Here is a 72,089-nt window from a genome sequence, read left to right on the forward strand (position 1 = left end):
GCCTTAGCTATAGTTCATAAAATACAAATAACCCTATTAAAAATGTGTAATGTTAGGCAGCAATCTCAGAAATTCATATCAGTCTCTCGTTAAAATGGAGAGCTACGGGGGGCAGAGCCTAGCTTCCTAGCAGAGTGGACGTGCCGCACAATAGCTCCTGCAAGCCAGCCACTAAAACGGGGGATATACCCCAAATCATCGCACGCACACCACTGGGAGGGTGACTACAGAGTGGGGGAGACCCAGGTAAACATTTTAATACCAATCTTGTACCCGCAACTCACCGGGTCCCCACGATTCCAGCCTGAGGCCTAGCTGCGACCGAGCAAGGGAGAGCCGGCCGCTCTCCTGGTTGGTAACCTCACCGTACTCACCTCTAACCCCCCCCCCCCCCTCTGGACTGGCGGGGGTTATCCCGGTCCTCGCTGGGTGCCACAGGCAGCCGGACAACACTACCTCCGATCACCGTGAGGCAGCAAGGTACACCCAAGATGGCGGAGGATGGCGGCTGGCACAAGCAGACGCAGACCCTATGCACCAAGCATCCCCAACACAGCCTGCGGTGCCTGGATGCTCACTTCAGCCAACACGGGGCTAAACGACAAACCGAACAGCTGGCAGCCCAGATGCCGCGGTATGCAGAAGTCCGCACGGGTGAAAGATGCAGAAAGCGCAGGGGGACCGCGACAACGGCTTACCGTGACCTGCTGGAAGGCACACGCGACTACCCCACAGAGGGAATTGGCTGACGACATCGCGGCATGGCAGGGCTTGGGACCACCGCTGGAACTGTGATTCTAAGCGAGCAGACGACCACGCACTGAGCCCTCCAAACCAGAGTGAACTCTTTATACCTTATACTGAAGCACATGCCTAATAGTTACACTCTGCATCTGAATCTGGTACTTTCCTTTTTGAGCCATACCATGCATAGCTGCATTACATCTGCACCCAGTGATACCGTAACCTAGCTTTGAATCACTAACTTGTCAAACCTACTTTATCAATATGCTGACACTGCCAGTTTCATAGCCTGTTGTAAAACATATACCTAAAGCGTGGCTAGTCTAATGTTAATTTGTTGCTCCACTCTATGCTTAACCCTCTCGTAGAATGTCTCTTCCTAAATGTGGCATAGAGGGATGTAACTGCTGTTATCCTTCTGTTCTCTATATTAAATAATTGTGCATGTCAAATATACAGTACAGCTCAGCCAGGGGACTGCCTTTGGGGCACCTCAGGCCTATATGTCATTCTATATTGCACTGCAAAAATAAAAAAAATTAAATAAAAATAAATAAATAAAAAATGGAGAGCTACGTGGAGAGCGAACCAATAGTGTAAAGCAAAGTACAGGAAGTGTGCCCTGCGCTTTGACCTCACTGCCTGTGACGCAGCTTGCCCAAACTGGTCATGGGCACGTCCAGCGCAGACGGAGTTAACAGTCTAACATGTCCCTTTAGCCCCCTTACGGAGTGCTTTGCATCTTATATCACTTTCTGATTTAATGTTTGGAGTCTGTTTCCATTTAATCAGATCGATCAAAGGGGTCGGATTACAATATAGCGGTTATTATTATTCAACACTAGCCCAGACTCTGCTGCAACACCGCCCCCTCTTGGCTGCACCTCGTACTGCATTATGTATTATTTCACAGGATTTGTGTGTTAATCAAACCAATGCTCTATTGAGCGGCATCATTCCTCTATTAAATGGGAGACGTCCCTTCTCAGAAAGTTACGCCATTGAATAAAACACTGACAATCTGCTATAATTTGTTTTGCCCATCTTTCCATGAGATGCTTAGCTTTTGTATCAAAGATTTGGAGAAATCCCATCATAATCCGGTCCAGACAAGGTGCCAGGTGTAAAGGACGGAGCTTTTAGCAATGACTGAGAGGGAGCTAAGATGGAGGCACCCAGTTACAGTGTAATGAGGGTGGATTTCTATATTTCCTTTTATTTTTCGAGCCTGTTACATAATAAGTGAACATACTATTTAACATCCTGGTAAGGGACAGGCACCCTTTAAAGGATAATCCGTAAGAGCTCACATCACATCTTATGTAAAACCGTTTATTGAACAGCAACTTGTGACAGGACCTGCAAAATTAAGCACCATAACCACTTCAGCTAATATTATTACAGCTCAGTGTTGTGGTTATGCTGCCTAGTGTATGGATGCCCTCGTCTGGGTTTATGGCAAATGTATAGGAGCAGTATTGCAAAAAAACGAGCCTTTCCCCATCACTGCGAGCCAGCTCCCTCTCCAGCCTCAGTGACCATGAAGAGGTAACAAATTATGTATATAGGCATTCATTTAATAATTTTGGATACACTTTCAAAATGATTTAATAATTCATAACTCATTGAAAATAGAGGCCATAGTGAGACTAAACACAGAAAACTTTTCTAACCATATTAAATGTAGTCTGTTTTTTGCTCTGAAAAAACTATAAATGGGCAATAATTTAAATTGTTCTTAAAACAGGACAATAAAAAGTCTCCCCTCTTCCTGTAATACCGCTGACCGCGATTGTTTTACAATGCAGTCACACAAGGACATCGTAGTTTGACCTAGTAGAATAAGAGGAAACCTTTATACACATTATTTAAACAAGCTTTGTAATTAGCAATATTTTTAAACAGGTCGACGTGTACATGGTTATTTACTACAATGAGAATTGTTGGGAATTCAGTGAATGTAAAAATGGATTCCTGAAAAATTCTCTGAATAAAATATTTTATTTTGGCTTAAATTTGAAATTCACTCTCTCAATTTATGATGAATTCCCAGCAATTCTCACTTTATAAAATGGTAATTTATCTAAACATTCTAGGCCTCACTCTGTATTCGATGGACGTCAATGCCCCTGCTAATACCACAAACACATCTCACACAGTAAGACACTCTGAATATCTCTATATTGCACGAAGGAGGATTCCTTACATCAAAAACAAACCGCAGAAAATAATTTAATCACATAATTCTGTGCGTCAGATTCATGTTAAACACTAATGGCCTTTGTTAGTGTTAACACTGGTTCCTGTACTCGGGTTTCTAGGATAGTCCGAACACACACAGACAGTATTTATTATGTTCACCCGGAGGTTGGTATGTTAATGCATCCACATTGGTTACAAGACCTTTGTGCACCAAGATGGCTAATTTAAGGTGCCATTAGGCTACACCAATGTTGGCTTTAGGTCCTCTTTGAAGTTTACGACCGGTTGCTGAGACCATCCAAACAGCTGCTCTGTAGTCTCTGTCTCAGAGTTACAGCTGTCGCTCGAGTCGTATGTAGTTGGAAAACACAGTTCACAGTAGGGTCTGTGACAATAGCAGAAGGTTTCCTCCGAACTGCTTGAGTCTGTCTCTGTAAAATAAGTTTGTGATTGTATCTCAGCAAAAGTCCCCAAACCATATGCCTCCTGTCCTAAGGGGCTGCTCCTTCTAACAGGAACAGATCTGCTTGAACAGTCTGGGACAGGCCTCAAAGACTTTGTGGTTAGTACACCTTTGTTGTCTTTGGTCTTCTGCTCATCTTCCACCTGGTCACCCAACTCTGTGGTCTGAGTTTTAGAAAGCGTGTTAATATAGGCAGGGTAACTTGTATGATCTTCTGCCTTACTATGACCCACCATGACCTGCCTCTCATCTCTAATTCTTCGGACCCCATTAAACCTGTTCTTGCTGCATTTGTCCAGGAGGTACCCAGCAGATGGAGGCACTGAGCTGGTAAAGTGAAAGGAAGGATGCCGGTTTTGTGGGATGTATCCATTACCTCGCCTACTACGCACCAGGGAAGGGGACAAACTCACACTTCCTTTCTGAAGCCTCCCAGAAGAATGTGCTGGAGTATCCATGTGGATACTGTGACTGGCCCTTCTTTGTCTTTTTGGAGATTGACACGCAAAGATTGGCAGAGTTTCTATACTGAGTTCCTTCAGAATCTCTTGGAGTTTGTCACTGCTAACATAGTTAATGTGTCTTGATAAGTGTTCCCAATCTTCATGAGTACTCTGTCCTTGTCTCTCTGGGCTGTGGCACTGATGTGACATTTTGTTTATAATGTTAATGTCTTTAGAGTTGCTTGGTAATCCATGAGGTGTGGAGGAGCAACCAGAAGGGACAGGATCATTACACTCTAATTCGTGTTTGACCTTCATTGGGTCAAGGGAGACATCAGTGTGTTTTTCAGTAGAAACATCTGTGGATTTCTCAATTTCCGCCTCATGACTCTGGTGTTCTCCTTTTCCAATAGTAGTTGTTGTATTGTTGGTTGGTTCAGATGTGGAAATATCAATGTGTTGGTGGGTCAATGTTGAAGCAGGGGGAGCAGATACAATGCCCGCTTCCATAGTCTCAAAACTTACTTCCGAATTCAGTAATTTTACCAACTTTTCCTTGGCACTGCTCACCTGCTCCTGAAGACTCTCAATTACTGCGTTTTTCTGTTGGAAAATTCAAACAACAATACTGTCACAGGTAGAAGAACATCTAGCAGAACTCATCATGATCAAGTTCAATATATTGTAGACTATCAAAGACGGTAAACTCGGCAAGTATGGAGGATGCAGAGAGAATCACAGGGAACTGATATCAATGTGTATACGGTGCAATCACAGGGAACTGATATCAATGTGTACACTGTGGAATCACAGGGAACTGATATCAATGTGTATACGGTGCAATCACAGGGAACTGATATCAATGTGTATATGTTGGAATCACAGGGAACTGATATCAATGTGTATATGTTGGAATCACAGGGAACTGATATCAATGTGTATATGTTGGAATCACAGGGAACTGATATCAATGTGTATACGGTGGAATCACAGAGAACTGATATCAATGTGTATACGGTGCAATCACAGGGAACTGATATCAATGTGTACACTGTGGAATCACAGGGAACTGATATCAATGTGTACACTGTGGAATCCCAGAGAACTGATATCAATGTGTACATGGTGGACTCCAGGGAACTGATATCAAGGTGTACATGGTGGAATCCCAGAGAACTGATATCAATGTGTACATGGTGGAATCACAGGGAACTGGCACAGTGATACACAGAAAAAAATGGCAGAGGAGGTTCACTAATTTGGGAATTGTGGATATAGACAAGAAAATAAATCAGCAAATGTTTCAAATTTGAGTATTATTGGCTAAAATGAGCAATTCACTGTTCGATTCTCCACATTCTGGATTTGTGAATAAACTCGAGTGAGACTGTAGTGGTGAACGGCTGAGCGTAAACCACAATAGAAACAAATACACAATTACATTGGCTCTCAGATCCAGGACACTCCCATACATAATCAGATAATCCCTCCTCTGTGCCTAGGAGATAAATGGATCAGGAACTATACTAATCTAATCCAATTATCTCCAAGCACAGAAAAACATACTTTTTCCCAAACACCCCAAAAATACCTTTAAAAATACATAAAACCCCACAAAAGTTACATCCCCTGATCTGGGTGACCAACATATCCAAAAATCACCCAGCTTAGTTCAGGAATTTTGTGGAAGTCATTTATCTGACTGAACGCATGCATGGTCCCATGCCCAAAACAGTTCCAGAGAATCAGGGCTTGTGGTCAGTCTAGTTCGGTAGTTTGAAAAACCGTGCAAACTACCAAACAAAGTCAATGTTCTTACCGTGGAGCTTGTTTCCCTTGTTCGTGGGAACATTTCCACCGAACAGTGTCTTTCTAAGTGCTATAGAACCGAACATGGTAGTCCAGCAGTGTTCGGGAGTTTCAGTGTCCGAAAATAGTTCCATGAACTCGACTACCAAACACTGCTGCCTGTGTTCAGTGGCGTACATACCAGGGTCGCAGGGGTCGCGGCTGCCACCGGGCCCAGCCCACCAGGGGGCCCGGCCGCCCCTGCGACCCGGGATGTATGCACTGGATACCGGAGCCGGAAGATGACGTCATCTTCCAGCACCGGTATCAGTACGCGGCGCGCGAGGGAGCTGAAGAGGAAGCACTCAGGGGAGAGTGCTCCCTCGCGCACCGGCCAGCCTGACTGCCCACCGGGTGACCGGCCCCCCAGGAGCCCAGCAGCACGACTGGACCCCAGGGAATCCCCTCAGCACTCCAAAAGGTAAGTAGGCTGGGGGGATTAAATTAAAAAAAAGTGTTAGTGTGTGTGTGTGTGTGTGTGTGTGTGTTACTGTGAGTGTTAATGTGTGTGTTACTGTGAGTGTTAGTGTTACTGTGTGTGTTAGTGTCTGTGTTAGTGTTACTGTGTGTGTTAGTGTGTGTGTGTTAGTGTTACTGTGTGTGTTAGTGTGTGTGTGTTAGTGTTACTGTGAGTGTTAGTGTTACTGTGAGTGTTAGTGTTACTGTGTGTGTTAGTGTTACTGTGAGTGTCAGTGTGAGTGTTAGTGTTACTGTGAGTGTTAGTGTTACTGTGAGTGTTAGTGTGAGTGTTAGTGTTACTGTGTGTGTTAGTGTTACTGTGAGTGTCAGTGTGAGTGTTAGTGTTACTGTGAGTGTTAGTGTGTGTTAGTGTTACTGTGAGTGTTAGTGTCTGTGTTAGTGTGTGTGTGTGTTAGTGTTAGTGTTACTGTGTGTGTTAGTGTTACTGTGTGTGGTTAGTGTTACTGTGAGTGTTAGTGTGTGTGTGTGTGTGTGTGTTACTGTGAGTGTTAGTGTGTGTGTTAGTGTTATTGTGAGTGTTAGTGTGTGTGTTAGTGTTAGTGTGTGTGTTAGTGTTACTGTGTGTGTTAGTGTGTGTGTGTTAGTGTTACTCTGAGTGTTAGTGTGTGTTAGTGTTACTGTGAGTGTTAGTGTGTGTGTGTTAGTGTTACTGTGAGTGTTAGTGTTACTGTGTGTGTTAGTGTTACTGTGTGTGTCTGTTACTGAGTGTGTTTGTGTTAGTGAGTCTGTTGGATGTCTGTTAGTGAGTGTGTGTTTGTCAGTGAGAGTGTATGTTTTGTAAGTGAGTGTGTATGTATGTCTGTCGCTGAGTGTGTCTCTGTCAGTAAATGTGTGTGTCTGTTAGCTAGCGTGTATGCGTCTGTTTGTGAGAGTGTGTGTGTGTGTCTTCAGCACTTACCTTTCTCCAGCGCCGGACTCCCTTGGCGCTGGGGATGCCTCCGCTGCTCAGCTCCGAATGCGCATGCACGGCAAGAGCCGTGCGCGCATTCAAACCGCCCATAGGAAAGCATTACTCAATGCTTTCCTATGGACTTTCAGTGTCTTAGAATCGCGGAAGCTCCTCTAGTGGCTGTCAGTGAGACAGCCGCTAGAGGCTGGATTAACCCTCAGTGAAACATAGCAGTTTCTCTGAAACTGCTATGCTTTTATCTGCAGGGTTAAAACTAGAGGGACCTGGCACCCAGACCACTTCATTGAGCTGATGTGATCTGGGTGTCTGTAGTGGTCCTTTAAGTGTGTGTGCATCTGCATGCACTAGTGTACATACCGCGGTCGCAGGGGTCGCAACCCTGCAACCCCTGCGACCAGGTGCCCGCCGCCATGTGTTGCGGCCCCGGCCTGCGCAGAGTATGCGTGCGGGGGGCCCACGGATCATTTTTCGCACCGGGGCCCCATAGGTCATGTGTACGCCACTGCCTGTGTTCATGCGTACAAGATGGCCGCCACCTTGTGGTCGTCCATAGAAATTGCGGCCACCCAGGCGAACACTTAGAACACCCTGGTGGAAAGTGTTACAAACTGTCAATTAGGCTTAACAAGCTCCCGGTGGTCTCTGGTTCGTGCGGTTGTTTGGTAACCGAACCATATCATACCAATTGCATGAACAGTCTTTTTAAATTATTTTAGCCAGGTCTATTGCAGGGGCCATAGTCCTGGGACAGGAGGCTGGCAAGCAGGCTCCTCCAAAAGCCTGTGGCGAGGTTCTGTTCGCCACAAGGTGAATTGGGTTGGAAGACATGGAAAGGGTTTGGATCAGTGCAATATTTTGGAAGAGTATGAGTTAGGTGGATGAAGTGGCATTGGCTGAAGTGGGGAAGATGGGAGATGTCTTGTGGTATAATTTGTTGAATTTTCGGGCATGTGACCAGGGTGGATGATTAAGGTGTGAGTTTGTAGAAGGCAGACTTACCTCACTAAGAAGTCTTCTCATTGATGTGTTCTCCCCAAGCAGCTGGTAGATCTGTTCCTCGCTGTACATGGATCTGAAGCTCCGGCTCGGGCTGTTAAAATATTTGGCCATCTGTACCGTGCTCTGACTTTGTTCCTCCTCAAATTGTCTCCACTGCAGTATCTGAGGGGCAGACAATTAAAGAGCTAATTATTACCTTAAACACATTCAGACAGCTATGATTGAACATTGGGTGGTCAATTTGTTAATTTTCTATATCAAGGAGTTCTGGATGCTATCATGGCCACAATCCAGAACACAGACCTACCAACCACTTCCTGCTCACACATTTTAGCATCTAACAAAGTAATGAGGAGCGGCTTTGGGAGAAACATAAATTACAAATCCTAAACCTCATCAGGGCCATTTACTAAACTATAGACCTTTATGGAAACAAACAATTGGGAGAAATTTGTAGAACTATTTAGGATATTAACTCTAATTTGTGCAACCCCAGCTAATAACTGAGCAGGATCATGTACTAAACTGGAGACCGTCCAAATCAATTGGAAATGGCCACAGGTGTCACCAAAGTTACTGTCATGGAGTAACACTTCAGGGTTAAGTTCTCAGCAGTGAGGAGCCTGACTCCACCCCCCTCTGACACAGCTCTGACAGTATTTAGGGAGACTGGGCCAGAGGGAGGGTGCTTGGTGATTGATTGTTTGAGCTAACGTGTGAGCTGCCTCCTGGAAGCTCCATAGGCTCAGCTACTGTGAAACTGGCACCAGACAAACCCTTCCAGCCTTCGAGCAAATGCAAGGATTGCTGCAAGCCATAAAGGATTACTGGAGAAAGGAAACTTTGCTACTTTACAAGTGGACAATATGTCTGGACTATTGGAGGACTACCCATATAAACCTTAAGTATATCTTTCAGCTAATTGATTACAAAATCATTTATTCTATGAACTGTTTCTTGCATTGCAAATACTTCCATTGCTACAAGTTATTAATCTCATGAAGGACAACTCCCATCATGCTTATTCACTATGAACTGTTCCTGCTTTGCAACTATTCTCAGCTAATTGATTATTGTTCCTATTGAATATTATTCTCATGAACTAATGTTACTTAATGCATCTCTGAAGGAATACTTGATACTGAACTTTGTGTTGTTGAATTACTTGCACTTCTTCTTATTGGATTATTGCCTAAATGCAATTCATTTAAGTTTAACACTTATTAAAACTTCGGTTGAACCAAGTTACCAGTGATTCTCTCTTTTCTTAAAGATTCTCCATTTCTTCACTATTGTAATTAGGGAGATTACAAGCTGCAGTTGAGTTCCAACCCAAATCACCCCTAGTAGCGTAACAGTTACTTCAAATGGGGTTCATAACAAGTGGTAGAAAAAAGATCTGTGCGCCTCCACATTAGCCATGCCACAACAGTGTGCCAGATTAATGCCCAGTACCACTAGGATGCACAGATCATTACAACCCTTACTGGATGCTAAGGAGACGCCTGGTATAATTCCATGTATAGTGCAACTAGTGACTTCCCCCTAGAAAGCCAGGTCATCCTAAAAGTGACAACTTAATAAAAAATAAATGCATTCACTAATGTCACTAAATATGTTTAAGGGAGAATTGAGATGCATTTATCGAGTTAAATTTACTAAACGTTCAGCATGGTCAAATGTTTTTGTTTTTTTCCCCCACATATTTTTGTCTTAAAAAAAAAAAAGTCAACATGGAAATGAAAAATAAGGCAAAAAGTTTTAAAACTGGGGGGGGGGGGGGGCGGGACCGGACCGCCATGCTGAGCGGATGCACAGTGGAGTAGCTCCTGAAGACTCCAAGTTTTTGGCCCTAAAAACCGGCAAAATATTTACTGAGAAACTGAAAGCTGTACCCCAGTGCAAGAAGCAACCCTGGTCCCGAGGAGAGGCTTGCTGCGAGGTTCCAGTCCCTCGGTGGGGCGATCCCAGGCTCACGCGATGGAGACCGCTCGGGTGGTGAGCTGGGTGGACGGCCGCTGCCCAGCTATCCTGCCCACCAGCGGCCGACATACCGGTGGGTACTGACCCCGAAGAAGGGAAACCTTATAAAGCATTGAACTACCCTGCCACACCGCCCAGCTCCCCTGGGACTTTTCACATGCTCAAGACAGGCACCCGGCTGGGTGATACTTATACACTGCCACCATACGGGACTATAAGAATAGTTGCAGCCATTAAGCACTCTGCCTTATTACAGTACCCCACACTGCACACTGCACACTGACCGGTTGGGTCGTCTTGCATGCTGACACGGGCTCTCGTCTGGATGACACAGGGCCAACATGGGGTGGTCATTTCAGCGTTGAAGCACAATCTCTATATGTATAAGCAACCTCTATGTCTTAGATTACTGTCATGGCAATATAACTACAATCTGATGTGCAACTAGTTGAGTTAAACGCAATTTTAGCCTAGCATGTTATACTATAAAGCGACAATTATTAGCTTGTTATCTTTATGTAATATAAAAAAAAAAGTGCATTGTCTATCTACCCCCCACTGTAACTAATGTTTAGAAATCAGCATATGGAATGCTGTTGGGGTACCATATGTATGCCTGTAACCATTATAAGCACTGCAAAAATAAAGTTGCTGCTGTATTATGTTTCCTTTTAAATAGTCCATAATTGGCGGTTCCTTGCTGGCGTCGATTCGTGTTACAGTTCCGCTTGCACTATTGTTCGTCTTTCTATAATTCATTTTTAGGACGATACCCGTCTAAGAACTATCTTAAACCATAATAAGAAGGATACTCCACCTAATATTGTATGTATATAACTGCTAAATATACCTTCACAATGCAGCCCATGGTTTAAGAGAATAAGGACCATACCACCTGATTAATAAAGGCACCTGGGAACCCCTGTTCATGTGCCAGACAATGGGTGGAGAGATAGGAGTGCAATGTAGTTGCAATACGAGGCTCTGGGGTCCAGAGGATGGCTTGCATTATTTTATAACCCCCTCTCATGCTGCAAATGAGGTGAGAGAATGCAGGGTGTGTTGTATCACCAGTGATTTCACGCGGTTTAGGAAAGCAGGCTGCTAGCTCTACTCGTTCCCTCTTTATCACTAGAAGACCCCTTACGGAATGATTTCTTTATTGGCTACAAAAAACAAACTATTCATTTCACTACACCTGCAAATGGGAAATAATTTGATTCTCAAATTCAACATTGTGAGATTTTTAGCAAACACTAACAGATATGGTATTTAGAATATTAATAAAACATTCAGCGTGATCTTTACATCTGATCACTATTAGTTAATAACCGGATTGGTTTATATCTGAAATGCACTTTTTATAGTGGCACATTCTTGATGACCTCAGCTCTATTTAAATTACATAAGATTCCACATGATGTATCCCTTAAAACGATCAACTAACAGCTTGCAGACTATAAGACATTGTTTCTTCCAGTTCCCCTACCTGTGGGATGAAGATCAAGCAGGTGATGGTGGTGGTACAGACGAGGATGCTCCCAGATGTAACGCCATAGACCAGGTTCGGCCATGTATGAAAGTAATGACTGATCAGGAAGACGATCCCTGTACCCAGCACCACAAGGGCAGTGCCAACCATGATGGCCAGCGACTGATTGACGGGTGGACTGCTGATATTGTTTGTCAGGCCAGCCAGGTAACTGCCATAAATAACAAGGGCTCCCTGGAATAGGGAAGATTAAAAACAGACTTTGAAATAAATGTGAAACCATTTTGAACAAACGTAGAGTGTGAATGCAGATAAAGATCAGCCCATCTAGTTAGCCCACAATATGAAAATCAGGCGAGTTTTACTTATTTGTTCCTCAGGAAATCCTTATATGCATCAATAGCACGCTTCAATTTCTTTACTGCGTTCGAAGAGCAAACCGGTCCTCAGTCCAAACCATTCAATTACACACTAACAGAGCTATACGCAAACACCAGATACTGCCCGAATAGACAACGTTTAATGAAAATGGCTGAGTTCTGGCCAAATTGTGACATATCACATTGACTAAAATCAATTCATGTAATTCAAACTCTAAACTAAGTATAAGATCTGGAATCTTTACTAAGCACCAATTTTAAAGGGACACTATAGGCACCCCAACCACTTCAGCTTATTGAAGTAGTCTGGATGTAGTGTCACAGTGCCCTTATTCCTGCAATTGTAATAACTGCAGTTATTGATTAACTAAAATAATTACCTTCCAAGGTTAACTCCACCTCTAGTGGCTGCCTACCAAAGAGCCACTAGAGGGACTTCTGGGTGGTTAGGGTGGTTGGTCGCCTAACTGACGCTGGATGTTATCATGCGCTGCATTATTTTACAGGCCCCATCTCATTGTGAATGAGGTATGTAAAGTAATGTGGGTAAACGGTCACTGGTGTCCCCCACCCACATCCATGGCAGGAAATGGTTTTATAGAGGTCTTCCCTAGCTTTGAATTGTCAATAGTGCATTCTGAGTAGATGTCTTCTAAGGCAGCCAAGCAGTGTGGCACTTGCATTACAAGCCAAACAATCAGAGTGAGACTTGCATGTATTACAACTAACCAATCAGATTGGGACTTGCATGTGTTACAAGCCAACCAATCAGGGTGGTGCCCTGCATGCATTACAAGCTAACCAATCAGAGCAGGACTTGCATGCATTACAAGCCAAACAATCAGAGTGGGACTTGCATGTGTTATAAGCCAACCAATCAGAGTGGGACTTGAATGCATTACAAGCCAAACAATCAGAGCGGGACTTGCATGTGTTATAAGCCAACCAATCAGAGTGGGACTTGCATGTGTTATAAGCCAACCAATCAGAGTGGGACTTGAATGCATTACAAGCCAACCAATCAGAGTGGGACTTGCATGTGTTAAAAGGCAACCAATCAGAGCGGGACTTGCATGCATTACAAGACAACCAAGCAAGGTGGGACTTGCATGCTGTCACGGAGTGTTAACCCTATCACACAGAGTTTAGAATAGCAAGGAACAGACAAATGAAATATAAACGTCTTACCGGGTCTTAGAGTGGCAGGACTAAACATTAGAGAAAAGCGTAGTCGAAATACGAGCCGAGGTCAGGGTAACGGAGAGACAGCGAAAACGAGAACTAGCCAGAGTGAGATACACGGTAATAATCAGTAATAATCAAAAGGGTTGAAGAGAAACTCAGAGTAAGGAAACAAAGCCAAGGTCAATACCAGAATACAATACTAATCACAAGGAACGCTCTAAAGGGTACTGGGAACAGAAACCACAATAGGGCACAGAATAAAGGGCCAGGTAAGTTTAAATACTTTTATTTTTAATTTAATTTGTCCACATCATGCCTGTGCCCCAAAACGTGTGTGAATGGGGGCGCCAGAATGACGTGGGCCTATGGGAGCCGACCGCAAGGTTAGGCTCCCATTTCTCCTTTAACCCCTTAAGGACCAAACTTCTGGAATAAAAGGGAATCATGACATGTCACACATGTCATGTGTCCTTAAGGGGTTAAGAATGTGGTCGCGAACGTGCCTATAGTGTTCCTTTTAAAATTTGTGCTTAGTTTAATAGCCCCCATTCGTGTGAAGCAGGTGGGGGCTGGAGGAGGAGACAATTTCCCCCCCCTGTTTATTATCTTAATAGTTGATCCACCGTGGTGGCAACGGGACCTTTTTGCATGGACCTCTTTTTTGGTTAGGGGGGTCATTTTTACAACAATGAGCAGCAACTGGCAGCACAGCGAGTAGGGGTATAAGGGAGACTTTAACCTCCTTCATGCTAATATGGGGGTCATATTGACCCCGATAAAGTGTGGGAGTGGGCATGGGGAGGTTTTAGGAACTTAAATTTATACATATTACAAGGAGGGAGCCAGTAGCTGCCTGCTTGTAATAAACTAAACAAACAAAGAAAGACTGAATTGTAATTCAGTTTTCATTCCTTCTTTGTAATTTATATTTGTCTTTCTGACAAATGGACGAATAACCAAAATTGGGTGTGAAATTCGAACAATAGCAAATACCCAAGTGTACAACTGGGCATGCATGTGAATTTCACAGCACAAACTAGTGTGGGCAGAAGAAGCCCATACGAGACACGTCATCCAGGATACACAAAGATGGTGGCGCCTAGGACATAGATTCAGAGAAGAAATAAAGAGGTGAAAATAGGTGAAATGGGGGACTTAAAGGCATTTAAGGGTGACTAGAGGGACCATGAAATGTAGAAGAGTCGGGAGGACGGTTAACAAAAGAAATGGATTCCGCTTTAAATAGTTTGAAGAATGTATCAGTCCATGGCCCTGCACTGCACCGAATGGTTTTGACCCATTTGTTACGGGGCCATTCGACCTTTAGTATATAACCTTGTAAGAGTGTGCTTGTACTCAGATATGAATTGTAGCGGAATGCAGTAAGCCTGTCCTGTAAAATGCCTATGTAACTGTATTCAGTATATCCTGCCTATGTTAATTTTCCTATTTGTTATATTCTATGTATTAATCGTATGTTATTCGGTAGTTTCCATCCGTACAATATGCATATGGAAACTACCGAACTAAGGGACCACCCCAGAGAGAAGTGTGTAGGCAATTAAGGTTCGCATTCTTTCTAACCGCAGGTTAACAAGCTCGTTAGGATTGTATCTGGGTGGCCGCCATTCGGTATGCGTACACGTGGCGGCGGCCATCTTACGCATGAAAATCTCAGCTGTGTTTGGTCGTCGAGTGTCTGGAACTCAAATCGGACACTCAAACAACCGAACACCACTGAGACCTCCAGAGCTCCATAACTGCCGAACGGAGAGTCCTAACGAATCCCCATTCGGTAGAAACAAAGTACCGAATGAGGGAACCAATATCCAGGTGAATTGAAATGCGGATGGCGAATATAATTGTATGTTTTTACTGCCGAACGGAGACCGACCGCAGGGCCCAAACACATGGAACCCTTTTCGGATACCACCTCGTGTGCGGTCGGTCAAACTTCACCCTCCACCTAACTACCGAGCCACTGGTCCGATCTGGGTGAATTTTGGATATGATAGTCACCCAGATCAGGGCTACCTAGTACCCTAATATTTAGCTTATGTGTTGGTTTAGGGGTATATCCATGTTTGGGGTAAAATACTGTATAAGTTAAGGGGATTATGAGTCACTCTGAGGGGAGGAGATGTGTGGGAGGTAACAAGTACTGTATTGGTTACTGTCCTAATTGATGTGAATCCCTCCCTTGCATGGGAGCATGCTTTATAAGGAACCCTGGAATAAAAGATTGTCAGTTCTGCTCCTGAAACTGTGTGTCGTCCAGTTATTGGGATTGCTGTTGGGATATTGATGTACCTTTTTACCTGCTGGAAACTCTGCTGTGGATTTACTATTGACTTGTTCCTGAGCCTCACTAGGATCTTAAGTGGAGAATAGCTGTGGGAAATCAGCTCTCCGCTACATGAATCATTCACATTCTATGACTAGAAAGTTGACATTTTCGAACTAAGCTTTATTTTAACTTTTGCTCAAATTAAATGATTCTCTGATCTGATGATGTTTACCATGCACAGAAAGCTCAATGACCTAGTAAAGCCGCCCCGGACATTAGACGCTGTGTGGTTACTGTTTGTGCTCCCTTGTACTACAAAAGTACAACATTCTTAATTCAATCGAACAAGATGCCAAACAGTGTGTCAAAGGTATACACACAAGATCCAAAACCCAACGCGTTTCATGCATCAGCACACGTACAAGGATATTATCAGTATCCCACACATAAAGAAATCCATCCACCAGCGGCATCACCCATATAAACACAGCATAAATAGAAACCATAACACAGCTCTGTAGTTCTCTTTGCAATACAGATATTAATGAAGTTCGTGTTTGCATTTTTATGTTTTTTTTTCTTTTACCTTAAAACCCCCAAGAATGCCAATCCAGAGATCAGTGTAGACCGAGGCGCAGATGTTTATCCTGGTGACGGCACAGGATGTCCCTCGATCTGCAGACTGGGCACAGAAACAGTGTGAGCTTTAAAGCAGATATTGGTAACCGTAAATAAATAACTAATATCGCTTCATGGTGACAGCAGTACTGTGTACTGATCCAAGAATTGTATAGTATAGTGAGTACTGATCCCAGTATTGTTTAGTATAGTGAGTACTGATCCCAGTATTGTTTAGTATAGTGAGTACTGATCCAAGGATTGTATAGTATAGTGAGTACTGATCCAAGGATTGTATAGTATAGTGAGTACTGATCCAAGAATTGTATAGTATAGTGAGTAATGATCCTGGTATTATACTACAGTATATAGTACAGCTTGGCTCTTTCCTCTGCAAAAGTTAATTACTTCAATACCCTCATAACCACACTCTCCCGCGAACCCAAACGACTATTTCACACATTTAACTCTCTTTCTCTGCCTACTAACTTGACCACCTCAGACTTTGCAACTCACTTCACTGACAAGATCCCTGTGGCAAACCTAGCCACTTCAGACTATAGAACTGTGTCTTTAAAGGTTGTCCTAAGCACTGCTGCCATATTGTGTTTAAATGTAATTTGCTTTCTGTATTGAACTGTATGGTTGCCTGTATTCGTATGCTAGCAGCCGAAAGCTGCTAGCATTTATATGGTGGTTTCACGAACAGCAACTTTACCGGCTGTTCGTGAAATGAAATAAGTACCGAACCCAAGCCCACACACTGAGGGTCGTGTGGCACCAATTAACAGATTGCAACATTGTTGCAATCGGTAGTTAAGTGCTTTCCTGGGTGGCCGTTGTTCGACTACCGACCACGCGGCGGTCGGCCATCTTGGATCCTTTGTCTCCCCAGCGGTGTTTTGTCGTTGAGTGCCTGGAACTGAAAACGGCTACTCGATGGCACGAACACCGCTGTACTTCCAGGCCGTTCGGGAGCTCCGGTCTTTCCCTATTGTGGTTCCCCATCGGTGTTCGGTACTTTCAGACGATTTTAGTAATAAAGTGTATTTCGTGCGGCGTTCGGTCGTTTTAGCTGGGATCTGAGCGATACTCACGAAATGTATACTCGGACCCCAGCTATCTACCGAACATCCGTTCGTGCAAATAAAGTGAATATTATTGAAGTTATAGATTTTCATGTGAATTGCCGGTTCTGCTGCACGGAGGGATAATCCACTTAACGGTGTATTTCAGTGGGAGTGTCCCTCTCGTGCAGCAGTGCCTGATGGGAGAAATGCTCCAAATGTTAAGTCCCCCATGTAGTCCCCTACTGTATTACCCTTACTATGTCAGTAAGGAAACCCCTTGCATGGGGACTTGCATAAATACTGGAAGCTGTGAATAAAGACCTCAGTTGACTCCCAGAACTGTGTTTCGTCCGGTTACTGGGGGATTTGGGATATTGCCTTACTTTTCAGCGCTGACTGTGGATTTACCCTTAATACCAGCGGAGATCGTGGATTTTAATATTGCACTCCGCTACAATCCCTACAATCAGAAAAGAGATCTCTCATCTTTCTTCCCCTAACTTCACTCCCTCTGCTGTTCTATGTTCATTTGCACCCGCTACACTGGAAGAGGTTTCTGCTCTGCTGCAGTCCTCCCGCCCCACCACCTGCTCCCTAGATCCAATTCCCTCGCATCTCATCCGTACTCTGTCTTCTTCTCTTTCTCCACCTCTCACTAAAATTCTCAATCTCTTTCTCTCTCCTCTGGTATATTTCCATCGCCCTTCAAACATGCAACTGTAACCCCAATTCTAAAGAAGCCCAATCTTGACCCTAACTCCCCATCCATCTATCGTCCTATCTCGCTACTGCCTTTTGCATCCAAGATCCTTGAAAGAGTTGTGTATGCGAGATTGACAGTCTTCCTCGAGTCACACTCTCTGCTAGACCCCCTTCAGTCTGGTTTCCGCGCTAAGCACTCTGTGGAAACGGCACTGACCAAAGTATCCAATGATCTACTCGCTGCAAAATGCAGTGTAGGGAGTAATGCTCCCTGTTAGTGAATACAGTGTAGTGAGTAATGCTCCCTGTTAGTGAATACAGTGTAGTGAGTAATGGTCCCTGTTAGTGAATACAGTGTAACGAGTAATGCTCCCTGTTAGTGAATACAGTGTAGTGAGTAATGCTCCCTGTTAGTGAATACAGTGTAGTGAGTAATGCTCCCTGTTAGTGAATACAGTGTAGCGAGTAATGCTCCCTGTTAGTGAATACAGTGTAGCGAGTAATGCTCCCTGTTAGTGAATACAGTGTAGCGAGTAATGCTCCCTGTTAGTGAATACAGTGTAGCGAGTAATGCTCCCTGTTAGTGAATACAGTGTAGCGAGTAATGCTCCCTGTTAGTGAATACAGTGTAGCGAGTAATGCTCCCTGTTAGTGAATACAGTGTAGCGAGTAATGCTCCCTGTTAGTGAATACAGTGTAGCGAGTAATGCTCCCTGTTAGTGAATACAGTGTAGCGAGTAATGCTCCCTGTTAGTGAATACAGTGTAGCGAGTAATGCTCCCTGTTAGTGAATACAGTGTAGCGAGTAATGCTCCCTGTTAGTGAATACAGTGTAGCGAGTAATGCTCCCTGTTAGTGAATACAGTGTAGCGAGTAATGCTCCCTGTTAGTGAATACAGTGTAGCGAGTAATGCTCCCTGTTAGTGAATACAGTGTAGCGAGTAATGCTCCCTGTTAGTGAATACAGTGTAGCGAGTAATGCTCCCTGTTAGTGAATACAGTGTAGCGAGTAATGCTCCCTGTTAGTGAATACAGTGTAGCGAGTAATGCTCCCTGTTAGTGAATACAGTGTAGCGAGTAATGCTCCCTGTTAGTGAATACAGTGTAGCGAGTAATGCTCCCTGTTAGTGAATACAGTGTAGCGAGTAATGCTCCCTGTTAGTGAATACAGTGTAGCGAGTAATGCTCCCTGTTAGTGAATACAGTGTAGCGAGTAATGCTCCCTGTTAGTGAATACAGTGTAGCGAGTAATGCTCCCTGTTAGTGAATACAGTGTAGCGAGTAATGCTCCCTGTTAGTGAATACAGTGTAGCGAGTAATGCTCCCTGTTAGTGAATACAGTGTAGCGAGTAATGCTCCCTGTTAGTGAATACAGTGTAGCGAGTAGTGCTCCCTTTTAGTGAATACAGTGTAGCGAGTAATGCTCCCTGTTGGTGAATACAGTGTAGCGAGTAATGCTCCCTGTTGGTGAATACAGTGTAGCGAGTAATGCTCCCTGTTAGTGAATACAGTGTAACGAGTAATGCTCCCTGTTAGTGAATACAGTGTAGCGAGTAATGCTCCCTGTTAGTGAATACAGTGTAGCGAGTAATGCTCCCTGTTAGTGAATACAGTGTAGCGAGTAATGCTCCCTGTTAGTGAATACAGTGTAGCGAGTAATGCTCCCTGTTAGTGAATACAGTGTAGCGAGTAATGCTCCCTGTTAGTGAATACAGTGTAGCGAGTAATGCTCCCTGTTGGTGAATACAGTGTAGCGAGTAATGCTCCCTGTTGGTGAATACAGTGTAGCGAGTAATGCTCCCTGTTGGTGAATACAGTGTAGCGAGTAATGCTCCCTGTTAGTGAATACAGTGTAGCGAGTAATGCTCCCTGTTGGTGAATACAGTGTAGCGAGTAATGCTCCCTGTTGGTGAATACAGTGTAGCGAGTAATGCTCCCTGTTAGTGAATACAGTGTAGCGATGTTTGAAGTGCAGGAAGCAGTTTGTAGTTAAATAATGGGAGTTTAATCAGAGGGACTAGTAGACACAGATTATGTAAAAAGACTAATTGTGGAGCAAAGTTCTGTAAGTGGAGCGGTTGCCAAGGAAACTGATGACATGTTCATGCTGATTGCTCGTGTTAATAATTCTTTATAAACATGACCCCCCCCCCTCTGAGGCTCACTCACCCTGATAGTGGCAGAAGCTGTCCGGACACAAAGCACGGGGTCAGACAGGACCCAGATTAGGAGCAGCACAGAATCGACAAACAGGAGCAGGCCAACGAGGGCCAGTAATGTCAGGTCTTTTATAATCTGGAGAATGAGGAGATGGGCACAGGAGGGTTAAATACAGATATCCACCATTCCAGGAATCGTAATACCGACTATTTGATTAATTTATGTTATTATTAGGACATTCTCTGAATGTTTAATAGAAATATTGGAAGCCGACATGAAGTAATGAGAATAAAGAGAGAAAGAGAAAAGTACAGATCAAAGGAGGTTTTGTTTTACCCAATTCCCAGTTTTTTTTTTAATATTCTCTTTATCCCTAAATTTAACAAATATGTATTTGTGAATTGTGAATAATATAATTAATATAATTAAACGTCGAAATCCACACATCTTAGCCCCCTGTCAGTCACTGTTATAAGCCCCGCCCTTTATACCTGTCAGTCACTGCTATATGCTCCGCCCTTTATACCTGTCAGTCACTGTTATAAGCCCCGCCCTTTATACCTGTCAGTCACTGTTATAAGATCCGCCCATTACCTTGTTATAAGCCTGGGGTAGGCTACCTGTAGCACTCCAGAAGTTGTAGGCTGCTTCTTACCTGATGCTTTATGGGAATGTAGTCGACAACATCTGGAGTGCCAAATGTTGCCTCCCCCAGGCTTATAACAATGGCTGATGGGGAGCTAAGATGGAGGCGCCCAGTTACAGGACAGAGCGTATAACAATGGCTGACGGGGAGCTAAGATGGAGACGCCCAGTTACAGGACAGAGCGTATAACAATGGCTGACGGGGAGCTAAGCTGGAGGCGCCCAGTTACAGGACAGAGCGTATAACAATGGCTGACGGGGAGCTAAGATGGAGACGCCCAGTTACAGGACAGAGCGTATAACAATGGCCGACAGGGAGCTAAGATGGAGACGCCCAGTTACAGGACAGAGCGTATAACAATGGCTGACGGGGAGCTAAGATGGAGACGCCCAGTTACAGGACAGAGCGTATAACAATGGCTGACGGGGAACTAAGATGGAGGAGTCCAGTTACAGGACAGAGCGTATAACAATGGCTGACGGGGAACTAAGATGGAGGAGTCCAGTTACAGGACAGAGCGTATAACAATGGCTGACGGGGAACTAAGATGGAGGAGTCCAGTTACAGGACAGAGCGTATAACAATGGCTGACAGGGAGCTAAGATGGAGGCACCCAGTTACAGGACAGAGCGTATAACAATGGCTGACGGGGAGCTAAGATGGAGGCGCCCAGTTACAGGACAGAGCTTATAACAATGGCTGACAGGGAGCTAAGATGGAGACGCCCAGTTACAGGACAGAGCGTATAACAATGGCTGACAGGGAGCTAAGATGGAGACGCCCAGTTACAGGACAGAGCGTATAACAATGGCTGACAGGGAGCTAAGATGAAGACGCCCAGTTACAGGACAGAGCGTATAACAATGGCCGACGGGGAGCTAAGATGGAGATGCCCAGTTACAGGACAGAGAGTATAACAATGGCTGACGGGGAGCTAAGATGGAGACGCCCAGTTGCAGGATAAAGCGGTGTGGACCGCATGGTGAACAAGACGAGAATCAGACAACGGTACAAGAAGGAAATCTGCGATTTCATTGTCTGATTCCTCGTCATGTAATATTCTGCCCTCTGAATATATTATTATCATTTCGCATGGTCAGACTCGCTGGATGCTAATACCAATTATTATCTGTAACTAATTCTGCGCTCTCAAAATAAAGTATTAAAACATTATTTTTTAAAAGTTTACACAAGTTCTAGGTCATTTCCAATATATTATTATAATTGACAGTTTCTCTGTAATGATGGGATATTTAATATATATTTTTAAAACGCCATGAATGCGCTTCCTAATAAATTATGCCAAAATACTGTTTGTGAATGGACTCTCACTCACCACTCTCTTATCCGGGACGCGGTGTGAAAACACTCTGTGGAGTCTCCAACTCTTCCCCAGCAGTGGCCCAAAGATTAGAGTGAGCCCCACATACAGGAGGCTGATTCTCACCTGGAACACAGAGAAATCTGAGATTTAGACAATATCTGGCGTGATAGTCCGATCTGCCCACCAACACGTCACGGAGCAGACACCTTGCTCCATGTTCATCATTTACTGGAAAACCATTGAATGTCACAAGGGACACAACATGTAGGTATAATAAAGCCGTTATATTGTCATAACTCCCTAAATGATCAACAAAGAGCAGGAGGATCCATGTAGAATATTGGGAAGGAGGGTGGGTGTAGGATAGATGATTTCAGGAAGCCGTGTGAAATGTAGAGCAGTATTTCTGTTTTTGTGCGCTGTTCCTGTAGCTGTATTATGTATATATTTTGCTTGTTACGGCAGCCCCACTACTTGGAAATGTTCCGAGTGTGCCCCAATTCCCATTGTTTCTGGGTATAGCCAGGGTGAAAGCTATAGAGATACGTTAGCAGAGTGAATTGCGTAGCCTCCACGTACACTGCTCTGATGCAATATGGTTGTACTCACCTGGACGATAGTTTCCATGGAAACAGCAGGCTCTTGGACCACAAATAGGAAGGCGCTGATGTAACTGAGTGCGCTGCCCACTAAAATGACCAGGTTCAGATTGGGACTAGACATCTTCACAATCCTATGACAACATATCACAAAGCATTTACCATAAATACCCACACGGCCAGCGACGCACAGCATTCACTGCAAGAACCCACGCTGCCAGCCACGCACAGCATTCACTGCAAGTACCCACACTGCTAGCCACGCACACCATTCACTGCAAGAACCACACTGCCAGCCATGCACAGCATTCACTGCACGAACCCACACTGCCAGCCATGCACAGCGTTCACTGCAAGAACCCACACTGCCAGCCATGCACAGCGTTCACTGCAAGAACCCACACTGCCAGCCATGCACAGCGTTCACTGCAAGAACCCACACTGCCAGCCATGCACAGCGTTCACTGCAAGAACCCACACTGCCAGCCATGCACAGCGTTCACTGCAAGAACCCACACTGCCAGCCACACACAGCGTTCACTGCAAGAACCCACACTGCCAGCCACGCACAGCGTTCACTGCAAGAACCCACACTGCCAGCCATGCACAGCATTCACTGCAAGAACCCACACTGCCAGCCATGCACACCATTCACTGCACGTACCCACACTGCCAGCCACGCACACCATTCACTGCAAGAACCCACACTGCCAGCCACACAGCATTCACTGCACGTACCCACACTGCCAGCCACGCACACCATTCACTGCAAGTACCCACACTGCCAGCCATGCACAGCGTTCACTGCAAGAACCCACACTGCCAGCCACACAGCATTCACTGCAAGAACCCACACTGCCAGCCACACAGCATTCACTGCACGTACCCACACGGCCAGCCACGCACAGCGTTCACTGCAAGAACCCACACTGCCAGCCATGCACAGCGTTCACTGCAAGAACCCACACTGCCAGCCACACACAGCGTTCACTGCACGTACCCACACTGCCAGCCACACACAGCGTTCACTGCAAGAACCCACACTGCCAGCCACGCACACCATTCACTGCACGTACCCACACGGCCAGCCACGCACACCATTCACTGCACGTACCCACACGGCCAGCCACGCACACCATTCACTGCAAGAACCCACACGGCCAGCCACGCACACCATTCACTGCACGTACCCACACTGCTAGCTACACACAGCGTTCACTGCAAGAACCCACACTACCAGCCACACAGCATTCACTGCACGTACCCACACGGCCAGCCACGCACACCATTCACTGCAAGAACCCACACTGCCAGCCACGCACACCAATCACTGCAAGAACCCACACTACCAGCCACGCACACCAATCACTGCAAGAACCCACACTACCAGCCACGCAGCATTCACTGCACGTACCCACACTGCCAGCCACGCACAGCATTCACTGCAAGAACCCAGACGGCCAGCCATGCACAGCATTCACTGCAAGTACCCAAACTGCCAGCCACACAGCATTCACTGCACATACCCACACTGCCAGCCACGCACACCATTCACTGCAAGTACCCACTACCCACACGGCCAGCCACGCACACCATTCACTGCAAGAACCCACACTGCCAGCCACACAGCATTCACTGCACGTACCCACACGGCCAGCCACGCACAGCGTTCACTGCACGTACCCACACGGCCAGCCACACACAGCGTTCACTGCACGTACCCACACGGCCAGCGACGCACACCATTCACTGCAAGAACCCACACTGCCAGCCACACAGCATTCACTGCACGTACCCACACGGCCAGCCACACACAGCGTTCACTGCACGTACCCACACGGCCAGCCACACACAGCGTTCACTGCACGTACCCACACGGCCAGCCACACACAGCGTTCACTGCACGTACCCACACGGCCAGCCACACACAGCGTTCACTGCAAGAACCCACACGGCCAGCCACGCACACCATTCACTGCAAGAACCCACACGGCCAGCCATGCACACCATTCACTGCAAGAACCCACACTGCCAGCAACGCACAGCATTCACTGCAAGAACCCACACTGCCAGCCACGCACACCATTCACTGCAAGAATCCACACTGCCAGCCACACACAGCATTCACTGCAAGAGCCCACACTGCCAGACACACAGCATTCACTGCACGTACCCACACTGCTAGCTACACACAGCATTCACTGCACGTACCCACACGGCCAGCCACGCACAGCATTCACTGCAAGAACCCACATTCACTATAAGTACTGACAGTGCTCCGCTACTAACCTGTTTCCTCGGAAGCGTAGGGTGAAGATGAAGAAGAAGATTGAGAGAAGAAGGCCACAGGTGAGAAGTGACCCAGACACCCCCAAGGCAGCCGTGGAAATGGGCACTCTTTCTAGTGGCTCCTGGAGAAGACAAACAGAGTCACAGTATGCAAATATGATTATTAGAAAGCCAGATAAAGGTCATTTATTTAAACTTGGCCATTAGATTTTTAAATATTGGTTGACCACCTATTGTACCAGCTACTGTTATACGCAAGTGTATATTCCATATTATTATATAACTTGTCCTAACTCTTGGAGACACCCAGTTACAGGACAGAGCGTATAACAATGGCTGACAGGGAGCTAAGATGGAGACGCCCAGTTACAGGACAGAGCGTATAACAATGGCTGACGGGGAGCTTAGATGGAAACGCCCAGTTACAGGACAGAGCGTATAACAATGGCTGACGGGGAGCTTAGATGGAGGTGCCCAGTTACAGGACAGAGCGTATAACAATGGCTGACAGGGAGCTAAGATGGAGGAGTCCAGTTACAGGACAGAGCGTATAACAATGGCTGACAGGGAGCTAAGATGGAGGCGCCCAGTTACAGGACAGAGCGTATAACAATGGCCGACGGGGAGCTAAGATGGAGACGCCCAGTTACAGGACAGAGCGTATAACAATGGCCGACGGGGAGCTAAGATGGAGACGCCCAGTTACAGGACAGAGCGTATAACAATGGCTGACGGGGAGCTAATATGGAGACGCCCAGTTACAGGACAGAGTGTATAACAATGGCTGACAGGGAGCTAAGATGGAGGTGCCCAGTTACAGGACAGAGCGTATAACAATGGCTGACAGGGAGCTAAGATGGAGACGCCCAGTTACAGGACAGAGCGTATAACAATGGCTGACAGGGAGCTAAGATGGAGGCGCCCAGTTACAGGACAGAGCGTATAACAATGGCCGACGGGGAGCTAAGATGGAGGAGTCCAGTTACAGGACAGAGCGTATAACAATGGCTGACGGGGAGCTAAGCTGGAGGCTTTGCTTTCAATTAGTTGACTTTGGCCTCGAATTTGAAATTCTCCTTGAATTCACTTTTAATACTCCCTTTAGTAAATAGCTCTGTTCATTTTATTTGTCCTATCTCACTAATTGGTTTTAATGTTTTTTTGGTTTCTCTGATAATATACTGATTGCGTTAATCTCTTCACGCATATTGTGTTCTCATTAATGTTGGATGATGCTGGGAAATTTGGTCCTTACTTTAAATGCCCTGCACACTTCCTGGAGAACCCACAGAGCCTCCTCTCTGTCCAACGTGGAGGCCACATGGCTCTCAGCCAACAATTCAGAACAATTCAGGGCTGACTCCATCTCCTGACTTCCTTCACATCCACAGGCCTTCAGGAAGCGGCATTCTTAGCTCATAGAGTCTCGCACTCAGCAACATGGAGGACGCAATGGGTTTAAGTCTTAATTCCACCAAATGTCATTACTGGTGAGGAGAAACCTAGAGAACCAGTGTTGGGCCCGCTGGAATCCCATTAGACTTTGCTTAGAATGATCTATGGAGCCACATGGAATTACAGTCTAATGAAGTCAATGTGAATGGCACTTCTAACGCCAACATGAAATGCTGGATTCATTGAGATAAATGGTTACAATCCAAGGTGGTTTAAAATGGAGCTGGATGTTAACAGAAATTGACTGGGTGATCCTTCCCTGTGTATGTCCATGCAGTACCCCAGATTGTTCACTAGATGGCAGGCTATGTCATTGAGTATCCTCAGGTTGGGCTGGTCAGAGTGGAGTTCAATAGAAATTCTGAAAGAGAGACAGACAGTGAGATTCATGTAACAAATCCTATTTATACAAAGCTTGTGAGCTGGCTGCTACTGCCATTCTGCCAATGGACTCCAACTCACAGCACGCTGAGGGAGCTTTTTAGCTAAAGCCCTGCACTTTGCCCAGCCGTGCTCTTAGCAGAGAGAATGTCCAGAAACCTGATGGCAGAGATTATAGAACAGAGAGAATCTGAGCTGACACTCTGTATCCTCTGAGGATCTCTCTGGACTTGGTGTTAGACTATCACCATCCATATGTCAAACTCACTAATGACTTCCCCCTATTATTCACCCGCTCTCCTACTGTCCATCCACCAGCCCCCCGTATCCATTCACCCTCCTAGTGTCCATCCACCAGCCCCCTGTACCCATTCACCCTCCTAGTGTCCATCCACCAGCCCCCTGTACCCATTCACCCTCCTAGTGTCCATCCACCAGCCCCCCGTATCCATTCACCCTCCTACTGTCCATCCACCAGCCCCCTGTACCCACTCACCCTCCTAGTGTCCATCCACCAGCCCCCCGTATCCATTCACCCTCCTAGTGTCCATCCACCAGCCCCCTGTACCCATTCACCCTCCTAGTGTCCATCCACCAGCCCCCCCGTATCCATTCACCCTCCTACTGTCCATCCACCAGCCCCCTGTATCCATTCACCCTCCTACTGTCCATCAGCCCCCCGTATCCATTCACCCTCCTAGTGTCCATCCATCAGCCCCCTGTACCCATTCACCCTCCTAGTGTACATCCACCAGCCCCCCGTATCCATTCACCCTCCTAGTGTCCATCCACCAGCCCCCCGTATCCATTCACCCTCCTACTGTCCATCCACCAGCCCCCTGTACCCATTCACCCTCCTAGTGTCCATCCACCAGCCCCACGTACCCATTCACCCTCCTAGTGTCCATCCACCAGCCCCACGTATCCATTCACCCTCCTAGTGTCCATCCACCAGCCCCCGTATCCATTCACCCTCCTAGTGTCCATCCACCAGCCCCCGTATCCATTCACCCTCCTACTGTCCATCCACCAGCCCCCGTATCCATTCACCTTCCTCCTGTCCATCCACCAGCCCCCTGTACCCATTCACCCTCCTAGTGTCCATCCACCAGCCCCACGTATCCATTCATCCTCCTAGTGTCCATCCACCAGCCCCCCGTATCCATTCACCCTCCTAGTGTCCATCCACCAGCCCCCCGTATACATTCACCCTCCTACTGTCCATCCACCAGCCCCCTGTACCCATTCACCCTCCTAGTATCCATCCACCAGCCCCCCGTATCCATTCACCCTCCTAGTATCCATCCACCAGCCCCCCGTATCCATTCACCCTCCTAGTATCCATCCACCAGTATCATTCAGTGTGAATGTCTGTACAATGTCAGTTTGATTGTGTGTACAATGTCAGTGTGATTGTGTGTACAATGTCAGTGTGATTGTGTGTACAATGTCAGTGTGATTGTGTGTACAATGTCAGTGTGATTGTGTGTACAATGTCAGTGTGATTGTGTGTACAATGTCAGTGTGATTGTGTGTACAATGTCAGTGCGATTGTGTGTACAATGTCAGTGCGATTGTGTGTACAATGTCAGTGTGTTTGTGTGTGGGTTTAATGATAACATTTTGTTTGCCACTTCAAATTAACTCCAAATGAAAAGTACATCAGATAGGTATGACTGAGGTTGGGAGAGAAGGGGTTAATGACATTTTATTTTTTTAGTCATTATATTTTGTAGTGTTGTACGATGAGGTATATTCACTAAATAGAGAATTGTGGAGCTTTAAAAAGTAATCTCAAAATTTAGAGCAAAATAGCCAAACTGTAAAATTAGACGAATTGTAGATTTATTTTCAATGTAGTTATTTTACGCTATAATTTGAAATTCTCCGGATTATTCACTAATAAGTTCCCTACTTTAACCATAGCTGGCTTGAAGATGTTTAGGTCTACAGTTTGAATGAAACCCCTTTTATCGCTGACATTTGTCACAAATCACTGTGGAGTCAATCAATTCGTACAAGTAAAGAAAATATGGTGCCATGAAAACAAAAGGGTCCTAGGAGCTTACAATCTAACATCCCATTTACAATTCTTTAGCCATATTAATATATTTATCGTCCTCAATACAGTGTTTACTACACAGCCTGAGCCGTGTCATACTGAGGGTTAGAGTAAACCGGTACAATCATTCAGAAATGATTAAGTGATTCAATATTTTAATGTTTGCAGCGCCTTTCATCGTGGAGAAGTGATTCACTCAGAAACCAGCTGGTATTTCAGGACTGGGAGAATATTAAATCAGTTTTACTCGTGTAGGGCGTGCTGTGTTTATGGTGCTCTCTGCTTGTTGTGGGTCGCTGGATGGCCACGCCAGGATTAACTTCTCCCGTTAGTATTCTACTTTTTTCACAATTCACAAATTAAGCTTTATTCACTAACCAGCAAGTTGTGGTGACCTGATTACCTACTTGCTAAATTTGGCCTAAAAGTAAATCAATAAAAAAAATAAAAAAAACGAAAAACAAGTCCATTGAAATTGAGATCTTTTAAAACTTCATTTATTTATTGTAATTAATTATTTCAATTTGCCTGCTAGCAAACTGTTTAAATAGCCCTGTATGAGAAACACAAATAAATGTGCATGAAAAAAATCAGACTGATAAGAGCCTAATCAATAAACGAAGATCATGACTCGTCCACTAACGACAATGTTCTGACCACGAGGACTCTGTAACCATGTGTAATCAGTGGCTCGGCTATGTCTGTGTAGGTCTCTTTAACTAGATTTAAATGGAGACCATAGGGCCGTAGGTAGTGTTTCCCCATTGTGATATCCTAAACCAGGGCTAGGTAGCCTTCGACATGCCAGATGTACCATAATGCTGGCAAAATGTCAGGGGAGATGTAGTTCACAACATCTGGAGTGCCGAAGGTTGCGTATCCCTGTCCTAAATCATCTCTCGGCTCCCTATGTGAGCTTCAAGCCTTCCGCGTAGGAAAATGATCATTAGAAGAGACCAAAGAGGTGCTCAGTCTCGGAACCTGCATTCTCCGAGGCAGACAACTTGGCCTGGTCACCTTTTTTTGTAATTTGAGTTTTGTGATCACAGGTACATTCCAGTAAGATCAGAAATACATCAGCATTTAGCAAAATATATACCGTACACATTTAAACAAGTATACTACTAAGGAAAAGGGTGCTAGCAAGTCATTTCAGAGGTATGCCTGATGTGTACAGAATATTAATACCTCATTTTGTAATAAGAAAAATAAACGTGTAGTATAAATTATCCGAGTGGGCCTAAGTTTTGCAATATTGTTTTCTTTTGTTACAATTTGCTGTTTGTGACCCCCTCCCCGTTTCAGAATGCCTGGAAGGGATAAGATTTAAAATGTTAATGAGAGCACGGAGTGCATTGTTTGTCGTTGCTAGGTGTCTGGGCTGTGCGAAAACAGACATTACTTACTACACATACAGGGTTATTCACTAAGAGTGAATTGCCAGGAATGCTGAGTGAATTGCTATTTTTTTTTTTTTTTTGCAAAAAAGGCAATTTGGAAAAATTATCAGTCAGTTTTGTTATCTGGGAGAAGAGGAGAGGAGATTGGACATTTTATTAGTAATATACTTATACATGCTATTTCGTATGCATTTTATATATTTTTTGATATTCAATAAATGTAAATTTTAAATACCCTTACTCCATCTCCTCCATATATCTGGTATCCACCTGAGGGAAGTGTCACCTCTAAATTGACACTGATGCCTACAGCACTTAGAGCCAGTCCCCAAAAGGCTCTATAAAAGGTGAGCACCAAATCTATATTTGTGTTCTACACTACTTAATTGAAGATAAATCTGCACTAGGAATCTTCTTTTGTGCTTTGTTTTGGAGATATAATCCGCAGACAGAAGGAAGAAAGGAGCATCCTCTATTCCTAGGTGTTGCTGCCTACCTTGAAAGGCACACTGGTTGATGTGTTTAGAGCCTATATCCTCATAAAAGGCTCTTTACAATGTGAGTTTCCCCTTTTATATCATTTACTCTAATACTAAGTTATTTGACAGTATTACCCTATATATCTCCTCTGTTTATTTTTCATGTACACCCCGTGCCTATTGTAAGGGGTAAGTGCATAAGGAATATTTATATTACACTTTTTAAGCGCTGCACCTATATCAAGTGTTGGTTTGATGTTTCTCACACTCTAAACTCACTGCTTGGTATTCTGTTTTTTTAGTTTTGTTATCAGTTTGACTCCAATGTATCAACATTTTCAACTGGTTTTGAATTCTCAACAACTCGTTTTTTTCTGGTTAATATATTTGCAAAGTTTTCGAAATGTGGTGTTTTTTGCTTTGTCATCAGGTGTATTGATTGATTTAAATAACTGTAGCAACAATGACGGGGTCTTTCATATGTATGTGCGGCGTTGTCCGGCACCAGAGGCTGTGTTACCAGGGTCAGTATATATCCTTTAAAAAAGAAAGCCTTGCTGTATATTTATCAAGGCTTTTAAAACAAAATAGCTGGGAATTAACAGCTTGTCGATCTGACAAGAGATCTGACTGCCATTTTGGAGTCGAGAAAAGGTGAAACATTTCTTCACGTAGTTTTTCTTGAGATATGAAACGATACAAATAAAGGGATTCTAGTCCATGCAGACGCACATACGGCAATCTTTACACAAGTGAACGCTTTCTAGTTACAGTAATAACTGCTGGAGGAAGTGGAAACACGTTCTTTAATTGTCCATCCTAAGCAGAATGGCCGACACGCAGATATGAGTGAACCCAGCACATTCCCTTATTATTATTATTTATATAGTGCCATATAGAGACAAAACATGATGTATATCTAATCATAATAGGCATTATTTTTTTAAATTAAACAATCTTAATGTTAATATATATTTTAAAATGAAAAACCTGCGCGGGTAGACAGAACATTGACGTTTACTGTTAAACTGTACGTACGTCACATAATCTGTACTCACATACACTATTAACCATCGCATTGGATCGTCCCCCCCAGGGCTCAGTTCTTTCGATTACTTTTGTAATACATCTCCAGTCCAGAGTGCCTGGGATAGCTGGTAGCCTGGGATAGCTGGTAGCCTGGGATAGCTGGTAGCCTGGGATAGCTGGTAGCCTGGGATAGCTGGTAGCCTGGGATAGCTGGTAGCCTGGGATAGCTGGTAGCCTGGGATAGCTGGTAGCCTGGGATAGCTGGTAGCCTGGGATAGCTGGTAGTCTGGGATAGCTGGTAGCCTGGAATAGCTGGTAGCCTGGGAAATCTGGTAGCGAGGGATAGCTGGTAGATGGAATAGTTGGTAGCCGGGATAGCTGGTAGCGAGGGATAGCTGGTAGCCGGAATAGTAAGTGGCCTGGGATAGTTGGTAGCCGGGATAGCTAGCGGCCTGGGATCGTTGGTGGCCTGGGATATTAAGTGGCATGGGATAGTTGGTAGCCGGGATAGCTAGCAGCCTGGGATAGTTGGTAGCCAGGATAGCTGGTAGCTGGGATAGCTAGCAGCCTGGGATAGTTGGTAGCCTGGGATAGTTGGTAGCCTGGGATAGTTGGTAGCCTGGGATAGCTGGTAGCTTGGGATAGCTGGTAGCCTGGAATAGCTGGTAGCCTGGGAAATCTGGTAGCGAGGGATAGCTGGTAGACGGAATAGTTGGTAGCCTGGGATAGTTGGTAGCCGGGATAGCTGGTAGCCGGAATAGTAAGTGGCCTGGGATAGTTGGTAGCCGGGATAGCTAGCGGCCTGGGATCGTTGGTGGCCTGGGATATTAAGTGGCATGGGATAGTTGGTAGCCGGGATAGCTAGCAGCCTGGGATAGTTGGTAGCCAGGATAGCTGGTAGCTGGGATAGCTAGCATCCTGGGATAGTTGGTAGCCGGGATAGTAGCCAGTTTGAGACACTCAGAGCCGTGGCTTTCCGGATGGTATTGATGTTGCTGAATGCTGGATATCTTGGCTGTGACTGGAGGGGGCTCACTATTCACTTATTAGAAGTTACCACACAATGCGCTCTGATTGACAGCTTCCATAGAGCTGACTTATTACTCAGCAGGACATGCCAGACACAGCTTCACATGTAGCGTGGAGACTCAGACACAGCATGTCACATGGCAGTACACGACTTCCACATGGAGTCAGACCCCTCTAAACCCGGGGCTCTGCGCCTGTGCCATGTGTGTCAGTAATTCTGATACAATCTCAGTTATTAACAGTACCGGGTACTGTCTGGGTGTAACTAGCCCCCCAGCACAAAGTGTCTGGGTGTAACTAGCCCCCCAGCACATATCTGAATCACTGCGCATACTGACTGCACTCTCCATGCTGAAGTGGTCATGGTGTCAGGAGTAACATTTACATTCTAATCTTAGTAAATAACCCCGATTGTGATGTTATTACAATGATGTAATTCCCAGCAACACAGGATGAGTAGAATATAGTATTAGAACTACCACTCCTATCATGGACCGCAGGATGTTTCTACTCTTTGTCTGTAACATCCCTATGTCTCCATTTCGTTTTGGTGCACTGGGGAAGTTTATAATAACTCTCTTGTTATGTATTCATTACTAGCCACATGGCTAATACACCATACTGCTATATATTCATTACTAGCCACATGGCTAATACAATATACTGCTATATATTCATTACTAGCCACATGGCTAATACAATATACTGCTATATATTCATTACTAGCCACATGGCTAATACAATATACTGCTATATATTCATTACTAGCCACATGGCTAATACAATATACTGCTATATATTCATTACTAGCCACATGGCTAATACAATATACTGCTATATATTCATTACTAGCCACATGGCTAATACAGTATACTGCTATATATTCATTACTAGCCACATGGCTAATACAATATACTGCTATATATTCATTACTAGCCACATGGCTAATACAATATACTGCTATATATTCATTACTAGCCACATGGCTAATACAATATACTGCTATATATTCATTACTAGCCACATGGCTAATACAATATACTGCTATATATTCATTACTAGCCACATGGCTAATACAGTATACTGCTATATATTCATTACTAGCCACATGGCTAATACAATATACTGCTATATATTCATTACTAGCCACATGGCTAATACACCATACTGCTATATATTCATTACTAGCCACATGGCTAATACAATATACTGATATACAGTCAGGTCCATAAATATTGGCACATTGACACAATTCTAATCTTTTTGGCTCTATACACCACCACAATGGGTTTAAAATGAAATGAACAAGATGTGCTTTAACTGCAGACTTTCAGCTTTAATTTGAGGGTATTTTCATCCAAATCAGGTGAACGGTGTAGGAATTACAACAGTTTGTATATGTGCCTCACACTTTTCAAGGGACCAAAAGTAATGGGACGATTGGCTGCTCAGCTGTTCTGTGATGTAATTCCAGTAAAATACAAGTTTAGCAGGCTAAGATTGCCACAAGGCATATGTATGTATATGTGTTTGTAGTATCAGTTAGTTAATAACACGTAGCTAAGATACTGTTATCACTGTACTGACCAGGTGCAGGAATGTAAGAACTGGAATTACGCGTCCCTCTCCTTTGTATCAGATGAGCCACGTGGTTAGACCGGATGGATGAGTTTAGACTCTATTCATTAAATAGGTTAAGGGTATGTGTGGGTGTAGTTAATTGTGGGAGGAGCTACAGTGCTATATAAGGAATGTACTCTATGTATTCAGTACTCAGACTTTGCTGTATTTTGGTGACGCTAGTCCCTCTGAGTCCCGATCGGTGATCCAATAAAGAATCTCTTCCTTCCTGAAGAAACCTGTGTCCATCTCTCTGTGCTTGGCTTCCGTCAGTTTCTCCGGTATCATTTGGTGCGTTGGCCGGGAAGCTCATCGTTCAACGGTAGCTGAGAGGCAGAGGCGTGAGACGGTCTATCTTTGCCCACGTTCTCTACGGCTGCACCCCTGAACTTCTGCGTGGACCTCCCTTCGTCTCGGCGCCACTGGTCTGTTGTCCAGGAGATCATCGGCCTCTACGTGAGAAGTGCTGGGGTGTCCCCGTCGATGAGTGTGAACTCAGGTTCAGGAACGAGGAGGTAAGATAACTGCTGTTTTAGACGGCAGGACCCGCTAGGGGTATACCGATTGTGCGGTAGGCCCAAAGGGGTTTTTGAATCTGTATCTGCCCCCTCTGTCGGAGGGAAGGAGCGAAGGCGCACCGCTCGATCGAACGCTCTTTAGTCAGACCGTTTGATTTGGTTAGTCAGGCGGGGTCCTGGTGTAAGATAGCCCTAGCCGGACACCGGTGTCTTGTCTAGACTAGCGTTCTAGGGTGTATATTACGTTCGCTAGGTCGGAGGGACCGGGAGACTAAGCGGCGCCTGTGTAAATTCGGTTCGCTAGTTCTCATCCTATCTGGGCTAAGTGGGAAGGCGTGTAAATTTGGAACCCACTAGACTTTTGATAGTACGACTAAGAGGCGCCTGTGTAAATTCGGATCTCTAGCTCGTTGTATAGTGCGACTAAGAGGCGCCTGTGTAAATTCGGTTCTCTAGCTCGCTATGTATATGTGGTGATTGGGCAGTGTGGCTAACCAAAACGGGTGTATATAGTTTTAGGTAGTCCATTCAAGGTACTGGCCAATAGTTTAGTTGGGAATTGTAAATGTGTTAACGATTGTTTTAGTAAAGTGTATATCTTGTTAGATAGCGCGAGCTCAGCCGTCTAGCGAGAGTGTTAATAGTGTGTTGCTGTATTATAGTGCACGGTACCATAACCCTGTATATTTACTGACATTATATAATAAGTACTAATCATTGTCGTCCATTGCATGTTTAACACCATAACCACTAATAATTGTATTGTGACCTTAACTTGTGCTTTGACCTATGCTAACCGTACTGTAACCGCTATTTGTAAAAGACGATGTTACTGGGGTGTGTTATAGACGGGTAATTCGTATATAGAGAATTATAGCGTGGGTGACTGTGTAGTTACGCCAAAGGGCATAATATTGATTATATAGTGACTGGTGTAGCAGCTGTGTGTGTACGGGAATTCCCTGAGTGTTTATTGTTATTGTGTACGTTTCACTTGGTAACCGTACCACGTGGTGCTGTTGCCAGAGGAAACGGGTGTGACTGTTGAATAGTACGCGTGTATAGTATTCGTTGTCGACGACGTTCCATTGTTAAGTATGGGTGCGTCGCAGTCAACGATTCCGGATCCCTTAGGATGTATGGTTAAGAATTTTAAAAAGGGATTCAAAGTTTGTGATTTTGGGGTAAAGATGTCTCCTGTACGTTTGGTCACTTTGTGTACTAGGGAGTGGCCTACTTTGGTTGCGGCATGGCCGCCACGTGGCAGTTTGGATCCAACTCTGGTACAGCGCTTACACGTGGCTGTATCAGGTAGGCCTGAACTTTACGGCCAGTTTCCTTATATTGACTGTTGGAGACAGGCCGTAAATGACTCGCCAAAATGGCTCCGGACATGCCACGAGGAGCAGTGTCGCCTCATGGTAGCTAGGACTTGTTCGTCCACTAGGACTGGTGTTAGGCCCATTTTGGACACGCCCCCTGAGTCCGAGATCCCTTTGCCGCCCCCTTACTTTCCGGTAAGAGGAAGTGACGCAAATACAGGAAGTCCTGTAACCCTTCCCTCATTACCCTCATCCACTTCCGCTTCCTCCTCCAGTGCAGGATCCACCCCCCCTCGTACTAAATCCCCCCTTCCGGAACCAGATAGACCAACCTCCATTAGAAACGAATATCCTGATTTGGCGCCACTTCAGACTTCCGGTCAAGCTTCATCTAGCTCGGCCCGAAGTGTTCTATTTACCACCTTTTCCCAAAACCAACCTCCCACATCCCCATACCCTATCTCTCCCCGACCGGAACCCATGACTGACGCCCCTCCACGTAGCCCCATACAGACCCGACAGTTGACCGGTGCCCAACAATTGAGACACTATCAGATGCCTCTTCGTCTGAATCCCGGGTCAGCCTATATTAATGCCGCAGGTCAAATGGCACAAGCTGACCCTGTCTTCGTATATGTTCCCTTCACTACAACCGATCTTTTAAACTGGAAGACCCACAATTCCTCGTATACTGAGAAACCACAAGCCATGACTGATCTGTTCACCTCAATAGTACAGACGCATAATCCGACATGGGCTGATTGCCAGCAGTTACTAATGACTTTATTTAACAATGAGGAAAGGACAAGAATAAATCAAGCAGCCATTAAAGCATTAGAAGATAGAGCCCGTGCTTTGAATCAAGCTAATCCAGCAGCATGGGCCGCAACACATTATCCCAACACTGATCCCGATTGGAACGTAAATGGTGCTGATATGGTTCAACTCAGAGCCTATAGAGACGCTATAATTGCTGGCATGAAAGCCGGAGGAAAGAAAGCCATTAACATGTCGAAGACAGTTGAGGTGATCCAGAAAAGCGATGAAGCGCCCAGTGTCTTTTATGACCGATTATTGGAGGCGTACTGCTTGTACACCCCCTTTAATCCGGAAGACGCAGACAATTCCCGAATGGTTAACTCCGCCTTTGTCAGCCAAGCTTACGGAGATATTAAGCGCAAGCTACAAAAGTTAGAAGGGTTTGCAGGTATGTCAATCTCCCAACTAATGGAGGTAGCTAATAAGGTCTATATGAATAGGGAAACAGAAAGCAAGAAAGAGGAGGAGCGCAAGATGCGTAAAAAGGCTGATATGCTAGCGGTAGCGATCGCAGGCGTAGATAAACGGGGCCCAGATAGAGGCAATAATAGATGGAGTAGGGAGCCTTTGAGTAGGGATCAGTGTGCGTATTGCAAGGAAGAAGGGCATTGGAGGAACGAATGTCCGCAAAGAGAGCAGTACGAGAGAGACCAACCCAGGGCAGGCTACGGAAACTTTAGAGGCAGAGCGAGAGGTAGAGGAGGCCCCGGAGGGAGTAATGGGTATAGAGGGAGTAATGGGAACAGAGGAAGTGTTAGGGAAGATAGGTATATTCCAGCAGCGCAAAGGTCCCGCGATAGAGAAGGTAGGGACTTCGTAGGATTGGCTGACACGGTCATGGAGGACTATTGATACCGACCGGGCTCCATCCCCCTTGGTCGAGCGGAGCCTATGGTCGATGTATCAATAGGGGGAAAGAGGAGTGCGTTCATGATCGACACTGGTGCTGAACATTCAGTGGTGACTAATCTAGTTGCTCCTCCATCTGGAAGGACTATTACTGTGATAGGAGCAACTGGAAGAAGTGCTGAAAGACCGGTTCTTAAAAGTCGACTCTGTACATTGGGAGGCCACGTAGTAAAACACCAATTCCTTTATATGCCTGAATGTCCAGTCCAATTGCTGGGACGTGATATGCTATCCAAATTACAAGCGCAGATTACGTTCCTACCAGATGGAACAACATCTTTAAAGTTTAATGGACCTTCAGGTATTATGACTTTATCCGTACCAAAGGAAGAAGAGTGGCGACTTTATACAGTGTTGACTAGCCAAAACCCTAGGAGTGATGAGACATTGTTTAACATACCAGGAGTTTGGGCAGAGAACAACCCACCAGGACTGGCCCGCAATATTCCACCAATAAAAATTGAACTGAAACATGGGGTTTATCCAGTGAGCCTAAGACAATATCACATTCCGCAGAAGGCTAAGAAGAACATCCAATCCTATCTGGATAAGTTCATACGGTATGGTATCCTAAAATTCTGTACTTCCCCCTGGAACACCCCATTGCTGCCTGTTCAAAAGCCCGGCACAGATGAGTATCGACCTGTGCAGGACTTAAGAGCAGTCAATGATGCGGTTGTTAGTATACATCCAGTTGTACCCAATCCATATAACCTGCTTGCTTTAATTCCGGGCGGGGCTACTTACTTCACAGTCTTAGATCTCAAAGATGCCTTCTTTTGCCTCCGAATTGCCGCAGAAAGTCAATGTATTTTCGCTTTCCAGTGGGAGAACGCTGTAACGGGCTCAAAACGCCAAATGACTTGGACAAGACTGCCCCAAGGGTTTAAAAATTCACCTACCCTATTTGGTTCAGCCCTAAGTCAAGATCTATTGGATTTCGAGTCCATCCCAGGAGAGTGTGTATTGTTACAATATGTAGATGACTTGTTGATAGCAGCAGTTACAAAAGAAATCTGTCAGCAAGCAACGCACGATCTACTACACATTCTCTGGAAGGCAGGATACAAGGTGTCTAGAAAGAAGGCTCAGTTGTGTTTGCCAACTGTCAAGTATCTAGGATTCCATATCTCTGAAGGTCAAAGAATTATGGGGCCAGAGAGAAAAGAAGCTGTCTGCCAAATACCAATACCCAAGAATAGAAGACAAGTGCGAGAATTCTTGGGGGCAGCAGGCTTCTGTAGGATATGGATTCCCAGCTATGCGATACTAGCAAAACCTCTGTACGCAGCTATCAAAGGTACAGAGCACGACCCCTTCTTATGGACCCAAGAACAGCAAACGGCATTTGAAGATGTGAAGAAGGCTTTGATGAGTGCCCCAGCATTAGGTCTACCTGATCACACACGACCATTCTACTTATATGTACACGAGCAAAGAAGAATGGCTGTGGGAGTATTGACACAGTACTTGGGATCATGGCAAAGACCTGTTGCCTACATGTCTAAGCAACTGGATGCAGTGGCCAGCGGACTTCCACCTTGTCTAAGAGCCGTAGCTGCAGCCGCCCTGCTAGTAGCTGAAGCCGATAAACTCACTCTGGGTCAAGAACTTTATGTACGAGTCCCACATGCAGTACAGACGTTGTTGGATTACAAAGGAAATCATTGGTTTAGTAACAGCCGTATGACCAAGTATCAAGCAATGTTGTGTGAAAACCCAAGAGTGCATTTAGAGACTGTAAACACCTTAAATCCAGCTACCCTTTTGCCACAACCTACTGAAAGTCAACATGATTGTTTGGAAGTAATGGATGAAGTATTCTCAAGTAGACCAGATCTTCGTGATTTTCCCATCCAGAACCCCGATGTTCAATATTACACCGACGGCAGTAGTTATGTGAAAGAAGGGATCCGCTATGCAGGATATGCAGTGACAACAATAGACAAGGTGATAGAAGCTCGGCCACTGGCGAAAGGAACATCAGCACAAAAGGCAGAATTAATAGCACTAACACGAGCGTTACAATTGGCTGAAGGTTTAAGAGTAAATATCTATACGGACTCTAAGTATGCGTTTTTAACCACTCATGCCCACGGAGCTTTGTATAAAGAAAGAGGACTACTGAATTCAGAAGGCAAAGAAATCAAGTACGCAGCCGAAATCCTACAACTATTGGAAGCAGTGTGGGAGCCGAAAGAAGTCGGTATCATACATTGTCGAGCGCATCTGAGAGGAGATGGTGATGTAACCAAAGGAAATCGGATGGCAGATAGTGCAGCTAAGCGTGCTGCTGAATCAGGAAGACAGGAGTATGTAGGGCATATAGCTGCTCTTATACCAACTCCACTGTCCCAATGGACTCCAGTTTATACAGCTCAAGAAGAGGAGTGGTTAAAGACTGAACCGGGAAAGTATCTGGAGAACAAGTGGTATCAGCTAGAAGATGGAAGAATAGTTATACCAGCATCGCTAGCGGTAGAAATTGTCCAAAATTATCACAACGGGACACATTCTGGGAGAGACAGTACTGAAGAATCTCTTAGAAAACATTTCTACATACCAAGATTGTCCAACTTGACTCAGGCCATTGTACGCAGATGTGTAACGTGTGCTAAGAATAATGCAAGACAAGGACCAGTAAAGCCACCAGGAGTTCAGTTTATGGGGGGACTCCCCATGTCCGATCTACAAATAGACTTTACAGTGATGCCTAAGTCGGGTGGACATCGTTACCTGCTGGTAATTGTGTGCACCTATTCAGGCTGGGTAGAAGCATGTCCTACTCGTACAGAGAAAGCAGGAGAAGTTGTGAGATTCCTGCTACGAGAAATAATACCCCGATATGGACTACCCTGTTCTATAGGATCGGACAATGGTCCAGCTTTTGTTCATCAGTGCCTACAACAACTGACTCATATGCTTGGTATAAAGTGGAGGCTTCATACTGCATATAGACCCCAGAGTTCTGGTAAGGTAGAGAGAATGAATAGAACTATAAAGAACCAGTTGGCTAAAATGTGTCAGGAAACCCAACTTAAGTGGAACGTTCTCTTACCCATAGCTTTATTGCGAATCCGCAGTACCCCTACCAGAAGGATGGGCCTCTCTCCTTTTGAAATCATGTATGGGCGACCACCTCCCGTACTTGGTAACTTAAGGGGGGACTTGAGTCAGTTGGGAGAAGGAATTACCCGGCAGCAGGTTGTAGAGTTGGGTAAGACTATGGAGGAGGTACAGAAATGGGTACAAGATAGATTACCTGTGAATATTTATCCCCCTGTTCATAGTTATCATCCAGGAGACCAAGTGTGGATTAAAGAGTGGAATAATGTACCGTTAGGGCCCAAGTGGAGAGGTCCTTATGTTGTTCTTTTGTCTACCCCTACAGCGATAAAAGTAGCCGAAGTAACTCCGTGGATACATCACTCCAGGGTTAAACCAGCAGCAGTCGATTCTTGGCAAATTACAGCAGATCCAGAGAATCCCTGCAAGATCCGGTTGAAACGCACTACTCAGTCGGAGTAACGAGGAATTATTGTGGATTACAAATTTTATTGTTACAGGTGTGAGTGAGAAGGCCATAATAAAGCCTGTCCGCTTACCATCACATAGTGTATAAGCCAGGAAAGTCTCGAAGGGACACCTGTGAAGATGAGCAGAACTCCATTCCCTGCAGCCCTCACATCCTGGAAGCTGAGGTTCCATCGCACGGACGAAGACTGAGGATGACGGCGAAAGATGTGCTTTTGATAGTGTTTATTTATATGTGTTTTTATATTCAGGAAGGTAGAGGTACCGACACTCCTAGCTGTGAGGTATGCATTAAGACTACGAGAACAGGTAACCATATTTCCCAAACCCTAATTTGGCATTCACAATACGAATGTAAAGGAGATGTATCGAGATGTAGATACTTAAATATAGATTATAGTGTGTGCCATTTAAGAGTAGGAGAACCTAAGTGCTTCAGTCCGGAGTATCAGCCTCGTACAATCTGGTTGACTCTCAGGAATGGAGATCCTCAGGGGACCCTAATTAATAAAACGGTGTTAGAATCCGTACATTCTTCGGGTGTTCTGCTATTTGATGCGTGTAAAGCGATATCGAGTGGTAGAAAGCCGTGGAATGTATGTGGGGATCTTAGATGGGAGAGGACGTATGGGTCTAACGATAAATATATTTGTCCCAGTAGCAAAAATAAATATGTAAGTCCTAGATGCCCAAATAGAGATTATAACTTTTGTCCATATTGGTCTTGTGTGGGGTGGGCGACTTGGGGACAGACAGTAGATAAAGACATGATAGTGACTAAGTTGCCGACTAGCCCTTATTGTAAGTCTATGGAATGCAACCCAGTCCATATACTCATTAATAACCCCGACAAGTTCTTAGATAAGTATGGAAATTTATTTGGGTTTCAAATATACGGGACGGGTTTAGATCCTGGGACATTATTGTTTATAGGAATAGAGACTGATACGGTATCCTCCCAGACTCATCAAGTATACCATTCCTTTTACGAAGAGATGAGTATAGATAATAAGATCCCCCATAATGCTAAAAACCTGTTCATCGATTTAGCTGAAAGTATTGCCGGTAGTCTTAATGTTACCAACTGCTATGTGTGTGGAGGTACTAACATGGGAGACCAATGGCCTTGGGAAGCAAAGGAGGTAATGTCCGGTTCTGAGGCAGTTGACCAATTAATATCTACACAAGCCGATTATCATATGAGTGTTAGAGGTAAATCTGAGTGGAGATTAAAGACCTCCATCATAGGTTATGTTTGCATAGCAAGGAAAGGAATAATGTATAATACTTCTGTAGGAGAATTAACTTGTCTAGGGCAAAAAGCTTATGATGATGATACAAAGAATACAACTTGGTGGTCGGCTTCAAATGTCTCAGAACCATCTAACCCGTTTGCTAGATATGCCAATTTAAAGGATGTGTGGTTTGATCTATCCATCACATCTACTTGGAGAGCCCCAGCAAATTTGTACTGGATCTGTGGTAAGAAAGCCTATTCGGAGCTGCCACAGGACTGGGAAGGGGCATGTGTGTTGGGTATGCTCAAACCATCCTTCTTCTTGTTACCGATTGAAACAGGTGAGACTTTAGGTGTTAAAGTGTATGATGTGAATCATAGGAAGAAAAGGGGACCCTTAGAGATAGGCACCTGGGAAGATAATGAATGGCCTCCCCAGCGTATCATAGATTATTATGGGCCAGCCACGTGGGCAGAAGATGGTACCTTTGGTTATAGAACCCCAATTTATATGCTCAACCGTATTATAAGATTACAGGCGGTGGTTGAGATTATTACTAATGAGACCTCACAAGCACTCAATCTTCTAGCGAAGCATAATACCAGGATGAGGACAGCAGTGTACCAAAATAGATTAGCCTTGGATTACCTTTTGGCAGTAGAGGGAGGTGTATGTGGGAAGTTTAACCTGAGCAATTGCTGTCTTCAAATAGATGACGAAGGGCAAGCAATAGCTGAGCTTACTAGCCATATGGTTAAACTAGTGCATGTGCCTACTCAGGTATGGAAAGGGTACAATCCAAGTAGTTGGTTTGGTAGCTGGTATGAGTGGTTTGGAGGGCTTAAGGCAGTGGTAGGTGGAGTCCTACTGATTTTACTGTTGTGTCTACTCCTACCGTGTCTTATACCCTTAGTAGTTAGGTCTGTGCAAAGCCTGATAGGAAGTATAGCAGAGAGGAAGTATAAGGCTCTAGATCAAGGAGAACCAATGCAGGAAGATGAGTGTTAAAAGATTCACATCATAAGATAAGTCTGGTCTGGTTCATGGTAACCTGAGGTATATGCAAACCAAGGTTAAGTGATGCCTCAAGTAATTGTGAAATATCAGAGGCATCAAAGGGGGGAATGTGATGTAATTCCAGTAAAATACAAGTTTAGCAGGCTAAGATTGCCACAAGGCATATGTATGTATATGTGTTTGTAGTATCAGTTAGTTAATAACACGTAGCTAAGATACTGTTATCACTGTACTGACCAGGTGCAGGAATGTAAGAACTGGAATTACGCGTCCCTCTCCTTTGTATCAGATGAGCCACGTGGTTAGACCGGATGGATGAGTTTAGACTCTATTCATTAAATAGGTTAAGGGTATGTGTGGGTGTAGTTAATTGTGGGAGGAGCTACAGTGCTATATAAGGAATGTACTCTATGTATTCAGTACTCAGACTTTGCTGTATTTTGGTGACGCTAGTCCCTCTGAGTCCCGATCGGTGATCCAATAAAGAATCTCTTCCTTCCTGAAGAAACCTGTGTCCATCTCTCTGTGCTTGGCTTCCGTCAGTTTCTCCGGTATCAGTTCCATGGCCAGGTGTGTGTTATTCCCTCATTATCCCATTTACAAGGAGCAGATAAAAGGTCCAGAGTTCATTCCAAGTGTGCTATTTGCATTTGGAATATGTTGCTGTCAACTCTCAATATGAGATCCAAAGAGCTGTCACTATCAGTGAAGCAAGCCATCATTAGGCTGAAAAAACAAAACAAACCCATCACAGAGATAGCAAAAACATTAGGTGTGGCCAAATCAACTGTTTGGAACATCCTTTAAAAAGAGAGAACGCACTGGTGAGCTCAGCAACACCAAAAGACCCGGAAGACCACGGAAAACAACTGTGGTGGATGACCGAAGAATCCTTTCCCTGGTGAAGAAAACACCCTTCACAACAGTTGGCCAGATCAAGAACACTCTCCAGGAGGTAGGTATATGTGTGTCAAAGTCAACAATCAAGAGAAAACTTCACCGGAGTGAATACAGAGGGTTCACCACAAGATGTAAACCATTGGTGAGCCTCAAAAACAGGAAGGCCAGATTAGAGTTTGCCAAACAACATCTAAAAAAGCCTTCACAGTTCTGGAACAACAACCTATGGACAGATGAGACCAAGATCAACTTGTACCAGAGTGATGGGAAGAGAAGAGTATGGAGAAGGAAAGGAACTGCTCATGATCCAAAGCATACCACCTCAACAGTGAAGCATGGTGGTGGTAGTGTCATGGCGTGGGCATGTATGGCTGCCAATGGAACTGGTTCTCTTGTATTTATTGATGATGTGACTGCTGATAAAAGCAGCAGGATGAATTCTGAAGTGTTTCAGGCAATATTATCTGCTCATATTCAGCCAAATGCTTCAGAACTCATTGGACGGCGCTTCACAGTGCAGATGGACAATGACCCGGAGCATACTGCAAAAGCAACCAAAGAGTTTTTTTAAGGGAAAGAAGTGGAATGTTATGCAATGGCCAAGTCAATCACCTGACCTGAATCCGATTGAACATGCATTTCACTTGATGAAGACAAAACTGAAGGGAAAATGCTCCAAGAACAAGCAGGAACTGAAGACAGTTGCAGTAGAGGCCTGGCAGAGCATCACCAGGGATGAAACCCAGCGTCTGGTGATGTCTATGCGTTCCAGACTTCAGGCTGTAATTGACTGCAAAGGATTTGCAACCACGTATTAAAAAGTGAAAGTTTGATGTATGACTGTTAATCTGTCCCATTACTTTTGGTCCCTTAAAAAGTGGGAGGCACCTATACAAACTGTTGTAATTCCTACACCGTTCACCTGATTTGGATGTAAATACCCTCATATTAAAGCTGAAAGTCTGCAGTTAAAGCACATCTTGTTCATTTCATTTTAAACCCATTGTGTTGGTGTATAGAGCCAAAAAAATAAGAATTGTGTCGATGTGCCAATATTTGTGGACCTGAGTGTATATTAATTAATAGCCACATGGCTAATACAGTATACTGCTATATATTCATTACTAGCCACATGGCTAATACAGTATACTGCTATATATTCATTACTAGCCACGTGGCTAATACCGTATACTGCTATATATTCATTACTAGCCCCATGGCTAATACAATATGCTGCTATATATTCATTACTAGCCACGTGGCTAATACAGTATACTGCTATATATTCATTACTAGCCACGTGGCTAATACCGTATACTGCTATATATTCATTACTAGTCCCATGGCTAATACAGTATACTGCTATATATTTATTACTAGCCCCATGGCTAATACAGTATACTGCTATATATTTATTACTAGCCACATGACTAACACAATATGCTGCTATATATTCATTACTAGACACATGGCTAATACAATATACTGCTATATATTATTAACTAGCCACATGACCAACACACTATACTGCTATATATTCATAAATAGCCACTTGTGCATAGAGTATACAAAATAGGCTTGTATCGCCACAACAGCTGGCACAGGTTTGTCATAAGGCATAGTTTAACAGATGTGTTGCGTAGGATAACAGTGCGTATTTTATATATGGTATGTGGAACTTGAGGTGTAGAAACAACCTGAGTCTATAGTAGCTTTGGTGCGTGAAGCTGTCACAGGCTAAAGTCGAGTAAACTCGCCGCCACTGGTATTATGTATGAAGTCGTGTTGGACCGCATGGGTTCACGGGTTTCTTGTCCCCAGAATGGCAGTCAGATTTATCCTTGGATCAAGCAGTTATAACCCTACATTGAAAGATTATATCCTTGAATATTCTGTTTTTGCAAGTATGCATCTAGTAGCTGTTTGAACATCTGTATGGACTCTGATAAAACCACTTCTTCAGGCAGATAATTCCACATCCTGATTGTTCTTACAGTAAAAAAACCTTTCCTTTGCCTTAGACGAAATCTTCTTTCTTCTAGTCTAAACGCATGGCCTCGTGCCCTATGTAAAGTCCGGTAAATGAATAGATTTCCACACAATGGTTTGTATTGGCCCCGAATATATTTGTATAATGTTATTATATCCCCTCTCAGGCGACGTTTTTCTAAACTAAATAGGTTTACATTTGTTAACCTTTCTTCATAGCTGATATGTTCCATTCCTTTTATTAATTTTGTAGCCCGCCTCTGCACTTTGTCTAGTGCCATAATATCCTTCTTTAGAACAGGTGCCCAAAATTGCACAGCATATTCAATATGTGGTCTTACCAGTGATTTATAAAGAGGCAAAATGATATTCTCGTCCTGAGAATGAATGCCCTTTTTTATGCATGACAATACCTTACTGGCCTTGGCCACTGCTGATTGACATTGCACATTGTTGCATAGTTTGCTGTCTATAACAATTCCCAAGTCCTTTTTGTGTGTTGTTATCCCTAATTCGCTTCCATTAAGGGTATACGTTGCTTGTGTATTCTTTACGCCGAAGTGCATAACTTTGCATTTTTCTACATTAAATTTCATCTGCCATTTGAGTGCCCAGTCCCCCAGTCTATCTAAATCCCTCTGCAGCAAAGTAATATCTTGCTCACATTCTATTATTTTACAAAGTTTTGTGTCATCTGCAAACACTGAAACATGACTTTCAATGCTGTCTTCAAGATCATTTATAAATGTTAAATAGAAGGGGTCCCAGAACAGACCCCTGAGGGACACCACTTACCACCTCTGTCCAGCTTGAAAATTTACCATTAACGACAACTCTTTGTATTCTGTTTTTAAGCCAATGTTTTACCCAAGAACAAGCATTTTCATCGAGACCGATTTCCTTGAGTTTGAACACTAATCTATTGTGTGGAACCGTATCAAATGCCTTGTTTGTTTTTTATAATGATAGCAAATGACTAAATTATCTACTAAGCCAGGGGTTCCCAACCCAGTCCTCGAGTACCCCCTAACAGTCCAGGATTTAAGGATTACCCAATTGTGTCTAAGGTGTTTTGGGGAAAAAAAACAAAAAACACTTTAGACACAACAGGGTTATCCCTAAATCCTGGACTGGTTGGGGGTATTTGAGGACTGGGTTGGGAACCCCTGTACTAAGCAACTGAAACAGCGTAATTAAAAAAAAAACGTTATTTTTCAGCAGTTTAGTAGATATTGCCCTAATTTGGAATCCTTACGTGGGATTGCCATAATTAAAGACACCAAAATAGGAACTTATCTACTAAGCAGCTGTAACGGCTCAGTTGAGAAAGGTTGGTTTTTTTCCCGTTAATTTTGCTGTTTGAGCTGTTTAGTAGATAACTCCCTAATGTAATATCCTTGCGTGGGATTACCATATGTACAAATATCAAATCAGGCAGCTATCTGCTAAACACTGCCCTAATTTGGTTTATTTTGGAAAAATGAGAATAATGGTGTCCAAATTTACAATAAAAGTTACAAACACTTTTTTCATTAAGTTCCGAATGGCTAATTTCTGAATTTCATAGAAACAAAAATGGGAAAAATAACTAATTGGAACAAAACGAAACATTGTTATATATTGAACAAACACAAAAAATAAATAGTTACCTGCGCACTCTCCCAAATCCCTGTGTGCGTGTGCATAACTGGACGTTTTTAGTGGCACGCCAATGTCCATTAAAGTGCAAGCTCACTTGCCAAGTCAAGGCTAGGGGCATAGCAAATAACAGACCCGTATAACTATACAATGAGCTGCATTGACGTGGCTTTTCAGGCTTCTCTCATTAGTAATGCGATAATAACATTATTTATTAACGAGCGTTCGCCTGCCTGATGCTGGTAATTTAACCCGTTAACCTGCATTGAGATGTAATATTTAATTGGCCTGTATGACAGCGTTTATTATTACTGCAAACTCTGCATCATTTCCACTGATCCTTCAATTCATCCAACACTAATACAAGGAATGATTGTCACCCAGAGCAGAATGATCTTAACCCCTTAAGGACACATGACATGTCTGACATGTCATGATTCCCTTTTTATTCCAGAAGTTTGGTCCTTAAGGGGTTAAAGGAAGGTTCTCATTCTGAGCGTCAGGGATAGTCGCCAGGCTGCCAGAAATCACATGGAGATTTCTAGACAATTAGCTCGTGTAGAAAGATGGCAAAGCATTGTGGGATTGGTAGTTCTACGAAAGCTGGAGATCTTCCTTTTGGCCACTTTCCACAGCCCTTCTTTAACCATTTGGAAATCATTGGGAATTGATGTGCTGCTCCCTGGCTGGCACTGGGATGGTTAAAAACTCGTTTATTCAGAAGGTAAACTGCGAGGATTTAAAGTGAATTTCTCCTTTTAGGAAGAAATATCAATGTGGTAATGATTCTTGTTTTCAGTTTATCTCCTTTAGCCTCACAGTGTCTATATTTCCATGTGAAGGTTTCGGTTGTTTGACTGACGGCTGAACAATGTAACGTGTAGAATGTGAAGCCTCCGTTATGGAACCTGTAATTAGCTGGTTGACCCCTGGGTATCTCTATGACAATGCGCAGCTGACAAACAATGAACGTTACAGGCCAGGGGCTAATGAAAGTATTTCGAATGTTGGGCAGACTAGATGGGCCGAATGGCTCGTATCTGCCGTCACATTCTATGTTTCTATACAGCATTTCACTGTCAGAAAACAAACTCATTCTAATAGCAACATTCACTGGCGGTCCTGTGTATATATAATATATGTGATTATAAAACCCAGCCAATTACCCAATAATCATTCTCCATCTCTTAGTGTTTAGGATAAAAGATTCACGAGTTGTAAGTTTCGGGACTACTTTGTATCTGAAGAAAACAAATCCTTGGTACATATTAGTCCTTTAAGTTTTTGCGTTGTGCGTCACTAGAAACATTTACAATTAATTTAAAGCAATGCTTTGATGTTACAAAATCATTCTAACTCATTATTAAACTAATTCCCTCTGACATGTCGTCTGCCATTTCCTGAAGATACTCATTCAGTACTCTGTAATGGACAGCGGCCCCGGTGTAGGGGCGGGCTCAGGTTCCAGTAGCCTGCATGTGCAGAGTATCTCTCCTGTAGCCCATGTATTAGGTGTAATATGCCCTATCAGGTTAAGGTCCTCCCTCTCAATGCGCTGTAAAACATTTAATAAAATGTTCTGTATTCCCACATGCTGCCAGAGGGGGTGCTGTGCTGGATTCCCACATGCTGCCAGAGGGGGCACTGTGCTGGATTTCCACATGCTGCCAGAGGGGGCGCTGTGCTGTATTCCCACAAGCTATCAGAGGGGGCGCTGTCCTTTATTACCACATGCTGCCAGGGAGGGCAGGGGGGCACTGTGCTGTATTCCCACATGCTGCCAGAGAGGACACTGTGCTGTATTCTCTCATGCTGCCAGAGAGGGCGCTGTGCTGTATTCCCACATGCTGCCAGAAGAGGGCGCTGTGCTGTATTCCCACATGCTGCCAGAAGAGGGCACTGTGCTGTATTCCCACATGCTGCCAGAGGGGGTACTGTGCTGTATTTCCACATGCTGCCAGAGAGGGCACTGTGCTGTTTTCTGTGTGTGTGTGTGTGTGTGTGCGTGTGTGTAGGGGGGCTCAGTCTATGTGTGTATATGGGTCAGTCTGTGTATGGGTCAGTCTGTGTGTGTGTGGGGTGGTGGGGGTTCAGTCTGTGTGTGTGTGTGTGTGTGTGTGTGTGTATGGGTCAGTCTGTGTGTGTGTTAGGTTGGTCTGTGTTTTTGTATGGGTCAGTCTGTGGGTTTGTATGGATCAGTCTGTGGGTTTGTATGGGTCTGTCTGTGTGTGTGTGTGTATGGATCAGTCTGTGTGTGTGTTCTTTTTTTTTTTTTTTCTTTTTTTTTTAGACAATAAATAAAGTAAAAATTGTAAAGCTTTTAACTGTCCCACTCTCTACACCCAGTGGTGTATCCTGATTTTGTGCTGCCCCCCCCTCGCCACCCTCACCCAACCCTTCCCCCCGCCCTCTTTCTAAAAACACACACACATTCACTGACAGATACGCATACACTAGCTAACAAAAACACACACTCACTAACAGACACACACACTCACAAGCAAACACACTCACACTTACAGACACACACTCACTCACTAGCAGACACACACACTCACACTAACAGGCAAACACACAGTCAGAGACACACACACCCACAGTCAGAGACACACACACCCACAGTCAGAGACACACACACCCACAGTCAGACACACACATTAACAGACACACACACACTAACAGACACACTCACTCACTAACAGACACACACACAGTCAGAGACACACACAGTCAGACACACACACACACTAACACATTTTTTTTATTTTCTTATTTAACCTCCCCCCCAGCCTCCTTACTTTTGGGAATGCTGGGGGGGGTCTCTTTCTCCCTGTTGGTCCAGTGGCTGCTGGGCGGTCGGGGGGCGCTGGCGGGCAGGCGGCTGGCGAGGGAGCACTTCCTCAGAGCTGTCTGCTCAGCTCCCTCGCGCACCGCAGAGTGAGGCTGGGAGCCGGAATATGACGTCATATTCCGGCTCCCTGCCTCACTCTGCGGCGCGCGAGGGAGCTGAGCAGACAGCTCTGAGGAAGTGCTCCCTCGCCAGCCGCCTGCCCGCCAGCGCCGCCCGCCCAGCCTAGCATGTCGGTTAGCCACAAGGCTAACAAGGCATTTGCCCTGGGCATTTGGGGGCGGCGTTTTTTGCCGCCCCCTGGAAAATGCTATATATACAATAACTACAGCTCCTTGATAAGCGCACATTGTAACCCCAATACATGTACACTCACAATCCAGCCCTTAGATGTACACGCACACACTTTACAGGCCCTCTAGCACACACAATCTCAAAAGCTCCTATACATGAGCACATGCTCACAGTACAGGCCCTAGTTACACATAGTACACCATAAACAGACTCCTCTATACACAAACTTCACCACAGCCCCTTCTAAACACCATGGGAAATTTTCTTGCATCTCCTGAAAAGGTTTTCCCGTTTCCGTGAAAAGGTGTCTTGCCTGTAATAAGGAAGGCGCAGAGATGGAACTACAGGCAGTGCTGGTGTTGCGGTTACATCGGGGCCCGTCGAGTGGCCTGTGCAATTAGGGCAACCTCATCGGCATTTGCTTTCAGGGTCCCAAAACAGTTTTTGCACCAGGGCCCACTCTACGATAGTTCCGCCACTGTGCAGCAGCTTCCCCAGCACGTACGCAAGCTCTGCCCCTAATCTCTGACTGAGACACACACAGACAGACACACACACACACACACATTCTGACAGATATACAGTGACAGGCACACACTCTCTGACTGAGACACACACTGACAGACATACACACATTCTGACAGATATACAGTGACAGGCACACACTCTCTGACTGAGACACACACTGGCAGACAGACACACACACATACATTTTGACAGACATACAGTGACAGGCACACACTCTCTGACTGAGACACAAACTGACAGACACACACATTCTGACAGACATACTGTGACAGGCACACTCTCTGACTGAGACACACACTGACAGACAGACACACATACACACACACACACACACACATTCTGTGAGACACACACTGACAGACATACACACACACATTCTGACAGACATACAGTGACAGGCACACTCTCTGACTGAGACACACACAGACAGACAGACACACACACACACACATTCTGACAGACATACAATGACAGGCACACACTCTCTGGCTGAGACACACACTGACAGACATACAGTGACAGGCACACACTCTCTGGCTGAGACACACACACAAACACACACACATATATACTGGGACACATACACATACACACTTTTTATCACACACTCACAAATTGCTATTTTAATTTAATTTAACCATCTTTACTACCTTTGGGAGAGCTGAGTGGATCTTTCCCTGGCGTCCAGTGTGTCTCCTCTCAATCTTCCTGCAGTTTCTCTCTGCTCCCCATGCGCGCTCTCTGTAGTGATGCCGGGGCCGCAGTGACGTCATGTCACTAAAATCCAAGGCGCCAGGTCGCCATGGTGACTAGACATTTCGCCCTGGCGCCTGGTGTTTGTCAGCCCTTTGCTAAGCCGCGCAGGAAACATTCTAGCCTGCCGCCGCGAGGGAGCAGTATCCTTCCTGCAGTTCCTCTCTGCTACCTTGCGCGCCGCCTCCATGCTCCCGTGGCGTCTGGCTCTGATGTTTCCTTTGCAGTTTCCTGCCACACAGCCAATGCTACCACCGTAACCACTTCAAATTACTGAAGATGTCATGGTGAATGGAGTAACCCATAAATACGAGACCTCGTGGAGCCAGTAAACGTATAACTCAGCTTCACTTCTTTCCCAGGTTCTGTCTCCATTCATTTGTTTGCCATTTCGTTGCTGTTTTTTTATTGCTTTGTAAACCTGTAACACTTTCTAACATGAAATATGTGCAATACAACAAAACAAAACCAGTCGTTGCCTTCGTATTTAGGTCTATTAACAGATAATTAGCAATATGTTATACCGGTAGAAAGAATTCTCATCTCAGAATAAATATGGCTGCGTCGTTGGCAGGTGATATACCAGCAGCGTGTGCCGTGACGGGTAATAATGGAATTAGACACCATAAAACATTCTACATTGTATAACTGACACATCAAATAAATTCATGAAACTGAGAAAATGCGCTACTGTGTCTGTTGGTGCTCTATACAGTATAATATAGTGACAGCAGTGTATTTCAGACTTACAAGCGTGTGCGTGTGGTCCTGTTTGTCTTTGTCCTGCAATTCATCTGTCATCAGGTAAAAACAGACTGTCATGGATCTCTAATCCTACTGGCCACAGGTCCCTCAGTGCTCAGTATCAGCCTTGTCTAACATCGCATTCAGTGTGTCTGTGCCCAGTAACCTGATCTGGCCCTTTCATGTCTCTGTGCTGGGACTCCGTATTGCTACCCTCCGCCCATCCAGGCCATGCAAAGACACCTCTTTTTTGGGGACACACCTTACCTGCTGGGAGGAACACAGGTGTTGATGTTGCTGCGGTAACTGGTCACCTACCTGATGCTTCCAGAATAGATAGTAACAGCAGTTAGAAGTGAGCCCTTCTTGTTTAACCAGTCCTGGTTACCCGGTGACTGATTCCCCAAAATGAACTGTCTGCTAAAACTAAAGTCTTTCAGTGCTGGTGTATTTACTAAACTGCAATGTGTCACTAACGTGGGAATTGGCTGCAATCCAACGTCAAATCAAAATAAATAAACTAGACAAAATCGCGGATTTGGATTTGGATTTTTTTTCCCCTCAATTTGACTGTTTTACCCTAAAATTAATAAATCATTTAAAATTCCCCACAATTCCCACTTTGATAAAAAACCTTGACAGATATCCTGCGACGTGATAAAATATTTAATAAAATGAGATTTTTAGATAAACCTGTCGATATGTGAACAAGGGCTTTGTTTCATTAACCAGGAATATACACAGAATGCTAATTCCAGGACAAAGCAACCGCCTGGGAAATAATCAGCCCATTCCGGCCCAGGATTTGCCATTCACATTTAATAAATAAATATTACAAGAGCAATGTATGTTAATTACACAGACTGATTTCTAAACACATTTATACACACAGACACATTACTGGGAGTATTATTACTGTGGAGCTCTGTTATACATTCAGACACATTACTGGGAGTATTATTGCTGTGGAGCTCTGTTATACACTGACACATTACTGGGAGTATTATTACTGTGGAGCTCTGTTATACATTCAGACACATTACTGGGAGTATTATTGCTGTGGAGCTCTGTTATACACTGACACATTACTGGGAGTATTATTACTGTGGAGCTCTGTTATACATTCAGACACATTACTGGGAGTATTATTGCTGTGGAGCTCTGTTATACACTTAGACACATTACTGGGAGTATAATTACTGTGGAGATCTGTTATACACTCAGTCACATTACTGGGAGAATTATTACTGTGGAGCTCTGTTATACATTCAGTCACATTACTGGGAGTATTACTACTGTGGAGCTCTGTTATACACTCAGTCACATTACTAGGAGTATATTGCTGGGGAGATCTGTTATACATTCAGACACATTACTGGGAGTATTATTACTGTGGAGCTCTGTTATACACTCAGTCACATTACTGGGAGTATTATTGCTGTGGAGCTCTGTTACACACTCAGTCACATTACTGGGAGTATTACTACTGTGGAGCTCTGTTATACACTCAGTCACATTACTAGGAGTATATTGCTGGGGAGATCTGTTATACATTCAGACACATTACTGGGAGTATTATTACTGTGGGGCTCTGTTATACACTCAGACACATTACTGGGAGTATTATTGCTGTGGAGCTCTGTTATACACTCAGACACATTACTTGGAGTATTATTGCTGTGGAGCTCTGTTATACACTGTCACATTACTGGGAGTATTATTGCTGTGGAGCTCAGTTATACACCCAGACACATTACTGGGAGTATTATTGCTGTGGAGCTCTGTTATACACTCAGTCACATTACTGGGAGTATTATTGCTGTGGAGCTCTGTTACACACTCAGTCACATTACTGTGAGTATTATTGATGTGGAGCTCTGTTATACACTCAGTCCCATTACTGGGAGTATTATTACTGTGGAGCTCAGTTATACACTAAGACACATTACTGGGAGTATTATTGCTGTGGAGCTCTGTTATACACACAGACACATTACTGGGAGTATTATTGCTGTGGAGCTCTGTTATACACACACACATTACTGGGAGTATTATTACTGTGGAGCTCAGTTATACACTAAGACACATTACTGGGAGTATTGTTGCTGTGGAGCTCTGTTACACACTCAGTCACATTACTGGGAGTATTACTACTGTGGAGCTCTGTTATACACTCAGTCACATTACTAGGAGTATATTGCTGGGGAGATCTGTTATACATTCAGACACATTACTGGGAGTATTATTACTGTGGGGCTCTGTTATACACTCAGACACATTACTGGGAGTATTATTGCTGTGGAGCTATGTTATACACCCAGACACATTACTGGGAGTATTATTGCTGTGGAGCTCTGTTATACACTCAGTCCCATTACTGGGAGTATTATTACTGTGGAGCTCAGTTATACACTAAGACACATTCCTGTGAGTATTATTGCCGTGGAGCTCTGTTATACACTCAGACACATTACTGGGAGTATTATTACTGTGGGGCTCTGTTATACACTCAGACACATTACTGGGAGTATTATTGCTGTGGGGCTCAGTTATACACTCAGACACATTACTGGGAGTATTATTGCTGTGGAGCTCTGTTATACACACAGACACATTACTGGGAGTATTATTACTGTGGAGCTCTGTTATACACTTAGACACATTACTGGGAGAATTATTACTGTGGAGCTCTGTTATACATTCAGTCACATTACTGGGAGTATTACTACTGTGGAGCTCTGTTATACACTCAGACAATATGGAGACAATACCTAGACAAAGGGACTTGGGCCCGATATAGGGACTGTCCCTTCTAAATAGGGACACTTGGGAAGGATTAACCTGTATATACTGCATCCAGCCCCCTATGGTTGATATGAATGCTCTGTCTGGAGGGAGAGTGTGATCTATAATGTATTATTAACCCTTTAATGTTGTGGCTTTATGGCACATGTGAGCCCTCAGTCTTTCAGTTTGATTCCAATAATACCATCACTTTCTGTCATGCCGTACAATGGACATACATGCAAGGTACAATACGGTATCAAATATAGATTAAAGGGACACTCCAGGCACCCAGACCACTTCTACCCATTGGAGTGGTCTGGGTGCCAACTCCCACTACTCTTAACCCTGCAACTGTAATTATTGCAGTTTTTTATAAACTGCAATAATTACCTTGCAGGGTTAACTCCATCTCTAGTGGCTGTCTACTAGACAGCCACTAGAGGGCACTTCCATGTCCATAGCACAGGTTTTCTGTGCTATAGAGTCGCTGGACGTCCTCACGCTGTATGAGGACCTCCAGCGTCGCTCATTTCCCCATAGGAAAGCAGGGAGGGAGAGGGGAACTGCAGTGCCAGGTTATCCAGGTTGGTATGGTGCAGGGCTGTATAAATCAGGTAGGCAGGTTAAAGCAGAGATGTAGGTTATCCAGGTCGGTATGAAGCAGGGTTGTATAAATCAGGTAGGCAGGTTAAAGCAGAGATGTAGGTTATCCAGGTTGGTATGAAGCAGGGTTGTATAAATCAGGTAGGCAGGTTAAAGCAGAGATGTAGGTTATCCAGGTTGGTATGAAGCAGGGTTGTATAAATCAGGTAGGCAGGTTAAAGCAGAGATGTAGGTTATCCAGGTTGGTATGAAGCAGGGTTGTATAAATCAGGTAGGTAGGTTAAAGCAGAGATGTAGGTTATCCAGGTTGGCATGAAGCAGGGCTGTATAAAGCAGGTAGGTAGGTTAAAGCAGAGATGTAGGTTATCCAGGTTGGTATGGTGCAGGGTTGTATAAATCAGGTAGGCGGGTTAAAGCAGAGATGTAGGTTATCCAGGTTGGTATGAAGCAGGGTTGTATAAATCAGGTAGGTAGGTTAAAGCAGAGATGTAGGTTATCCAGGTTGGTATGAAGCAGGGTTGTATAAATCAGGTAGGTAGGTTAAAGCAGAGATGTAGGTTATCCAGGTTGGTATAAAGCAGGGCTGTATAAATCAGGTAGGCAGGTTAAAGCAGAGATGTAGGTTATCCAGGTTGGTATGAAGCAGGGTTGTATAAATCAGGTAGGCAGGTTAAAGCAGAGATGTAGGTTATCCAGGTTGGTATGAAGCAGGGTTGTATAAATCAGGTAGGCAGGTTAAAGCAGAGATGTAGGTTATCCAGGTTGGTATGAAGCAGGGTTGTATAAATCAGGTAGGCAGGTTAAAGCTGAGATGTAGGTTATCCAGGTTGGTATGAAACAGGGGTTGTATAAATCAGGTAGGCGGGTTAAAGCAGAGATGTAGGTTATCCAGGTTGGTATGAAGCAGGGCTGTATAAATCAGGTAGGCAGGTTAAAGCAGAGATGTAGGTTATCCGGGTTGGTATGAAGCAGGGTTGTATAAATCAGGTAGGTAGGCAGGTTAAAGCAGAGATGTAGGTTATCCAGGTTGGTATGGTGCAGGGTTGTATAAATCAGGTAGGCAGGTTAAAGCAGAGATGTATGTTATCCGGGTTGTTATGAAGCAGGGTTGTATAAATCAGGTAGGCAGGTTAAAGCAGAGATGTAGGTTATCCAGGTTGGTATGAAGCAGGGTTGTATAAATCAGGTAGGCAGGTTAAAGCAGAGATGTAGGTTATCCAGGTTGGTATGAAGCAGGGCTGTATAAATCAGGTAGGCAGGTTAAAGCAGAGATGTAGGTTATCCAGGTTGGTATGAAGCAGGGCTGTATAAATCAGGTAGGCAGGTTAAAGCAGAGATGTAGGTTATCCAGGTTGGTATGGTGCAGGGTTGTATAAATCAGGTAGGCAGGTTAAAGCAGAGATGTAGGTTATCCAGGTTGGTATGGTGCAGGGCTGTATAAATCAGGTAGGCAGGTTAAAGCAGAGATGTAGGTTATCCAGGTTGGTATGAAGCAGGGTTGTATAAATCAGGTAGGCAGGTTAAAGCAGAGATGTAGGTTATCCAGGTTGGTATGAAGCAGGGTTGTATAAATCAGGTAGGCAGGTTAAAGCAGAGATGTAGGTTATCCAGGTTGGTATGAAGCAGGGTTGTATAAATCAGGTAGGCAGGTTAAAGCAGAGATGTAGGTTATCCAGGTTGGTATGAAGCAGGGCTGTATAAATCAGGTAGACAGGTTAAAGCAGAGATGTAGGTTATCCAGGTTGGTATGAAGCAGGGTTGTATAAATCAAGTAGGCAGGTTAAAGCAGAGATGTAGGTTATCCAGGTTGGTATGAAGCAGGGTTGTATAAAGCAGGTAGGTAGGTTAAAGCAGAGATGTAGGTTATCCAGGTTGGTATGAAACAGGGGTTGTATAAATCAGGTAGGCAGGTTAAAGCAGAGATGTAGGTTATCCAGGTTGGTATGAAACAGGGGTTGTATAAATCAGGTAGGCAGGTTAAAGCAGAGATGTAGGTTATCCAGGTTGGTATGAAGCAGGGTTGTATAAATCAGGTAGGTAGGTTAAAGCAGAGATGTAGGTTATCCAGGTTGGTATGAAGCAGGGCTGTATAAATCAGGTAGGCAGGTTAAAGCAGAGATGTAGGTTATCCAGGATGGTATGAAGCAGGGTTGTATAAATCAGGTAGGCAGGTTAAAGCAAAGATGTAGGTTATCCAGGTTGGTATGAAGCAGGGTTGTATAAATCAGGTAGGCAGGTTAAAGCAGAGATGTAGGTTATCCAGGTTGGTATGAAGCAGGGCTGTATAAATCAGGTAGGCAGGTTAAAGCAGAGATGTAGGTTATCCAGGTTGGTATGGTGCAGGGTTGTATAAATCAGGTAGGCAGGTTAAAGCAGAGATGTAGGTTATCCAGGTTGGTATGGTGCAGGGTTGTATAAATCAGGTAGGCAGGTTAAAGCAGAGATGTAGGTTATCCAGGTTGGTATGAAGCAGAGTTGTATAAATCAGGTAGGCAGGTTAAAGCAGAGATGTAGGTTATCCAGGTTGGTATGAAGCAGGGTTGTATAAATCAGGTAGGCAGGTTAAAGCAGAGATGTAGGTTATCCAGGTTGGTATGAAGCAGGGCTGTATAAATCAGGTAGGCAGGTTAAAGCAGAGATGTAGGTTATCCAGGTTGGTATGGTGCAGGGTTGTATAAATCAGGTAGGCAGGTTAAAGCATAGATGTAGGTTATCCAGGTTGGTATGGTGCAGGGCTGTATAAATCAGGTAGGCAGGTTAAAGCAGAGATGTAGGTTATCCGGGTTGGTATGGTGCAGGGCTGTATAAATCAGGTAGGCAGGTTAAAGCATAGATGTAGGTTATCCAGGTTGGTATGGTGCAGGGTTGTATAAATCAGGTAGGCAGGTTAAAGCATAGATGTAGGTTATCCAGGTTGGTATGGTGCAGGGCTGTATAAATCAGGTAGGCAGGTTAAAGCAGGGATGTAGGTTATCCAGGTTGGTATGGTTGTATAAATCAGGTAGGCAGGTTAAAGCAGAGATGTATGTTATCCAGGTTGGTATGGTGCAGGGCTGTATAAATCAGGTAGGCAGGTTAAAGCAGAGATGTAGGTTTTCCAGGTTGGTATGAAGCAGGGCTGTATAAATCAGGTAGGCAGGTTAAAGCAGAGATGTAGGTTATCCAGGTTGGTATGAAGCAGGGCTGTATAAATCAGGTAGGCAGGTTAAAGCAGAGATGTAGGTTATCCAGGTTGGTATGAAGCAGGGTTGTATAAATCAGGTAGGCAGGTTAAAGCAGAGATGTAGGTTATCCAGGTTGGTATGGTGTAGGGCTGTATAAATCAGGTAGGCGGGTTAAAGCAGAGATGTAGGTTATCCAGGTTGGTATGGTGCAGGGTTGTATAAATCAGGTAGGCAGGTTAAAGCAGAGATGTAGGTTATCCAGGTTGGTATGAAGCAGGGTTGTATAAATCAGGTAGGCGGGTTAAAGCCAGGTTGGTATGGTGCAGGGTTGTATAAATCAGGTAGGCGGGTTAAAGCAGAGATGTAGGTTATCCAGGTTGGTATGGTGCAGGGTTGTATAAATCAGGTAGGCAGGTTAAAGCAGAGATGTAGGTTATCCAGGTTGGTAGAGTGCAGGGCTGTATAAATCAGGTAGGCGGGTTAAAGCAGAGATGTAGGTTATCCAGGTTGGTATGGTGCAGGGTTGTATAAATCAGGTAGGCAGGTTAAAGCCAGGTTGGTATGGTGCAGGGTTGTATAAATCAGGTAGGCGGGTTAAAGCAGAGATGTAGGTTATCCAGGTTGGTATGGTGCAGGGTTGTATAAATCAGGTAGGCAGGTTAAAGCAGAGATGTAGGTTATCCAGGTTGGTAGGATGCAGGGTTGTATAAATCAGGTAGGCGGGTTAAAGCAGAGATGTAGGTTATCCAGGTTGGTATGAAGCAGGGTTGTATAAATCAGGTAGGAAGGTTAAAGCAGAGATGTAGGTTATCCAGGGTGGTATGAAGCAGGGTTGTATAAATCAGGTAGGCGGGTTAAAGCAGAGATGTAGGTTATCCAGGTTGGTATGAAGCAGGGTTGTATAAATCAGGTAGGTAGGTTAAAGCAGAGATGTAGGTTATCCAGGTTGGTATGAAGCAGGGCTGTATAAATCAGGTAGGTAGGTTAAAGCAGAGATGTAGGTTATCCAGGTTGGTATGAAGCAGGGTTGTATAAATCAGGTAGGTAGGTTAAAGCAGAGATGTAGGTTATCCAGGTCGGTATGAAGCAGGGTTGTATACATCAGGTAGGCAGGATAAAGCAGAGATGTAGGTTATCCAGGTTGGTATGAAGCAGGGTTGTATAAATCAGGTAGGTAGGTTAAAGCAGAGATGTAGGTTATCCAGGTTGGTATGAAGCAGGGCTGTATAAATCAGGTAGGTAGGTTAAAGCAGAGATGTAGGTTATCCAGGTTGGTATGAAGCAGGGTTGTATACATCAGGTAGGCAGGATAAAGCAGAGATGTAGGTTATCCAGGTTGGTATAAAGCAGGGCTATATAAATCAGGTAGGCAGGTTAAAGCAGAGATGTAGGTTATCCAGGTTGGTATGAAGCAGGGTTGTATAAATCAGGTAGGTAGGTAGGTTAAAGCAGAGATGTAGGTTATCCAGGTTGGTATGGTGCAGGGTTGTATAAATCAGGTAGGCAGGTTAAATCAGAGATGTAGGTTATCCAGGTTGGTATGGTGCAGGGTTGTATAAATCAGGTAGGCAGGTTAAAGCAGAGATGTAGGTTATCCAGGTTGGTATGGTGCAGGGCTGTATAAATCAGGTAGGCAGGTTAAAGCAGAGATGTAGGTTATCCAGGGTGGTATGAAGCAGGGTTGTATAAATCAGGTAGGTAGGTTAAAGCAGAGATGTAGGTTATCCAGGTTGGTATGAAGCAGGGTTGTATAAATCAGGTAGGCAGGTTAAAGCAGAGATGTAGGTTATCCAGGTTGGTATGGTGCAGGGTTGTATATATCAGGTAGGCAGGTTAAAGCAGAGATGTAGGTTATCCAGGTTGGTATGAAGCAGGGCTGTATAAATCAGGTAGGCAGGTTAAAGCAGAGATGTAGGTTATCCAGGTTGGTATGAAGCAGGGTTGTATAAATCAGGTAGGCAGGTTAAAGCAGAGATGTAGGTTATCCAGGTTGGTATGAAGCAGGGTTGTATAAATCAGGTAGGTAGGTAGGTTAAAGCAGAGATGTAGGTTATCCAGGTTGGTATGGTGCAGGGTTGTATAAATCAGGTAGGCAGGTTAAATCAGAGATGTAGGTTATCCAGGTTGGTATGGTGCAGGGTTGTATAAATCAGGTAGGCAGGTTAAAGCAGAGATGTAGGTTATCCAGGTCGGTATGAAGCAGGGTTGTATACATCAGGTAGGCAGGATAAAGCAGAGATGTAGGTTATCCAGGTTGGTATGAAGCAGGGTTGTATAAATCAGGTAGGCGGGTTAAAGCCAGGTTGGTATGGTGCAGGGTTGTATAAATCAGGTAGGCGGGTTAAAGCAGAGATGTAGGTTATCCAGGTTGGTATGGTGCAGGGTTGTATAAATCAGGTAGGCAGGTTAAAGCAGAGATGTAGGTTATCCAGGTTGGTAGAGTGCAGGGCTGTATAAATCAGGTAGGCGGGTTAAAGCAGAGATGTAGGTTATCCAGGTTGGTATGGTGCAGGGTTGTATAAATCAGGTAGGCAGGTTAAAGCCAGGTTGGTATGGTGCAGGGTTGTATAAATCAGGTAGGCGGGTTAAAGCAGAGATGTAGGTTATCCAGGTTGGTATGGTGCAGGGTTGTATAAATCAGGTAGGCAGGTTAAAGCAGAGATGTAGGTTATCCAGGTTGGTAGGATGCAGGGTTGTATAAATCAGGTAGGCGGGTTAAAGCAGAGATGTAGGTTATCCAGGTTGGTATGAAGCAGGGTTGTATAAATCAGGTAGGAAGGTTAAAGCAGAGATGTAGGTTATCCAGGGTGGTATGAAGCAGGGTTGTATAAATCAGGTAGGCGGGTTAAAGCAGAGATGTAGGTTATCCAGGTTGGTATGAAGCAGGGTTGTATAAATCAGGTAGGTAGGTTAAAGCAGAGATGTAGGTTATCCAGGTTGGTATGAAGCAGGGCTGTATAAATCAGGTAGGTAGGTTAAAGCAGAGATGTAGGTTATCCAGGTTGGTATGAAGCAGGGTTGTATAAATCAGGTAGGTAGGTTAAAGCAGAGATGTAGGTTATCCAGGTCGGTATGAAGCAGGGTTGTATACATCAGGTAGGCAGGATAAAGCAGAGATGTAGGTTATCCAGGTTGGTATGAAGCAGGGTTGTATAAATCAGGTAGGTAGGTTAAAGCAGAGATGTAGGTTATCCAGGTTGGTATGAAGCAGGGCTGTATAAATCAGGTAGGTAGGTTAAAGCAGAGATGTAGGTTATCCAGGTTGGTATGAAGCAGGGTTGTATACATCAGGTAGGCAGGATAAAGCAGAGATGTAGGTTATCCAGGTTGGTATAAAGCAGGGCTATATAAATCAGGTAGGCAGGTTAAAGCAGAGATGTAGGTTATCCAGGTTGGTATGAAGCAGGGTTGTATAAATCAGGTAGGTAGGTAGGTTAAAGCAGAGATGTAGGTTATCCAGGTTGGTATGGTGCAGGGTTGTATAAATCAGGTAGGCAGGTTAAATCAGAGATGTAGGTTATCCAGGTTGGTATGGTGCAGGGTTGTATAAATCAGGTAGGCAGGTTAAAGCAGAGATGTAGGTTATCCAGGTTGGTATGGTGCAGGGCTGTATAAATCAGGTAGGCAGGTTAAAGCAGAGATGTAGGTTATCCAGGGTGGTATGAAGCAGGGTTGTATAAATCAGGTAGGTAGGTTAAAGCAGAGATGTAGGTTATCCAGGTTGGTATGAAGCAGGGTTGTATAAATCAGGTAGGCAGGTTAAAGCAGAGATGTAGGTTATCCAGGTTGGTATGGTGCAGGGTTGTATATATCAGGTAGGCAGGTTAAAGCAGAGATGTAGGTTATCCAGGTTGGTATGAAGCAGGGCTGTATAAATCAGGTAGGCAGGTTAAAGCAGAGATGTAGGTTATCCAGGTTGGTATGAAGCAGGGTTGTATAAATCAGGTAGGCAGGTTAAAGCAGAGATGTAGGTTATCCAGGTTGGTATGAAGCAGGGTTGTATAAATCAGGTAGGTAGGTAGGTTAAAGCAGAGATGTAGGTTATCCAGGTTGGTATGGTGCAGGGTTGTATAAATCAGGTAGGCAGGTTAAATCAGAGATGTAGGTTATCCAGGTTGGTATGGTGCAGGGTTGTATAAATCAGGTAGGCAGGTTAAAGCAGAGATGTAGGTTATCCAGGTCGGTATGAAGCAGGGTTGTATACATCAGGTAGGCAGGATAAAGCAGAGATGTAGGTTATCCAGGTTGGTATGAAGCAGGGCTGTATAAATCAGGTAGGCAGGTTAAAGCAGAGATGTAGGTTATCCAGGTTGGTATGAAGCAGGGTTGTATAAATCAGGTAGGCAGGTTAAAGCAGAGATGTAGGTTATCCAGGTCGGTATGAAGCAGGGTTGTATAAATCAGGTAGGCAGGTCAAAGCAGAGATGTAGGTTATCCAGGTTGGTATGGTGCAGGGTTGTATAAATCAGGTAGGCAGGTTAAAGCAGAGATGTAGGTTATCCAGGGTGGTATGAAGCAGGGTTGTATAAATCAGGTAGGCAGGTTAAAGCAGAGATGTAGGTTATCCAGGTTGGTATGAAGCAGGGTTGTATAAATCAGGTAGGCAGGTTAAAGCAGAGATGTAGGTTATCCAGGTTGGTATGAAGCAGGGTTGTATAAATCAGGTAGGCAGGTTAAAGCAGAGATGTAGGTTATCCAGGTTGGTATGAAGCAGGGCTGTATAAATCAGGTAGGCAGGTTAAAGCAGAGATGTAGGTTATCCAGGTTGGTATGAAGCAGGGTTGTATAAATCAGGTAGGCAGGTTAAAGCAGAGATGTAGGTTATCCAGGTCGGTATGGTGCAGGGTTGTATAAATCAGGTAGACAGGTTAAAGCAGAGATGTAGGTTATCCAGGTTGGTATGGTGCAGGGTTGTATAAATCAGGTAGGCAGGTTAAAGCAGAGATGTAGGTTATCCAGGTTGGTATGAAGCAGGGTTGTATAAATCAGGTAGGCACGTTAAAGCAGAGATGTAGTGTTAAGACACCTTTTGTCTTAATAAGTAAGTCACTGTTTAGTCTACCTTCCCCTCTCACCGTATCAAGTCCTTGTTCGTATACTGTATAATCCACGAACCATAACCAGGGGAAGTAGTAATCTCTCGAGTAACGATATCCACCAAACGGCATAAGTTCCCAATAATAGTCCTTGAGCGTAAATAAGAATCCCCCCAATAACGAGACTGAAGCTCCGTGTTGAGGGTCAAAACAAGATCTGAGGACTGGAACATCCAGCCTGCTTTTTATTAGGAAAAGGCACACACAGGGCACTCCCAGGGGGAGGATGAAAATAACCAATTATACACAGGGTAACACCCCCACCTCTCCTCCCCTCAGATAATCACATAACACAATTAAACTGTACAATAATTCACCCCAGTTATGGATGTACCCCAAAACCAGGGGGTACACCCTTGAGTCCAGCACCGCTTGAAAGGTCTTGGTTAGGGGAACACTCTGTCCAAATCTTAGCCCATTCGGTTAAGGGGTTCGGGAGTTATGGACGATTGAAGTTTTGACCGACTGCACGGATCTTCTAGCCGAAAAGAGTTCCACAAGTTTCGGCCCTGCAGTCGGTCTCCGTTCGCCGGTTAAAATCATACGAAATCCTTATCATCCACAACTGTCTCCGAGTTCGCTGGATTCCCCATAGCTGATTACAAGTAACTACCGAATGGCTCGTCGTTCGGTAGTTCCAACACGAACTTCTGGGTGTATGGAGGTCTCAGCGGTGTTCGCCTGTTTGGGTATCCGTTTTTAGTTCCACGCGTTCACAGGAAAACACCGCTGTTCGTACACAAGATGGCCGCGAACACGTGCAACAGTCCCAAAATGGCGGCCACCCATATGTTAGACAGGGAGTTCGTGCGAAACGAGGCGAACGGCTGGAAAACAGGCTGGAACGGTAAAACATACTTTATAACATCCCAAATCAGTCCTTTAGACGGATGGCCTAAAATAGCCGAATCCACAAAAGTACTAGACAGACGGATGGTTCCGTCACACGGCTCCCCCCTTGTGGAACACTCCGGCAGACCCGGCTTGACCCTGTGGCGGGTCAACTTGGGGATGTCCGGACTTACGAGGTGGTGGATATGTCGGTCTGTCGTGATAAGCCATCCGCATTTCCGTTCAGCTTACCGGGTCTGTAGCTAATAGTAAAATTGTACGGTTGTAATGCCAAGCTCCATCTCAGCAGTCTCCCATTGTCGCCTGAGACCCGGTTAAGCCAAACGAGGGGGTTATGGTCTGTTACAAGGGAAAATTCTTGCCCATACAAGTAGGGACTTAACTTTTTCAATGCCCAGACTAGGGCTAAACATTCTTTTTCAACTGCCGCATAACTCACTTCTCGGGGTAGTAATTTTCGGCTGAGGTATGCGACAGGATGCTCTCCTCCATCTTCCCCAACTTGGCTTAACACAGCCCCCAGTCCATACATGGAAGCATCTGTGTGAACGAGAAAGCGTTTGTTAGGGACTGGGGCAGCCAAGATAGGGGCATTCACGAGAGCTTGCTTCAGTGCCTGGAACGCAGCTTCACAAGCCGGGGACCACAGGACCTGCTTAGGCAAATTCTTTTTCGTCAGATCTGTCAGGGGCTTAGCAATAGAGCTGTAGTCAGGAACGAAACGTCGGTAGTACCCCGCTGTCCCTAAGAAGGCCAATACCTGGGTCTTAGTAGTGGGTGTGGGCCAGTTAGCCACCGCTTCTACTTTGGCGGGCTCTGGTCTCTGGTTCCCACATCCCACTCGGTGACCCAGGTACTGTACCTCTGCCATACCTACATGGCAGTTTTCTGGCTTCAATGTCAGGCCAGCGGCCCGGATCTTATCCAGCACTACCCCTATGTGTACCAGGTGTTCCTCCCAGGACCCACTATAGATCGCTATGTCGTCCAAGTATGCACAGGCAAATTCTTGGAAGCCATCCAGGAGTCTATCCACCATCCGTTGGAAAGTAGCCGGGGCATTCTTCATCCCAAAAGGCATGACCCTAAATTGGTACAGGCCGAATGGGGTGACGAAGGCCGACTTGGGGATAGCATCCTCGGCCAGGGGAATCTGCCAGTAGCCCTTACATAGGTCTATGGTGGTCAGATAACGTCCCCTGGCAATACGATCCAATAATTCGTCTACCCGGGGCATCGGGTAGGCGTCAGTGGTAGTCCGCTCGTTGAGTCGCCTGTAGTCCACACAGAACCGGGTGGTCCCATCTTTCTTCGGTACTAGGACTACAGGCGAAGCCCAAGGGCTGTCAGAGGGTTTCGATGACCCCAAGCTGGGTCATCTCCTGTATCTCCTTCCGCATTCCATCTCGGACTGCTTCAGGGATACGGTAGGGCGGCTGTCGTAAGGGGGTCTGTCCGGGGGTCTCTACCTTGTGTATAGCGAGGTGGGTGTAACCTGGCTCCTGGGAGAAAGTTGCCTGCTTCTCCCATAACAACTGTTTCGCTTGGATCTTTTCTGTGGGGTTTAACCTGTCTCCTAACTGTACGAGGGAGGTGAGGTCAGTCTGGGGGTCCCTTTCTAATAGATCAGGGAGAGACAAATTCTCCGGGTCATCTGCAGCTGGGGCACATACAGCTGCAATGTTCTCAGGTCGTTCTTGATACTCTTTCAGCATGTTCACATGAAAGGATCTCTGGACCCTTTCGTCGGAACAGCTGGCTATCAAATAGGTAGTATCGCAGATCTGCGCCACTATCCTGTACGGGCCTTGCCAAGAGGCTTGCATCTTGTTGGCCTTCACAGGTTTGAGCACTAATACTTTTTGCCCCACCTGGAAGGCTCGCTGTCGGGCACCCTGATCGTACCACCTCTTCTGTTTCCCCTGGGCCGCCTGGAGATTCTCCCTTACCATCAGGGACAGTTTCTCCATGCGGTCCCGAAGTTCCAGAACATATGGCACTATGGGGGTCCCTTCTTGCTCGGTCTCCCCTTCCCAGTGTCCCCGGATGAGATCTAGGGGTCCGCGGACCCGTCTCCCATACAGTAACTCAAAAGGGGAGAACCCAGTAGATTCCTGGGGCACCTCCCGGTATGAAAACAGAAGGTGCGGCAAGAATCTCTCCCAGTCCCTGCAAGTGTCCGTAAAGGTCCTCAGCATCTGCTTGAGGGTACCGTTAAAACGCTTGCAGAGACCGTTAGTCTGTGGGTGGTAAGGCGAGCTAAGCAAGGGTTTAATGCCACATACCTTCCACAGCTGCTGGGTGAGCACCGCAGTAAATTGGGTTCCCTGGTCGGAGAGGATCTCTTTAGGGAACCCAACCCGGGTAAAAATCCTCACCAGGGCATCAGCAACTGTCTCTGCCTCTATGTTCGACAGCGCTACTGCCTCTGGATAGCGAGTGGCATAGTCCACTACAGTAAGAATATACTTCTTGCCTGATGGACTAGCCCTGGCCAGTGGACCCACAATGTCAACAGCTATGCGGGAAAAGGGCTCCCCTATAATAGGCATCGCTGATAGTTTAGCCTTAGGGTGGTCCCCCCGTTTTCCTACCCGTTGACATGTGTCACAAGTACTGCAATATATCCGTACAGCCTGGTTGAAGTTGGGCCAAAAGAAATTCTGGAAGATCCTATAGGCTGTGCGACGTGACCCTAGATGTCCTGCTAAAGGGACATCGTGCCCTATCCGCAGAAGCTCCTGCCGGTATTTCGCGGGTACCACCAGCTGGTGGTTCTGCGGAGGGGCTATCTTTTTCTGGGAAGGTTTCGGGATTCTGTATAGCCTGTCCCCCACCCACTTATACCGCTCTCCGTCTATCCCTTCTTCTCCAGCGTCTGCTCTGTCCCTGTACTTTTGTAAGGTAGGATCTGCCCGGGTTTCCCTCCCAAACTCCTCTGGGGAATCCCAACGTAAGGGGGTCTGAGCTAAGGTGTCAGTCGAGGAAAAGGGTCTTACCTGGGCCTCCTCGGCAGGTGGGCTGGTTCCAGAGGCACGGGTCTGAGAGCGAGTAGTCACTGGGTTAACGTCCAAGGGACCCATTGGAGCATAGGCCGAAACCAAAGGGGCCAAATCATTACCAAGAAGCACATCAGCGGGCAAGTCTTTCATAACCCCAACATCCACGTGTCTAGCGCCCACTCCCCAGTCCAGGTGGACACGGGCAACAGGTAACCGGAATACGGCTCCCCCTGCTACCCTCACGGCCACTGTGTCTCCGGTGTGCTGGTGTTCTGAGACCAAGTTCTTTTGGAGCAGTGTCATGGTGGCTCCTGTGTCTCTAAGTCCATTTACCACTCGGCCATTTAGTTTCACAGTCTGCCGGTGTTGCTGGCGATTGTCCTGATGGGCGGCTTGCACCGGGTCGGCTTCGTGCAAGATACCCCAGAATTCCTCCTGTTCTACACAGTGAGCAGCAGGCTGTGGTGGTCGCTGATTCGGGTTGGCTGATCTCCTCCAGGACTGAGCTTGGTTAGCTTGGTTCAGCGGACACTCCGGGCGCTTGTGTCCCAACTGTTTGCACAGAAAGCACCGGATGGGTTGGGAATAATCCCGGGCATTAAATTTGGATGGCTGTACATAATTATTGGACGGTGGTACTACTGGGCTGCGATGCACTGGGGGTTGGTAGGTTGTTGGAATCGGAGGGGCTGCTGGTCGGTATTCCACTCTGGTCGGAACTTTAACCACGGTACTGTCCAGTTTGCGAGCATCAGTATATTCGTCTGCCAACCGGGCCGCCTCGGGTAGGGTAGAGGGTTTTCTATCTCTGACCCACTCCCGAACCCCGGTAGGCAATTTCTCGAAACAGTGTTCCAGTAAGAATACCTGTAGTACCTCTTCCCCCGATACTGCTTGGCATCCTGCCATCCAGTGGGTTGCAGTACGGTGAACTCTGCAGGCCCATTCCACATACGAATCGCCACTTTGTTTGTTGGTTTCCCTGAAGCGCCGTCTGTAAACTTCTGGGGTCACCGCATACCTGGCTAGGAGCGCATCCTTCACTGCCCGGTAGCTGGTGATCTCCTCCTCTGGGATGGCCCGAAATGCATCACTAGCCCGGCCGGATAATTTCCCAGAGAGGATGGTGACCCATTGGTCTGTGGGTACCTGATGGAGGGCACACTGCCTCTCAAAATCGGCCAGGAACCCATCGATCTCTCCTTCATTTTCAATAAAGTTTTTGAATGCAGCAAATGGTACCTTTTTCCTTCCGGAATCGTTATTGGGTACCTCTGCTGCTGCAGCTCCTCTTCCTTGTAGCGCTTGGTGTGCTGCTACTGCAGCTTGCACACGTTCCACAATGTCTGCTGAGGGGTTGGGGCCAAAGTGTGCCAGCCTTATTTGCACTGCCCGGTTAAATTGTATCTCCTCGGGTGTTAAATCCAAACTGCTGGGCACATTAGCGTTCTCCGTTCCCTGTGTTGCATCCATTTCCCTTAGCAAAGCAATAATTTCTCGTTTCTTTAAATTGCTTGCTGATCGACCTCGGCGTTCTATTATGTCCTTAAGAGTAGCACGTCTTAACTGTTCATACTGCATTTCTTTCCTTCTGTGTTGTGGGATTCATCCCGTCGCTTGCCACCAATTGTTAAGACACCTTTTGTCTTAATAAGTAAGTCACTGTTTAGTCTACCTTCCCCTCTCACCGTATCAAGTCCTTGTTCGTATACTGTATAATCCACGAACCATAACCAGGGGAAGTAGTAATCTCTCGAGTAACGATATCCACCAAACGGCATAAGTTCCCAATAATAGTCCTTGAGCGTAAATAAGAATCCCCCCAATAACGAGACTGAAGCTCCGTGTTGAGGGTCAAAACAAGATCTGAGGACTGGAACATCCAGCCTGCTTTTTATTAGGAAAAGGCACACACAGGGCACTCCCAGGGGGAGGATGAAAATAACCAATTATACACAGGGTAACACCCCCACCTCTCCTCCCCTCAGATAATCACATAACACAATTAAACTGTACAATAATTCACCCCAGTTATGGATGTACCCCAAAACCAGGGGGTACACCCTTGAGTCCAGCACCGCTTGAAAGGTCTTGGTTAGGGGAACACTCTGTCCAAATCTTAGCCCATTCGGTTAAGGGGTTCGGGAGTTATGGACGATTGAAGTTTTGACCGACTGCACGGATCTTCTAGCCGAAAAGAGTTCCACAAGTTTCGGCCCTGCAGTCGGTCTCCGTTCGCCGGTTAAAATCATACGAAATCCTTATCATCCACAACTGTCTCCGAGTTCGCTGGATTCCCCATAGCTGATTACAAGTAACTACCGAATGGCTCGTCGTTCGGTAGTTCCAACACGAACTTCTGGGTGTATGGAGGTCTCAGCGGTGTTCGCCTGTTTGGGTATCCGTTTTTAGTTCCACGCGTTCACAGGCAAACACCGCTGTTCGTACACAAGATGGCCGCGAACACGTGCAACAGTCCCAAAATGGCGGCCACCCATATGTTAGACAGGGAGTTCGTGCGAAACGAGGCGAACGGCTGGAAAACAGGCTGGAACGGTAAAACATACTTTATAACATCCCAAATCAGTCCTTTAGACGGATGGCCTAAAATAGCCGAATCCACAAAAGTACTAGACAGACGGATGGTTCCGTCACATGTAGGTTATCCAGGTTGGTATGGTGCAGGGTTGTATATATCAGGTAGGCAGGTTAAAGCAGAGATGTAGGTTATCCAGGTTGGTATGAAGCAGGGCTGTATAAATCAGGTAGGCAGGTTAAAGCAGAGATGTAGGTTATCCAGGTTGGCATGAAGCAGGGTTGTATAAATCAGGTAGGCGGGTTAAAGCAGAGATGTAGGTTATCCAGGTTGGTATGGTGCAGGGTTGTATATATCAGGTAGGCAGGTTAAAGCAGAGATGTAGGTTATCCAGGTTGGTATGAAGCAGGGCTGTATAAATCAGGTAGACAGGTTAAAGCAGAGATGTAGGTTATCCAGGTTGGTATGGTGCAGGGCTGTATAAATCAGGTAGGCAGGTTAAAGCAGAGATGTAGGTTATCCAGGTTGGTATGAAGCAGGGTTGTATAAATCAGGTAGGCAGGTTAAAGCAGAGATGTAGGTTATCCAGGTTGGTATGAAGCAGGGCTGTATAAATCAGGTAGGCAGGTTAAAGCAGAGATGTAGGTTATCCTGGTTGGTATGAAGCAGGGCTGTATAAATCAGGTAGGCAGGTTAAAGCAGAGATGTAGGTTATCCAG

The 72,089-nt window shown here is 45.1% G+C and overlaps 1 protein-coding gene across 1 annotated transcript; it reads right to left on the reverse strand.

Moving 5' to 3' along the window:
- Positions 1 to 3,091: 3,091 nt before the first annotated feature.
- Positions 3,092 to 26,190, reverse strand: GPR156 (G protein-coupled receptor 156). Its single transcript, XM_063441871.1, has 9 exons — positions 26,080 to 26,190; positions 24,825 to 24,943; positions 22,546 to 22,669; positions 21,949 to 22,059; positions 19,976 to 20,101; positions 16,003 to 16,098; positions 11,562 to 11,798; positions 8,090 to 8,251; positions 3,092 to 4,455 (listed from the first exon to the last, which is right to left on the reverse strand). The coding sequence occupies exons 1-9, from the start codon at positions 26,188 to 26,190 to the stop codon at positions 3,187 to 3,189; spliced, it is 2,355 nt and encodes a 784-aa protein (XP_063297941.1). The 3' UTR covers positions 3,092 to 3,186.
- Between the last annotated feature and the right edge of the window lie 45,899 nt (positions 26,191 to 72,089).

This window comes from Pelobates fuscus, chromosome 1 (assembly GCF_036172605.1).
Source record: "Pelobates fuscus isolate aPelFus1 chromosome 1, aPelFus1.pri, whole genome shotgun sequence".
Lineage (NCBI taxonomy): Eukaryota > Metazoa > Chordata > Amphibia > Anura > Pelobatidae > Pelobates > Pelobates fuscus.

Excerpts from the sequence above, each read along its gene's own strand:
- GPR156 (XM_063441871.1), bottom strand. The coding sequence starts at position 26,190 with ATGGAGTCAGCCCTGAATTGTTCTGAATTGTTGGCTGAGAGCCATGTG. Across the intron at positions 24,944-26,079 it reads AAGTGTGCAGGGCATTTAAA|CCACTAGAAAGAGTGCCCAT; the intron begins GTAAGGACCAAA and ends CTTCTCCAGGAG. Across the intron at positions 20,102-21,948 it reads GCGTCCCGGATAAGAGAGTG|ATTATAAAAGACCTGACATT; the intron begins GTGAGTGAGAGT and ends CTCATTCTCCAG.